Raw genomic sequence first — 70,308 nt, 5'->3', positions numbered from 1 at the left:
AAAATCAGAATGGTATGGTTGTACAACAAGGAGGTGAAGAAGAAGACAAAGTGAAATCAGATACCAGAGAAAAAAAGGGATAAGATGTGAGAGATAAGCGGTAGAGAGACGTGTTGTTCGGATTGCCGTAGGCCCGTTTTCGATTCGCTTCACGGTCGTCTTCTTTCCCAAACTTTGCCTTACATTTATCAAGCTGTGTGGTCTTAGCAATACCAAGAGAAAATACTACTACTCATATATATATCTTCATATATATAGTCCACTATATTTAAAAAAAATACTCAGCTCTGTAGTTGACGCGTTCTCGTTTTTCACGTTCGCTTAATTGGATTTTCAGTTTTTGACTGATTTTCCATGATTTTTTATTGCCTCTTCGGTTGTGATTTTGAACAAGCATGTGACGCATGTGAAAATTGATATGGACTCAATGAGGCCGTGTGATGGGCAACAAAAACTCTCACGTTTTAAGAATACCAATATAATTCTTTATCATTTTTACTATTGTAGTAATTAAGAGATCCTGTTCTCATTTAGTTAAAAAAAAAGAACCCTCCAATATCCTTTTATATATTTTAAATAAAATAAATGAGAGAATTATCATTCAAAATTCATGTATAGGAGTAACTTTTGAAGAATTGTGAATTCTGAAAAATATTATATTTTAAAATTTATGCTGACACTTCAATTAATCCGTAGACCAAACACAAGATCTAAACCGTTCAACAAATAATAATCACATATTTTGTACCTAAAGAGTCTTGAACTAATATGTTAAAATTTTTAAGCCTAAGAAAAGATAACTAACTCAGTGAAATTTTTTGATAATAACATTAGATTTCTTTGGGTTAATTTCATCCCTAATGTTTTTCAATTTTCTTCACTCAATCTCTGTTTAAATGAATCTAGATAGAGAATTTTGAAAAGAATGGATTTAAAATCATGAATTTAAAAAACAGTTGTTTAGATAACATTTATGAACATGATTCTTGATAAGTATGTTTAATTTAATTTGGAGAGCTCAACCAACTAAGGCAGCCTTAATTGGTTTATTTTTGTTTAATTAATTTGGAGAGCTCAACCAACTAAGGCAGCCTTAATTGGTTTATATCATCATTTATTGTTTTAATATTCTCCCTTCAAAACAATTTTAGAATTCATATATTTTTCACTTAAATAAAGAGTTTTAAAAATCAGAAACTCAAATCCCATTTAACAACTTCAAATTCCTAATTAATAGTAGTTTAGAAGAATTGCTTACAATTGCAAAACAAATGTGTTCTAAAGTCACATCCACCAATAAGAAAAGTATTTACCACTAACTTTTAAATAATAAATAAATAAAAAGTGCCACCAACAATAAACCAGTCAACACCAAATTTACATACATGTTGGGCTTGTATAAAGCAGAACTGTGTCTGGACCATTGAACAATTTCTAGGGTTCATCATTCAAAGGTGGACTAAAAATTGTTGATTGACCTCAAAATTGTAGTTGGAAACTCAATAAACAAATGCATTAGGATGGACCAAGTAAAAGAAGACGACTAGGAATACTACACCTAACAACTTTACACCACTCTTTAATTTCTCTAAACTTTTAGATTTTCAATTAAAACGAATACTGTTCAAAAGAATAGGAAAGTTTCCTCTGTTTTTGACTAGATCTCCTAGAATTGTCTCCAAATATAGTCTTACCAGAAATAATTCAGAATTATTGATTCATTCAAGTACCATTATGTTACAGATTCAAAATCATTTGTGTTACATCTTCTCCACATAACTGTCTTAAAATTTAGCAATCTTTTTTAAGAAAAAATATGTTATTGAGATTTGATTTTTATTTTTTTCACTTGTTAATTAAAACTTATAAAACGTGACGGTATTGTCAGAGTGACAAAAAGATCAGATTTTAAGTATTCATATCCTATGCTCATAGGTTTCAGTCCCCTTTCTCTCTCTCTTACTAACTAGTAACTATTAACTCTCTAACTATTGTAAGGTCAAAAAATAAATAAATAAAACTTATATATTGGTAGATGAATTGAAAAACTAATATTAATATATATATATATATATATATATATATATATATATATAAAATAACGTATTATGTTTGGTTTTGTGGTGACAGAACGTTTTTCCATCCAAACTTTGGTGCATGCGAGGCCAATGGTCCCTATGTCCAATGTAATTTATCCCCGGCCTGCCTAACTCACTTCCGGCAAGTACGAGTATAGGAATGGTCGGTGGTGACAGTGGCAATATGTTTTATGCCAAGAAGTGTGTTCAATTCATTCCTGTTCATGTTGCTGCTAACGAAGATTTTAGGATCCCAAGTTACGTTAAACCGCCTCTTTTAACCCCCTATCATTAGAATAACTACTCTATTACAGGGGACCCAAATTATAAGTGGAATTTAATTTAAATTTTTTTTCTGGCAAGAATGTTAAATTAAAAGTTAGTGAGTGTGAAGACTTAAAATCGGGCTCCCTAGGATAACGGAAAACAAACCAATAATTCTTTCAGACTTAAAATGATTAGCCAGAGAAAATAATTTATTATTCCATAATAAAAAACCAGTAGAATTCACCCTCCACTTACAATAATTCTTTCGAATTTGTCCGATAATTGGACTGCTCTTAGTCGATTGGCATAAGAAACGGAATTGAATTCCACGCTCCACTTACAATAATTCTTTTAGATTACTTTTTATTAGGGTTCTAAATCGATTGGCATAAGAAGGGGGGGAATTCAATTGACATTTAAAACACGTTATGATCTAATCTAAGTAGCTCCAGTTAAATAGACAGGAGTAGAAGAATATAAATAGCCTTGTGGACCACTTGGGATGTTCACTATTACGTTCTTTTGTTGACTACCAATATTCATTCATTGGTTCAGCCGTGATGATTAACACTTTTCAGAAAACAATGCAAGGGAACTCATTTTCTTGTGTGAACGCAGTGTATTGCTTTTGCAAAACCGACCACATGAAATTATAAACTATAGCTTCCATGTTTTCTTCATATATATATATTTTTTCCCCTTTGTGGTGGTACTGGCTTTGTAATGATCTTTAAAGTTGAGAAATGGAACAATAATTTGACTTTGGAGTCTAAGTTTTCTGTCACATTTTGAAAATCATTTAGAACCATAAACGTATGCACCTCTCAAACTCAAAGCTACCTAAATGACACTGGCATGGGATCCCACTATCTGACCAAAAATAAGTAGCAACAATTAGTCCAATACAAAGTTCAGGCCTAAGTTCACTTGGCCATCGTTTTCCTCCAAATCAGTTTTCACATAAGATATATGCTTTACATGATTGCCAAAGATTTCATCAATTCTTTTGATGTGATGCTTATTGGTCCATCCCACCGGCCAACCTTTCTTCAGTACTCCCGTGCGTGGAACATGTTTTTTGTGTATTGAAATAATGCCCATGTGTAGAACATGTTTTTTGTGTATTGAATAATGCCAACAACACTCAACTTAAGACCGTCAGCCGTTGAATGAGATGAGTATCATTACGGTTTTTAGAAACTAAAACTAAAACCAATAGCTTACTATGAATCAATACTTTATCAATCCAAAAAGTTATACATTTAAGCTGTATAGCGATGGTATCAGCTTCATAGTGAGACTTGTATTCCTCAAAACTAAGCAGGCCAAAACTTTTGAGATCGACAAAATGAGCATTGTACCAGTGGTTTGTTGACATTTAAAGGGTTTTATTTTTCTTTTTCTCTAATATTGGGTGATGTCAAAATAAAGGAAATTGTAAAGCAACGACAAATATAACTTGAGCTTTTGTGTGAATCTATGAAACTAAAGAATTTCATTAACTTTTCCTCAATGGAGAGCTTCTTCTATATGCAGTATATAATTTAGTGATACACCGTCCCCCAAAAAATTAATCAGCAAAAATGGGGGAGATGGTGTTGCCTGAACTGTTCATTCTATCACATGCACATATATATTACAACAAATTGATAGAAATGTGTGTCAGAAACTGGTGTGCCAGATGGCTCCATCACCCTCCCCACAGCGCTGATGAACCTCTTCCATTCTCTCCACAGATTTGCATACGCCACTGCAGCTCCAATCGAATGATGCAGCACAAGGATTCCCTGCTTGGGTCTTCCACTCGCAATCTATCAACAAAGATTAAGACAATTCAGGACCATGTTGCCTAAAAGCCTAGTCAAGAGCTTTTGCATGACAAACATAGCATTTTTGTTTGTGGGATCAAACATTCTAAGGTTAACCTTTATTTCTATGGGAAAAGGAAACAATCGTGCAGAAAGGGACTAAAACTCTTTCACTGCACAGCCTCTGGTCCCATTTCGTCTTTCATTGTTACATCTGGAAGAAAGTACAACATAGCAGCAACAATGGATTGACTGCGTGAAAGTTCCTAACAGAGCCACAATTTGTGCAGGTTACTTGGTTGGGGCAAATTCTAATCCCAACCTCATTAGTGGAATAGGCTCCTCCTGCTTATAGTTTTAGAAATTCAACCAGAGCTCAGGATGGGTCAGGCTTGGTAGTGTGGTGTTAATTTGTTTATGCAGATGTTTTTGGAACATCTGATGCAAGTTTTCATTATTAATGCTTCTGAAACAATATTAATTGATTACATATCCATGAGTCAATAAATTATTTTTCTTTTCTTTATTTGGAGGGGAAAGGTTCTAAAATAACATTGTGAAATGTATCATCAAGTACAAGTAGGCTTCCAAAGTCATCTATAATCAATGAAAATGTGATATAGTATGGGAGTAATTTCTCCTAAATTACCTTTTAAGTTTCTAACAAGTAATAATTAACATTTTTTCTTTTTCTTTTTTTCACCAATGCATTGTGTGATTTCTGTGCTTCAATTGTACATTTTAATAAAGGTTATGCCCTGTTGTTTTGCACATAAAGCTCATTTCCTCAACTAGTAAAATTTTACAAGAGAAAAATAAATAAATAAAGCCAACATTTTGTGCAAAAAATATGACTTTAATCATATCGCATTTTAAGTATCTTACCAGGGGGGGTCCCACAGCAGAGACTGCGATCATCAATGTGCTCAACATCAAGACCAATAAACCAAGAACCCAGTGAGACATCTTCATTTGCATACCTGTGAAGTATGTGTCTAGAGAAAGAAAGCATTAATAAAGGGAAGTTATGGCTTTAATTGCATCAGAATGGCAAAGAAGGAGAAAGGCAGCCAACCCCAACAGTTATGTTGAGCTGAGTTTTAACACCACATTCAAAAACCAAACATTAGAAAGCTTACCGATTAACTGAAATATAGGTGGCCAAATCTTTAGAGAGTGCATATATTTGTCCCGTTGCATGCCTAAAATATTTATTCCCCTCCTCGCCAAATTTCCAGTATTCCGGTTCATGATACTTGGCTTCTCTGCAGATAGGTATATAGTGACTTAAAATGCATAATCAATGATCAGAAGTATTTCAAAAGATTGCACTCCCTTACTTTTGTGCCAGAACAGGACCAGATTTCATACAGCCAATATAAACACGAGGTTTTGATCGATGGCGGGCCAAAGTAGAACCAACCATACCTGTCAGATGATTAAACCAGCTAAATTCTCCATTAATTGCATACAACCATCAAGACTTTGAGCTTGTTGAAGATTTACAGTGAAGATGTTAATTAGAATAGAAATTACAAACCAAGATTAACGTGCACATCATCATCAACTTTAATATAGAAGTCAGCATCCCACTTTGCAGCGGCTGTTGTGAAGTATATTTGGGTTTTTGATGACAATTCATGATATCCTTCAATATGATTCTGCAAGACAGCCAAAATTAATACTGCATAAGGTTTTCACATAATATTTGAAATGAAGGAGAATAAAGGAGTCCTGGCCACTAAGAAAAGCCTGCCAGATGTTTTTGGAAAATAGTTTGTTCTCCCAACTAATTGGACCATGTATAAAGCTTGAAACATTGACTAGCACACTTGATACTGAAAAACATTATGCAATCATTTAACCTCCATATGTAGTGGGGAAAACACATAACAATGAATTTATAAGAAAACCAGCTATCATAACCAATCAAGTTATGATTGTTTTGAGGGTTGATGTTTTCCAGAACAAGCAAAAAAAGTTCAACGTGCATCTTTTCCTTGATTTCAAGTGCAGAGTAAACAAGCTATAACAATGTCATAGGCCAAACTTGGAACTTTAGGGTATAAAAATATACATAATTACACGTATACACATATGAGAGTGATCTTTTTATGCCTGTTGTAAACTTTTTCTTTTTACACATCCAAGGAACCCTTTGTGAGAATTGAATTTCTCAAAATCCTCCGCTGGATTAAATGCTCATCCTATGATCATTATGCTCACCAAATCTTCATATAGTGCTCAAAATTATAACTGTATTTATTATTTTTTTTCTAAAAATGACTATATGGATAGAATGTCAGTTCCCAATTAATTTGAAATTTTGCAAGCATGATGGGCAAGGATTTAACAATTAATTCAATGATCGTTTTGGAAAATGCAATGCCAGAAAAAGTTAAAGAGTTGTAAGAATAAGATTATATTGTCTGATGAGTTTAATGGCCTTCAGTGGTAATAAAATGTATATTGCATCATGTCCTTATATGATTCTCCAACAAATAAACAAAGGACAAATGAAACTGGTAAACTATATGGTAGGCAGTTGAAAACACAACACACCAGTCGCAGAAAATCCTTGTGTTGTTCATCTTCAGCTTCAATTGAACGATCCAAAATACCACCAGGAGTTGCACTGTAAAGCACATAATCTGGTCTGTTATACTTCGACAAGACCAACACCCAGATGCAGATTAATTAGTTAAATGCATATTACTAGCGATAGTAGATTAACTGACCTGTGACCTATGACAAACCTTATTATAATTCCCTTCTCTTTCTCTAGCTTCATTAAATCCTCTCCTAAAATGAATGATAACAAAAAGTATAAGTAAAATAATAATATTAAGGACTACTGTTTGTTTGTATAACCGAGAGAACAGATAATGAAAATTAAACCTTGAGGCATCCAAGTTTCTCTAATTGAGTCCCTGCGCTTTCTGCTGCTGAATGCAGTAATGATTCCCATAACAAAGAAAACCTTCTGGCGCTCTATCGAATGCACATTTTCTGGTTTTGTAACCACTGGAGATCCTTCCTCCTCACCATTTTTGGCAGCTCTAGTCGCGGCAAGCTGCATCTCCAAAGTGGAGATTGTTTTGTCTAAGGTCCTGAAAGTTTGTGCCAAGAGAACAGCATGAGAACCATCCTATACAAAACTTCAAAACTGTAACATTATTGATCTGTTTACAGAAAGTTACATGATTATATCATGTGTTTGTGAAACATGAAAAAAGATATCCCCCGCCTCGACAGAAGACTCCTGCAATGAAATAGAAAAATTACTAGACATGTTGTACAGGTAATTGGCGGATGACAATATCATTATTGTGACTTGCCTTCTTCTCGCACTTAACAACAGGCTGAAGGTCTCTTGATTGGAGTTTCTCCGCAGATGAAGCCTCCTCATTGATTTTGTCTGGATCCGGAATAACCCAAAACCTGTGAACAAGGAACAAACAGCTCAATGAAGCACATCCATATACAACAAAAAGAAACTCAACCAGAATAGATGAGTATTGTGATATATCCAATGTGAGAACATAGACATCGTTATGGAAAGTTATTGCTTTATCAAAATGAAATATGATGCTTTTCTAACTAAATTGATTTGCCAATAGTATTCTAGGATAGCATGAGACACAATTTGTTTTCATATATGAGATGGTATTGTTCCATAAGAAAACATAGAGTCATTGAAGTTGATCAGCATACTAAAAACTAAGCCCATCGATTTTGAGCCTCACTTAGGTTTAAAACGAACATTCAGAATATAAATAAAATCAGTGCATTCCGTCTCATATTGAAAAGAACAATTTATTCTAATTATTGGATAATATGTCAACTAAAAACTCGGATTAGGATGGGATGGGTCTTGGGCTTACAAGGACTGGTGGGTAGCACCACTTAACATCTTAAGCTTTTGGGTTGGATGGCAAGCGTCAAACCCATTAAGTACAAGTGGTACCAGAGCAAGCCAAGCATCCACACAAAGCTGTCTACTGTGTCCCCTGGCTAGCGGGTCCCACACCCCGTATGGCGGACAGGTAGGCAGGATGGTCTCTAAGAATTCGAGCTTTTGGGTCAGATGGCACGCGCCTAACCTATTATAGTGAGCCTCAGTGCACAATGTTGGCAATGCTAGCTGGGCTTGTCCCTCTTGAGGAAAACCTATTATAAATTTTTTTGAAAGGTAACCCTATCATAGATTGCACTAAAAATCTCCAAAAAAAATTCCCGACTATTATCCATCAATTGGCCTCCCGCTGGCAAGAGACGAGAAACCTCCTTAACTTTGGCATCCCACTAGCAAGAGATAAGAATTCTCCTTAACTTTGTTCTAAGATATAAGATGAAGCCAATGCAGAACATAAATGGAACTAAGCTCAAGTAATACCCAAAGGAGAGCATCCTGCACTAATAATTTTTGAATAAAAATGCACAATATGGGCTTACTCCATCACCCACAATAAGCAATCCATGGATTTTTGAATCATTCAACCAGCTCCTAACATTAACGAGATATATTGCTTAGTTTTTCGGAATTATGTGGCAACTTTAATAACAAGAATGTGACCAACGGTCCCAGAATCATATAAAACCAAGCACTTATGAAATTGAATCGACACCCATTTGTATGAACCCCCAAAAAAAATTAAGAAAAGAAGGAAAAAAAAAAAAAGAAAAAGAAGAAGATGTAATACAAACATCTCAATAACTTAAAAAAAAAAAAACCAAAAGAAATTCAGTAAAGCGATTCATCCAACACATAATAGCATAAACCCGATCTTCAAACCATTAACATTCCAAATCAAAAACCTCGAATCAGAAATCAAAGGATGGTTCACTACACCTTAAATATAAATCATTTGAAAAATAAAGCAAATGAAAAGTCTTGTAAGAAGCTAGCAAGATGAACACTCAAGCAGAAGATAATGATGAGAGAGAGAGAGTAGTACCTGTTGACAACAAGAACACCCAAGCAGAAGCTAGCAATGCAGAACACTGAGACCCATCTTGTAGATATACCAGAACCAGCACCAGCCTTGTGTGATTGTCTGGTCCCAAGCATCAACCCCATTTTCAATCAACACAAGCTTCGTCTTTAAGCAAAGCTCTCTTACCCTTGAAGGTACTGTGTTGAGACAGTGTTACAGAAGAGAGGGACCAAATGACGAGTCCATTAGAGAGAACAGTTCTTAAACGAGGTACAGATTACAGAAAAGAGCGCAAGGAGGTCTGAAAACACCCAATTGATTTGTCCTAGAAAGGGAATCAAATTGGAAATGCCCCTCTCGACCCCATGTAGAGTGGCCCAGGTAGATGGGCGACTTGTAATTATATACCATTTCATTGCCTAATCTCAATAAATTCGTAAACTATGGAATGACAAAGGTCACGACAGCCTTTCCCTACCAAAAGTACCCCTTTTTCTTCACCAAATTACTGTACCAGTTTTTCCACTACCCTTTCTCTAAGGCTATGTTTGGTAGGATGGGTTTGAAGGGGGAGGATAACATTAGTTATAAGGGAAAGGGAAGGAAAGGGAAGGGAAGGGAAGGATAAGTTTAATCCTCAATCGTGTTTGGTTGATTAATGAAGGAAAAGAAAGGGAAGGATAACAATCATGTTTGGGAAAAGAAAGGAAAGGGAAGGATAATAAAAAATTTACTATTATGCCCTTTATATATTTTAAAAGATAAATTTTTAGATTTAAATACGCAACAATATTTTTGCCCCAAGATTCGGTTCTAAGGCTCAGTTTGGTAGCAAATGCCACATTCATCTTCTCTTTCCAAATCAATATTTCAAAACTCAACAGCACTTAACTAATTTATGCAGTGGTATTGAGGCTAAGCAGCCCAACTTTGCCATGAGAAAATCTGCTCGTGTGCAGCTGATTAAGAATGGGAAGAAGATAGCTGCATTTGTACCCAATGATGGTTGCTTAAACTATAGTCTCCTCAATATAGTTTAGTGTAGATCTTCTTTAATGTATCAAATCTTATAAAAGGAGCCGGCTCAAGTAAAAGTGGAGGAGGCTCCAATATGAATGGAGCAGGCTCTACTTTAAGTAGAGGAGGCTCCAATATGAGTAGAGCAGGCTCCCAATTACTAGATCTTCCTTCAAGCAAGTAACAACAGAGAAAAGTAAAAAAATGATCATTAATTTAATCTTTAAATTTGGCTTCTTACTTTTTTGGGTGAGAGGGGTTTGATCACAAATGTAATCAATGATGATCAACAACATAAAACAGTAAGTTAGGTTCTTTCTGACTTTATTTTAAAAAAAAAAAAAACTTAACAACCCAAGGCATGAAGTGGATCGAACATACAGATCCACCAATTTCTTGCAAATACCATATCTTCAACTGAAAAGAATCAAAGACACCAAAAGATATTATAATGAATTATGTTTGTGCTAATTTCGACTAAAAATTAAGAGCAGGAATATATATAAATTGAAGAGGGAATTTCATGGATTTAACATACCAGTGAAGGAACCCATCATATGGAAGAATTCGCCCAAAGCAAGATGAAGTCTCCTAAGTCAGTTTGCTCTCTGGAATGTTTCAATAATGACCCCAAATTAGGAAGTGCCGAGATATAATGGGAATAGGACACTTGAAGGGAGCCGGCTCAACCATGATCATGGAGCCGGCTTTTATGGGTTTTTGAGAGGTGCCGAGTGAAATAGGAAGGATGTAGATGAGTGGAGCCGGCTCTTCCTTTTTGTGGAGCCGGCTCCACATTTTTTTTGGAGCCGCCTCAAGTAGTTGCTGGAGCCGGCTCTCTTGGGCATTTGAGAAATCCCGAGAGTTGGTGTATGCAGGCAAATAAAGGAGCCGGCTCAACCTATTTCTAGAGGCGGCTCTTCTTGGAGATGCCGAGAGCATGGATTTAGGAAATTTAAGGAGCCGTTACAAACCTTTCCCTTCTATATCTATCATCAACTTCCTCCTCCGGCACAGAGACCATGCAGTGAACCCACTTCCCCTTCTCTCTCTCCCATACGTGAACCCACTTCCCCCTTTTCTCTCTCCTATTTCTTCTTATACCAGTGAATTTTGGCGCCTTTGTTCCCGCGCTGAATATACGCCTTCCTTTGTTCCCGCGCTGAATACAGGCCCTAATATGAAGAGCAAATTTGAGGGTAAAATTGGCCTAACAAATATTTTGTATGCCATTGCCTTCCCTTTCCTTCCTTATCCTCCCAATTTTGGAAGGTTAAAAAATTACTGTACGTTGCTTATAAATAACCCTCCAAACCCCTCCCTCTCCTTCCCTTTCCCTCCACTAACTTTACCCAAACACAATTTTTTTATTACCCTCCGTCCCCTTCCCTTCCCTTTCCCTTCAAACCCATCCTACCAAACTGACCCTAATTCTCTCCTCTCCCCCCTCTTCCCCCTCATCATAGCTCAGTAGCTTACTATAAGCTTTTCTTTATTTCTTTTCTTTATTTCTTTTCTTCTTCTTTTTTGCCCTTTTTTGCATTATCAAAATTGGAATCTAGTTATTTGAAAAAGAATTGCACAAAAATTATATAGTCAACATTTTGTAAAGTTTATTTATCACAATATTTACATAAATTAGTCAAAATTTTACATTCTCTTTTATATTAACGACTTGTGCCTTCATTACAGTAGAAAGGAAAGACTTATGCAATAATGTAATAATTTGTAAAAAAAAAATTAATTATAATTTTAATTAAAGTAGTATTGCAATGATTTTAAAAAAATGATTTATTTAGAAAAATCAATGTAATTTCCCTTTTTCTTTAAGCAGTACTGTTATCTTCTTTTTTTTCTTTTTTTTTCGGTGAATTTGGAATTTTTATTCTTGAATGGTATAGTATAACAATATAATTGTACTTGTCTGCACAGTGGAACATCTTTTCTAACCACAGTCAGCCTATCAAAAGACTATAAGCTTAGCCACTGATTGGATCATTTATATGTTAAAAATAAAAAATAAAAATTATATGCCCTAAAACCTAGTAGTAACATGTAAAAATCTCATATTTAACTTTTTTTTTTATAAAAAAAAAAACATTTTGGTAAAATAAAAATAAAAAATACTAATAAAAAACATGTCAAAAACTTATGTCCCTGTTTTTTTTTTTTTTTTTTTTTTTTGAATAAGAATGTTAAGGGTTAGTGGTTAGAGAAGAGGGAGAGAGTAGAACACAGATTCCTAGACACAGGGAGTAACCCAACCACTTAGACAACACAGTTCCCAGACATGTTCGATTACTCAGCTTTGTCTCTCTTTTCTTTACATTGTCTTGACTCTTTTCTTCGAGAAATTATTGCCGAGTTCTGGGACCATTGATCCCAGCTAATTATGTATTATCACATAAACAAAAAGTGTAACAAAACTGACATATTTACTTATATGTAGTTATCTTCACAAAAAATAAAATTTTCTCAAAACCTTTGAATTTGTTAATTATTTAAACTAACATATATTATAAATAATGATTAGGTGACACCATTTTATATATTGTTCCACTTATTTATGCATACAAGCAAGCAATTTGAAAATTAACAGTCCTAATCATAAAGGGCTATATATGTAGTGATATCTCTACTTTTAAAAATGAAATGCGTAAGCTCAAATCCCTTAAAAATAGAAATAAATAACACTAGGCACCGACCTAGCATGTTGGCAGTGGGACAATTGCTCCACACGGTGATTATTTTCTTTTTAAAATTATATTATATATCTATAAAATTTTAATATTATTACCCTTACTCAGTCCTTCCTGAATGACACTATATTCGTATGTCATCATAATTTGACTTGTGAACCGATTGATTTATTTGAATTTCAATATGACCTAAGAAAATAATAAGCAAAACCTTGCAACCTTTAGGTTAAATGCAATTTCATTTTAGAACAGTTTGCATCATCTAATATTCTCACAACATTTGGTTAGTTGCAGCAATCCCAATTTGATATAAAGAAGTAATTTTTTCATTGACCCATGCATACTTGTCCATTCTTGCACGATATAGCATTTTATATGATGCATATGGTAGATAGGAATTATTATTTAGTACAAGTGTAGTAGTAACGTTAGTTTAAAAATATAAATGTGAAAACACTACTATTTATATAAAATTACATTAAATACAAGGTTTAATTCTAATATTTCTTTTGCAATATCACGTAAGCGAAACAAACTGACATTCAAATTACAAAACACTCTTGCAGTGATAAAACTAACTTTGCTCTTTGATCGCACAACACAACACACTTGACATGATCTAAATCTTGATTTTTGATTCATAAATTAATGAATGTTTTGAGGAATAAAATAGAAAAGAAGAGAAACAAAAAAGTAAAAGTGCAAATAACAAATCAAAAACATCTTTAGTTTCATGAACAGTGATTCCGCCTTATTTGAGAAAAAATTATTTTTGTTTTTTTACGAAAAATAAAGATAAATTATACTAACATTTCTTAAAATTTGAGCAAATTACATATTAATAGACCGTTTAACTTTATTATTTTAACCTCTTCTAAACCTATTAACCAACAATAGGGAAAAGTGATTTCGAATATGAAAAGTCAGTAATGCTCATATATTATAATAACATATCATTTTTTTTTTCCCATGAATGAATATATCATATTGTATTTTATATAAAAAAAGAACCATTGGATTGTCATTTTATAAAATTTGATCAATTTAAAATGTGTCATCAAAGTTGTCAAAAAAAAATATGTTCTCGATTTAGAAGTTGTCAAAAAGAATATTTTCTTTGTCGAAAAGAATATGTTAGAAGTGTCCTCAAGTACACGTACCAAATTTCAAAGCAGTTTAAATTAATAAACGCTGAATAATTTACTCTCATTTAATTTGATCAAATTATAAGAGATGCAGGTGTAATTTATCAAATAAAAAAAAAAAATTTGAAAGTAAGAAAAGTAATTTCCACTTTATGGAGTATTTTTTGATTTATAAGTATTAGTATTTTATTAAAACCCGTGACTATGCGAGAAAAAGGCATGACCAACGCAGACAAAGGGTAGAGTGGTCCAAGGCAAAAAGTGAAGTTGGCTCTGCAGCAGAATTCAAATTTGGAAGCAAGGACGACCCAAAGGGTGGAGGACAGTTTCGTAATTTAGATACGATGTGTCATATCAAAAAGTCTCAGCAGAATAGAGATATATATATATATATATATATACACACACACACACATATATAGAGAGGGAGATATTGGGGGATGTTGTGACTTGTGGGGACAGGCGGACGTGATGGAATGGAGAACACCTCGATCTGTATCACCCAATGGCCGCCCCCTAGACCTCTCACGGTCACGGGTTCTGAATCCTGGATTTCGTTTGTTTAACTGGAGAGTATTTTGGTTTGCATCTTCTTTATTTAGAAAGTTAATGACGATGCTTTTTTCGCATCTTATTATATTGGCCATACACGAATCATTACGCATGAGTAAAAACGGTGGGGCCACAGTGGATCCTTGTTGAGGAAGGAAGGCATTATTAGCCTCTAGTCAACCTCATTTCCACTCCCATTCCATGGCTGAGAAGGCTAGAAGTGTAAAAGAACAGTTCATTTTTTTATGTAAAACATATCTTCTACCCTTCTACCCACCCAAATTCCAAATATTTAGATTATATCGTATATGTTTTGGTATATTCCTTATCGACTCAGTCATATATAAATAAGACCCTAATTATAAATGGGTGTCATTTTTGTATTTCATTCTTTTATTCTTACAAGTTACTTGAATTTTTAATTTTTTAAAATAAAATTATTTTTATTCTTCTTGTGTTTTATGTCACCCATTGAACGAAAGAGAGATAATTCTCACACTTATAAGGATGATATACCGTAATATCTAACGACTTACACTTTTACATTGCTTTGTATGTCATATATTTAATCAAATACAAGTGACATTAAAACACGTTCATTATTGTGGTCGGTTTAATTTATTTCTTTATACATGGATTGGTGTGATTTTGAATCCATTTTCTGATAGTTTCACGATAAGATTAGTTATGGATAACTAATTCAAATTGCATACACACTCACTTTCAAATTTTCAATTATAATTTATAAGTAGACAATCAATTATAATGTATAAGCATACAAAGTGAGGACCATCATGTGGTCCATGTCACAGAAGAATTTCTTGTAAGCATTCGGTTATTCGTCACCTTCTCACTGTAACAAATAGCAGAGGGAATAATATAAATTGAAAACAAGGAAGAAAAAAAAAAAGTTTAATTCTACTTTACACTTTTGTTTTTTTTATTGTTTCCTTATGCTTGAAGTCCTAATCACATTTGAGCATTAGAAAAAGACGCCAAAGAAATTATTTTTCATTTTTTTGCTTTACCATTTTTTTTAAACTTTATTAAATTTTACAAATCAAACTTACCATAAAAAAATACCGAAAAATATTCTCTAAAAGTGACCCGATAAAGGCAGGAACTAATAAACAATGTCCTATTATCTTTTCATTTATATATCAACACAGGCTTGGGCTGAACTAATTATTTTTCATTTCTTTGCTTTACCATTTTTTTTAAACTTTATTAAATTTTACAAATCAAACTTACCATAAAAAAATACCGAAAAATATTCTCTAAAAGTGACCCGATAAAGGCAGGAACTAATAAACAATGTCCTATTATCTTTTCATTTATATATCAACACAGGCTTGGGCTGAACAGAGCTCAACCCATCTTCATCTCTTTGGGGCTGACATTGGGCTTGGTCTGTCAGTGTCCAATGTGAATGAGTCCAAACCTTTATTTCTTCTTTTCGGTAGTGAACAATACCGATCCATATCCTCAAACCCAAGAAGTGGTCCACCAAGCGCCAAGCGGCGTTACTAGTGGACCTAGTGGCATACGATTCAAAATGAATCGAGTCAAATTAAGCATGAGATGTTTGAGTTTTGGTCATTTATTTGTGAAATCGATTTGAGTTTGGCATCTTGTTAATTTGTCATTGGAATTGGAAATGCAGACTTCTCACATAATCCTCCAATAGAATCAAAGATTTATCATATATATATATATATTTTTTGGAGTGTTCTTATTTCACATTGGATCCGACTGGAGATGGAAGACATACAGGGGCAAGTATGGAGCACCACCTAAAACCTGGTATCAGAGCAGGTCCAATCTTTAATCGGAAGTGACGCCAAATGCGCACCAGATTGATGTCCAAGTGCAGGTGAGAGGGAATATAAAAATGTTTGCTTAAACTTTTATGTTTTGATCGTCCCTACAAAGAGTTAGTTACGGTGAAATATTCTCTCATTAGATTTTTCATACCAAATATGTTAGTCAAACATGTTGAAATTGTAGAATTTTATATTTTGGTTTCAAATTTTGTAGGTTCATGCATTCCATTGGAACAAACTTTATGCTTTAGTGCTTTAACCATTGAAAAAAAAACTGCTTTGGAATTGTATTCACATTATAATGCTTTATGCAAGCCGTGTTATCATTGACCCTTTGATCTGAATGCCAATTTATGGGCTATGTCCATTTCTTTTTGTAACCAAGACAATACACATGCATTCATTATTTACCATATGGGAAGAAAAATGAGGTATTATTGGCGCCAAACCAACATGTTTATATTAAATTCTGCCTCACCAAATTATATACAGGATTCTGCCTGTTGATGCACATTATCTTAAAGCAAACTCATTCTCCTTGCACAATCTCTGGAAAGGGATACAATTTTTTTTGGGTTATGTTACTTTAACTAGTTTGTGAAGATTGTGAATTTGTGAAGTAATAGTCACATGTCCTGAGTCTTTGATTTTGTTCTTCCTTTTCCTTTCTCTTTGTTAGGTGATTGTTCATAATGGAAAATTTCATGATCACATTAGGCTATTGCATCTAGAGAGAGAGAGACTCAGACAGAGACAGATAGAGATTTGTCTTTGGCCCCAAACATGGAAGGTCATGTGTCATCATCCCCATCTCGGCAAAATTCAAATCAAATTAAAAACATTCTAATAGTAAAAGTCAACCAACATATTTAGTCAAGAATACTTTTCTTTTAATGTGAACAAAATATTAATGGAGTAGACTTCTACCATTTGTGCCCCCAATCATATGATCAAGAAAACAACTTATCTACTAATTAGCTAACCATCCATGCTGTCCTTTCTTTCTTATTAACTTTTCATCCTTATGTGTATTTTTCATCTGAAGAATATTAATAGCTTGTTGTAACTGAAGTGCTTAGAGTACAATAAATCTCCAAAAATGAAGCCCTTTTGAAGCTATATATTTTGCTTTCTACTGATTGGAGCGTCTAAGTTATTATGACTTGTGTGGTTGTACAACTTGCACAGATTAAAACTTTGAAGTGTCATCCAATTGTAATTCTCAAAAAAACAAACACAAACACACATATATATACACACACACACACACAGACAAACACGCACATCATATATGAAAAAGTAATATGTGCAAAAATTTGACTTTTAATTTCGTAGGTTCCCATGAACTTACCAAACTTCTAGCCGACGACTGTACTGGTCATAATACATCCAACAAACATAACTTGTGGTGTGTCTCAAAAAAATTTCCGTCTTCTAAGAGCCATTGAGTGATTTCTGAATCAGGCACTTGTTCAGTTTCTGATTTCATTATCTATCTCAAACACGCAAGGATACGATATGAGCAACCCAACTCCATTATATGTACTGTGTTCTCTCTTTGTTTTCTACGGGCAGGCCTTCATAGCCACACAAGTGGTTGCCAAGAGCAATGTATGTAAAGCTTAATTTGTTCATCTGTACAACACAACCCGGATTTTCGAGAATTTAGAAACCTTACAGAGACATATGCTTATATGTGTGTGTATATATAATTAAACATTCTTCTTTCAATCCACAGGTTCACATCGTTTATCTTGGAGAGAGACAGCATCATGATCCTAATCTCATCACAGATTCCCATCATGACATGCTTGCCACTATAGTTGGAAGGTACGTACCATATCTATGCTAGTTTGTGTAGATGTACCAAGAATTTCTATACTAGTTTGTGTAGATGTGTTTAAATTAATCTAATAATCATTGTACAGCAAGGAAGCGGCTTCAAAATTGATGGTTTATAGTTACAAACATGGCTTCTCTGGGTTTGCAGCTAGGCTTACAGAGTCTCAGGCACAAAGACTTTCCGGTACTTGTTCAAAACAAAAAACTATTATTTTCACCTTCCTTCAAATTAAATGAATGATCATGACTACACCATGTCTCAGGGGACTATGACGCAATTTCATTCTCTATAAATGAACTTGTCTCTGAATAATTACTTAAATATAAGTACTTAAATTATACCCTCTTTAATAGCTTAAGCTTTTTGTAGTAAACAGTGTTTGAGATTGACCTTATATACACAATTCATGTACTTCAGAGTTTCCGGGTGTTGTTCGTGTCATACCAAATTCCCTTTACAAGCTGCAGACAACCAGGAGCTGGGATTACCTGGGTCTCTCCTCTCAGACCCCTAACAATATTCTTCAAAAAAGTAATATGGGTGATGGAGTCATCATAGGTGTCCTTGATACAGGTCAACACACCTCTCTTCTTCTCTTGTATGTGAATGTGTGTTATGTTAATGAAGGACTAAATATGTAAATCAACCTGCAGGGTTTTGGCCCGAGTCAAAAGCTTTCAGTGATGAAGGGCTGGGGCCTATACCGTCCCAGTGGAAGGGTGTTTGTGAATCCGGAGAACAATTCAATCCAAAGACACACTGCAACAGAAAAGTCATTGGAGCTCGCTGGTACATTAATGGATTTCTTGCTGAGTATGGACAGCCATTAAACAGAACAGATGACAAGGAATACTTCTCACCAAGAGATGCAAATGGGCATGGCACGCACACATCCAGCACTGCAGGTGGTTCTTTTGTGGGCAATGTCAGTTACAAGGGCCTCGCTCTAGGGACAGTAAGAGGCGGTGCACCTAATGCCCGGTTGGCTGTGTACAAGGTGTGCTGGAATGTGCTTGGAGGACAATGTTCATCTGCTGATATCCTGAAAGCCTTTGATGAAGCCATACATGATGGGGTAGATGTGTTGTCGCTTTCAATTGGATCTTCTATTCCTCTATTCTCAGACGTTGATGATCGTGATGGGATTGCCACAGGCTCTTTCCATGCCGTGGCCAAGGGTATCACTGTTGTTTGTGCAGGTGCAAATGACGGACCTTTGGCACAGACAGTGCAGAACACTGCACCATGGATTTTAACCGTTGCAGCTAGCACCATGGATCGAGCATTTCCCACACCCATCACACTTGGAAACAACAAAACTATACTGGTATACTCATATGGACTACATTCTGATTCATCAAGTTAGCTCCAATAATTTTAGGCACAAGAGCATGGTAGTCATTGATTTATTTTTGTAATTGTTGCTGCAGGGTCACGCGATTTATACTGGAAAGGAAATTGGTTTCACAGGTTTGCTATACCCCGAGTCCAAAGGGCTTGCAACTACATCTGCAGGGTACTCCCAAGATATCATATTAATTAGTACATTTTTTTACGTCTTGAAGTTGTTACATTAAGCATTAACTAATGCAGTACTTGATTTATCATTGTTTGGCTCCCTTGCAGTGCCTGTGAAGCTTTGTCACTCAATCAATCTTCAGTAACTGGAAAGGTGGTGCTGTGTTTCACTTCTGTGTCTCGGAGAATTGCAGTTTCAAATGCTTCATCAGCAGTGAGAGCAGCTGGTGGCATTGGGGTTATCATCGCCAAGAACCCCAGTGATGCCTTGTATCCGTGCACCAGCAATGACTTCCCATGTATTGAAGTTGACTACACGGCTGGGACGCAGATTCTATATTACATTCGTTCTACAAGGTATTGTCTTCTATCATTCTTTCCATCTTGATGATCATCATCAATTCAATAGGTCCGTGCAATGATTGAATGGTGGTTTGTCAACTGGTGCACACAGTTCTCCGGCAGTAAAGTTGAGCCCTTCCAGAACTCTTGTGGGCAAGTCCGTGTCAGCTAATGTGGCTTACTTTTCATCAAGAGGGCCTAACTCTATAGCGCCTGCAATTCTCAAGGTACTCTATAGTTTTATTGTGAAGACCTCTATAGTTTTGGAATAATTTAGTCAATCTGGTTGGGTGGGATAGACAGAGCTTCATTGAGGTTGAGCCAACTCCTCAAACTCTAGCCTGGTACCAGCCCCAACCTAGAGCTCAATTCAGAGTCACAAGCACAAACATGTCTCCTAAATACGTGCTTCTAGTTGAACTGAGCTAAAAAACCTAGTGTATGATCCCATAAGAATGGCACTCTAAACCTCGGCTCATTCATTGACAAAATTGAAAGAGTAATCTATAATTCTAGACATGGCTAACTAAGAAGATTAAAACTGAATTGACGCCACTTATGGTATTCAAGTTGTCTCATACTACTACGCTTCTTCATTGTGCCACAGCCAGATATAGCTGCACCTGGTGTAAATATATTAGCTGCTTCTTCTCCCCTTGACCCATTTGAGGACCACGGATTTGCCCTGCATTCCGGAACATCAATGTCAGCTCCTCATGTCGCAGGCATTGTAGCCCTTCTCAAAGCACTTCACCATGATTGGTCCCCTGCAGCAATAAAATCAGCACTTGTCACTACAGGTATTACCATTCTGATCATTTTTGTCTGTCAAAATGTGTAGTAGTACTTATTTTTCTGATCTAATTTTAAATTGCTTGAGACTACCTATTCAATTATCTGATCTAAGTCTTAATGCAGCATGGAGGACTAGTCAGTATGGTTATCCAATCTTTGCTGAGGGCTCCCCTCGAAAGCTTGCTGATCCATTTGATTTTGGAGGCGGCATTGTGAACCCGAATGGTGCAGCAGACCCCGGTTTGGTATATGACATGGACAGAGCCTGTTACATACAATACCTATGTGCTATGGGATACAACAGTTCTTCCATATCTCAGCTTATAGGACAACCCGCATTGTGTTCCAGCAACCGACCCTCCATTCTCGATGTAAACGTACCATCCATAACCATACCAAGTCTCAGAAACTCCACCACCTTGACCAGAACTGTCACGAATGTAGGACCGGTTGATTCTGTATATAGAGCTGTGATTGAGGCTCCTGTGGGAACCATCCTATCAGTAAGACCTAGTGTCTTGGCCTTCAATTCTAGGACCAAGAAGATGTCCTTCAAAGTTACAGTCTCATCAATCCATCAGATGAACACAGGTTACTACTTTGGGAGCCTAACTTGGACCAATGAAATGCATGCTGTGAGAAGTCCGGTTTCTGTGAGAGCAGAGATCATACAATCTTATGTTAATGAAAATTGAAGAGTAAAGGTTATACAATCTCATTTTATTTTGAAAAATTGAAAATCATTGGATTGTCATTTATATGTGTCTATGATTAATGTTAATTTTCGGAATTCTTACAATATTGAACTGGTTGTAAGAACCTTTTTCAGATGAAGCAATTGTTACAATGTTACAATGTTACAATGTGTCTTCAATCAAGCATGGTGGGTTATAAGCTTGTCCAATTTGGATCGCCAGATTTTGTTGCAGCAAATATATGATTTTTTTTTTTGCACAATCCAATTTACCACTGCCATACAAAACTAGTGTCCAGTAATTCCATTTCACGAAGGAATGAACTGTTGAATAACCAAAATCATCCTATCAAATAGTTTTAATACAGCTGATAAACAAAGTATCAATTGCATCTTGGGTCGTGATTTTGCTTTGATACTAAACACAACATCGGATGCAAATACTCAATTACAAATTAAGGAAACATATAGGATATATAACCATTATTAAAGTAATTTTTTTTGATATATGTATAGACTCCTTTGTCCCATAAAAATAGAAATAGTCCATTGCAGGGAGTGTGTAACGACCTTAACTGATGCCAAAATTTTTAAAAAATTTCGGCACAACCTCCGTTAAAAATCGTCCTACAACAACCTGTTTAAAAGCATTTTTAACCTGTTCTAACACAATAAACATCTAATACATTTCATGGTGGTACAACCACACACTATATCATCCAAGTATCATAATCACAGTCCCAAAATACAAGATTAAGATCAAATGTCTATGCTTTACAAGCCCATAGGTATAATTATAATATTCAAAGTTCATAAGTCATCGTACAAAGTACATTATGCTTAGTCTTACAAAAATAGAGTGACCCAAGTACAAAAAACAACAAAATAAGCTCCTAATCCATACTAAGTCTGTGGTTGAATGTCATCCGCCACTTCTTTCCCGTTTCCTATAAAAAAATGTTAAATAAAAGGGGTGAGCAAAATTGCTCAGTAGGTGGTATCTAAGACATACCTCTTGTATTCCCGTGAATCCAAACAAGGAATAGGACAATAGGAATTTGGGGTCATGCAAAGCCAGGAAAACACAATATCAATTCTAAGTTCAAAGCAAATAAATCTCGTGTCATGAATGCAATGTTATGCATGTCACTCTCCATTTTCAGAAAAATATTATCACTTCACAAAATGTTAATATAACCCGCCCTTTGGTGACTCCGCAGCGACACGAGAGAAGGATTGGCTACTGTCCCTGACTTTTGGTACCTCCGCAGCGTCAGTTGGGGCCCAGATAGCTCAACCACGCTAGGGCAATCTCCCTAGTTCCCTCTAGGCTATATTAACACACCGACCCTTTGGTGACTCCGCGGCGACCTGATTTTTCTCAAAAAACCATTTTATCAAATTCTCCCCAAAATCCCTTTTCAATTTCATTTCAAAACACTTTCCCTTTTCTTTGATGCCCAATGCTTATGTGCATTTATGGAAATGGAGAGAATTTTTAACACCCAATTAACAAGCTTTCATATAAATTTCTAACAAATTAATTGGCATGGAAAACTAACACATTAAGCATGTTTTTTTTTTATTTTATTTCATTTATTATTATTATTATTTTTTTCATACAATTCAATTAAATACACATTATAATTCAATTAAATACACATTCTCACATATTTCATATATACAATCAAGTCACTTTAAGAACAATTATCACAATATAGCATGCTAGAATACTAATCAAGAAAAATTAATTCACAAAGGAACAATCATCACAATTTAGCATGCTAAGACACTAATCAAGAACAATTAATTCACAAAGGAACAAGATTGTAGGAATTAGAGACCCCTATCTCTATGTTATTCAAAAAACCCCAATTTGCACCACAAACCCTCAAAATGGGTTAAGATTTTCGGACTCCTAGGTTGCACAAAACTGAAATTGCTGGTACACACATGTAGAGCTCGCCGTACTCTCCGTTTTGCAATAAACGGCACTTAAAAATACTAAGAATTGAGGGAGAAATCAAGCCTTGACTTTGGAAAATAAAAAAAAACGAAAGAAAATGCTAAGAGGAAACAGAGAGACAGAGACGGGAAAAAGAGAGAGTGAGAAGGCAGAGACCAAATGTGGTCTCACAATCTACTTAAAAAGGGCGTGGGTCCCACATTTTTTTTTTTCTTTTCTTTTTCCTTTTTCTTTTGCTGTTAAAGTACACCACACACACACACACACACAAATATATAGGCATATGCACTTATACAAACATTACAAAGTGAGACTTTTAAGGGATGTGCAAATGTGCAATTAATGCATTATTCCATTGTAAAATGATTAAATTATCATTTCAAGTTTGAAAGAGTAAGTTATAAAGTTAGACATTTTTAATGCATTTATTTGCTTCTGAATTTAACTTTTCAAAGGTGAAAATCATGTAGTAGCATTTTAGACATTGAGTATCCCGAAAAAATAATACCTTAGCCAATCATTCATTGTTTTGTCTTATTATTAAGGAAAATGAACTATTCATTCACCTTGATTTCCTGCCATCAACATATGGCAGGAATTAACCCCCTTATAAATATTTTTAGTAATTAACCCCCTCAACTATCATGAGGGGGTTATTTTGACTAATCTCTGTTAGAGTGATTATGTGAGAAAAATTTTAGGACAAAATTACCCATAGAATCAAAACAATACATTACTATTAGTAAAGTACCCACCACTCACTTTTTTTTTTCTTTTAATTGCATAAAACACAAAAATAAGGCCTCTAATTTTGAAGCGAGGCCTTTGATTTTTTCTTTCGAAATGTTCTTGCATTTGGAATATATATAATAATATGGTAGTTTTTATCAAATGTCAACTTAAATTGATTTTGATGAAAAAAAAAAAAAACAAAAAAACAAACAAACAAACTTGTACCATGATTTTTTTTTATTTTTTTATAAAATAAGATAAATAAAGAGATATATATACGAGATCCAAAAATATCAGTACCATGATTTTTTATAAAATTTAAAAGTAGAAATTTATAAGATTTTAAAAAATTATGGATATAGCATACCCAAAAAAAATCCAGTAGAGGAACCCCCCTCCCCCCCAAAAAAAAAACATATTTTACCCTTGTTTTTTTATGTCATTTTTCTCAGATTTTTTCGGATAAATTTTTTCCGTTGAATTTTCTTTTCTGAGTTTGGTTTCTCATCACTTAGTGTCGTCTCGAGTGATCAGAAGTGGTTTCCAAGACTTTTTCCTTTGGATTGACAACTTCCTTGAGGGACCGCGTCATTTTCACTTTTTTCGTTTTTCGACAGTATGCACTTTTCGTCTTTTTCCCGTTTGTCAATTTGTTGGCATAACCTCACTTTTCGTATTCGGAGTTGAGTTTTGACTTCACGAGTTTTCATTCCAGTTGATTCCCTCGAAACGCGTAGCTTTACTTTTGGAGAAAAACTCGTCGGTTGTTCCTTTTTCCCGTAGAGGCGTGGATGAAAGGATTCTTCAGGAACATTGATATTTCTTGGGGTATTTTTCATAAATATCTTTTGAAAATATTTTGATCAGGGGTTTTTAAGAAATATCTTTTTTCATTCTGGGTCAGTTTTGCAGTTATCCCTTTTTGTATGGGTCATTGTATAATTAACGAAAGTTATTGCAAAATGCCTCGTTTTGAGCCTGAATTCTCGTACGAGATTCATTTTCACTTTTCGTCAAGTCGCGTACTCTTAGAATTGTCTTCTAGTCGTTTTTCCCAGTTTTAGGGTTTCTGACCCCGATTGCCGTCAAACTTGTTCGGGGCATATCTTTCTGCACAAGACTCGGTTCTCAACACCGTTTCTTCCCTTGTTCACTTTTTTTCATTTCGGTTCTTTTTCGTTCACTGTGTTTTACAACTTGATGATTTTAAAAAATCTTGTCTAAACATTGGAATATGTTATGGTTAGGGCATGGCTCTAGTATGGAGGATAAGAATTCCCTCTATAACATATAGTGCGCACTAGGTAATACCTTGCAGGCTAGTAACCCGGAATCACTTGCTTGGTCATTGAAACCTTATGTCCTTTGTCTTTCCGCCAATTGTTGATTTCGCATTCAATTCCTAATTGTAATTGTGGATTACTTTTAACTTGTGCTTTAGTGCATGATACTTCATTATTGCTTAGTATACTTGGATTTGCATACTTGTACGCCTTGTATATCAATAATGCTTAGTATACTTGAGTTTGTATATTTGTATGCCATGTATGTTATTATTGCTTATTATACTTGTGAATGTATACTTATAATGCGTTGTATTTCTTTTTTAATATTGCTTAGTGTACTGGGTATGTACAATTGTATATTGATGATTTACATTCGAGATAACCTAGTATACTTGTGTCTTGTATACTTGTCTTTAGTGCATTTCAATATTGATTGTATACTTGTATATGTATACTTGTGTATTGATTATCTTGTTGCGTTGTACCGCATGCTTTTATGTTGTTGAAATTGCATGAATGATAAGGTTTATGCTAAAAATGCTTTAAGGTAGCTTAGGATGCTCCTTAAGTCTCACCTTGGACATAAACGCTAGGTGGCATGGACCGTTTATATTGATTTATATCAATTTAATGAATAGTAAAACGTTAGGTCTATGCATGCTCATCTCCTATGAGTAGCTTTATGTTACTCACCCACGTAGTGGGAACATTTTTCAGGTATAGGAACCATGGTTTGGGATGCACATCATGCTTTGGATGTTATGTAGGCTTGAAGTATTTGGATTCATGCAAATGTTAGCATGAAATGCTATTTTTGATTTAAAATGTAAAACTTGTATATTTAGTTCTAAATATGTAATGTGCTCATAAGTACACATTTTTTGATATATTTGACATGTATGAAATGAAGTCATAGGCCATGGACATTTATTTTACATTCTGAGTACTTTTACTTTCAAGGCTATTTTGTTAAAAAATAGAAAAATGCAATGCTTTAACTCCATTACATTTGCATGGGTGGTGGGAAGTGGATTTTAACACTTCCATAGGGTCTTTTGAATCATGCATGAAGTTTGGTCAAGGGTCAAACGGTCATTTGAAATACTTTTACGATTTTAAGTTTCAAATTTTTATTTTAAAGTTCATTTTAGGCATTTTTGAATTTTGATAGGTCGTATTTTGCATCGACCATTTTTGGGAGCCGTGGACCATTCCCGTGCGCTTAAAATCACTAAATACGTTTGATTGCATAATCATTTTAGCCTAGAAATACATTTAGGGTCAAATGAGCACTCGGTGCAAAAAAAAAAATTATTCGTTTTTGGCCTAAACCGATCCAGGGGTATTTTAGACATTTCACAATGCGTTTTAAAATTTTCTTTCGACATGGTCGACTAGAAAATTCGATTTTAATGGGGGTTTCTTCTTCGTAATTTTACAAAAAAAATTCATCTAAGGGTCCGAAATGACCATTGAACAGCAAAAAACTGTCAAAAAGTGTGTTGTCAGCAAGACATGTCGAGGGGGCTGCCATGACACGCGCGACATACCCATTGCGCGCACATGGGGGCTATCATGGCGCCATCGTGGGGCCGCCGCGATGTCGATTCTTCTTTTGGGATTTTTTTCCTCGTTCGATCTCCAATTCAAATGATTTTTTTTTTTTAACTTTATTATTTTTTCGTCGTCTATCTAACGATGTGCTCGGTTACACTTGGATTTTTTTAAAAAATTACCAATTTGCCCATAGGGCTTTTATTGTTTGTTTTTTGTCATTAAGCCATAACTTCTTCGTCTGGATTCCAAATCTAGAGATTTTTTAATCAACTTGATTAATTTTTCGTTATTTATCCATTGGTGTGCTCGGTAACACTTGTATCTTTTCAGAGATGACTATTTTGTCCTTGGGGCTAAACTTATTCAGTTTTCCTTTTTAAATTGCTTTCGCTATGCTTTCTTTTAAGTTCCGTAACTTCATGGGAAGTCACGAATGTGTCTTGGGAATGATGTACATTTTCAGAAGATGTTATTTTCATGTAGAAAGACTATTTTACCCTTGGGGGTTTCTCCTGATCTTTTTCTGATCTTTTATTCCGAGTCGATTCTCGTGAAATTCCATGGCCTCATGGAAGGTCACTTTGGCGTCCTACGGATGTTGTATATCTCTAGAAACCTTATTTCTGTTTTTGCTTCCGCATTTCGGATCCGTTATCGGATCAAATTTCGGTTCATCACAGGACGCACTGGCTTGAAAAACCAGGGCCGTCACATTTTATTTTTTATTTTTTTATAGTCAAAAGACATTTCACTTAAATAACAAATATTTGTTTAGACTATCTTTAATTATTAATTTATTCTGTAGAAAAAGCATTTATTATGACATAAAATTTTATTTCTTTCAATATCATAAATCTTAATCCTAATATTTTTTTATTAAATTATGATATGCTACATAGTACACACATACACACACATATATATAAATGAAAAAAGCTACTTCCTCTTAATTATGAGATAATTTTGCCACATAGTTTGATAAATTTCTACTTTTAAATTTTATAAAGAATCAAGTACTGATATTTTTGGATCTCTCGTATATATATCTCTTTCTTTATCTTATTTTATAAAAAATCATGGTACAAGATTTTTTTTTTCACACCAAAACCAATTTAAGTTGACAATTGATAAATAACTATCATATTACTATATGTAGTCCAAATGCAAGAACATTTCGAAAGAAAAAAATCAAAGGTCTCGTTTCAAAATCAGATGCCTCATTTTAGTATTTTATGCATTTAAATAATAATAATAATGAGTGGTGGGTACTTTAGTTTTAAGGGTAATTTCATCCAAAAATTTTATCACGCAATTACTCAAACGGATGTTTCATGTTAAGGGTAATTTTGTCATAAAATTTTCCTCACACAATCACTCTAACAGAGTTTAGTTAAAATGACCTCCTCATGATAGTTGAGGGGGGTTAATTGTTAAATATATTCATAAGGGGTGTTTTTTTGCAAATGGGTGAAAGTCGAAAGGGGATTTTTATAATTCGCCCTATATTAAAAGTTATCAAAGGGTAGTAAAAAAAAAATTCCGGCAAGAATAAAGGTCGACAATTAAATTAGGACAGGAGGGAGGAAGATTAAGTAGGTATTTATTAGAAAAAAATTAAATTTCAATTACCAAGTCTCATGAAATAATAAAAAATAAATAGTCATCAAATTTATTAAAACTTAAATGACCGATTAAAATTTATTTTATAAATACCTTCTTATAAAGAATTAGTGTACTTTGACAAATTCACATATATATATATATATATATATATATATATATATTTTGGCCTCACCCAAAAAATAAAGTGCAGTTAGAATTTAAGAATTTACCTCCCAAATCCCGAATCTCTGCCAACACGAGACACAAATCTACATACTTTAAAAATTATAAAATAATTAAATAATATTGAAAACACCCATTAATCATTTGCACACAAACCAATATAGTAAAATCCATTTTCATGCTTAGACCATAAAAAAATATCATACATAACCACAATCAACAACAAATACCAAAAACCAAAAAAAAATATCATACGTAACCACAAATAAGAAAATACGGAGAACTGATAGAGAAGATTACTTACAGAATCTCTCATTGGACTGCAAGATCTCACTCTTATGCAGGTAGATTGCAGCTTGTTAGATCTGTCCTTGTATCCACACAGCTTTATTGGTCCAGCATCTTCATTCTTCCAAAGAGTGTTATCAATGAAGTCAATAGGATTTTCAGATCATTCTTATGGTATGGCCCAGAGATGAAATCCAATGGAGGAAAGATAAATTGGGAAGCAATGTGCAAACCTAAGGTTGAAGGGGGTTTGGGTCTGCCCAACCTAGAATTGTCCAACCATGCAGCTATCCTGAGATATATTTGGGAACTTCACACTGATAACACAGATAGAATCTGGTTAAATTGGTGTTGAATTCATCTAATCGAAGGCAGGAATTTCTGGTTATTGAAAGTCCCTCACTCATGCTCTTGGAGTTAGAGGAAAATTTTGCAACTCAAATATCATGCAAGGCATTTTATCAAGCATATTATTGGTGATAGGAATGATACCTCATTTTGGTTGGATAATTGGTCCTCTGGAGGGCCTCTATGCTTTCGATTTCCACCATCCATCCTCTCCTTTTTGGGTATACATGAAGACACAAAACTGGCTCACTTTATTGTCAACAATTCTTGGAGCTTTCCACCTCAATTATCCTCTGCAATCCCTGAACTCCTCTCTCTACAACAACCTGCTGCTTTCAGGGACGACAAATTGATTTGGTCTGTGTCCCCTTCTGGTTCATTCACCTTGAAGCACACAACTTTCCACCTATCAAATCATGGTCCTACAGTTCCTTGGCACAACTTTGTATGGCATACACCTTCCATCCCGAGAATGAAATTCAACATGTGGCTGGCTGTTCAGGGCAGGCTTCCAAACCTTGATTGCAGAGCCATGGCTCACCATGATAACGTTTGTGCCCTTTGCAATACTGAAACGGAGTCCCACGTTAATCTATTCTTCAACTGCACCTTTTCTTCCCCTCTTTGGAAATTCATCCAAGACAGATGCGGGTTCCATAAAGCTTTTCACAATTGGGAAGAAATAATTCTATGGATCATTTAGGGGAAAAAAAAAAAATTCTATGGATCAGTGTTCGATGGAAGTCAAGCTCACCAATCAACACTCTAAGGAAAGTCTGTCTTTCAGCATTGGTATATCACACCTAGGAAGAGAGGAACAATCGCATCTTCAGAGGGAATCAGATTCGCAGAGCACGGTTCTAGCTAAAGTCTGCAATTCAATCACCTCACTCCTACGTCTGGGTTGTCTTAGGGATTGCATGGCTTCTAGATCGATTCCGAGTAGCTGGAATCTTTCTCCATCTTGTTGCAGATCTCCTCCGAGGCCACAGGACTGAGATTCATGGAGACTACCTCTCCATCGCCGTAGGTTTAGTCACCGGATCAGTGTTTAAGATCTTCATGTAATGGTTTCAACTGCTACATGAAGTTCTTTTTGCTTTGGGTTTGGCTAGCTCTGGGCTGGTTCTGTTGCTTGGGTTTTAGTTTGCCTTCGGGTTGGGTTTGTCTTCGGGCTGTGTTTACTTCTAGTGGGCTGTTTTGGCCGAAGGCCTTTCTTGTAACTTTAAAAAAAAAAAAAAAACGGAGTAATAATAATAGTAATAAAGAAAAGAGAAGTAAGGGGATTATACAGATTGCTTGAGAAATCTAGGGTTTTGGTTTAGCTCTGAGAAAATCCATGGTCTCTTGCGATGTGGATCGACGGGAGGTAGTCATCTCCACCGTTCATCACATGGAAATCAGGTGGCCCATGAACGTTCAACACAACACATCACCCATGTCACATCCAATCGCTTCAATGTTTTCCTGGGTCTTCCTGTTGAATTCCAAGTTGAGATCCCCTGTCGAGTCCCCAGTGCCAGGTTTAATCTCTTCTCTTCCTCTGCCTTTTGGGTACTCTTAATTTCTGATCTGGGTTTTCCATTTGCTTATTTTTATTTATTTTATTTTTTTTATCACGTGTCTTAGAGAGATTTTCAGTAAGTCCAAAAGATTAGTAGATTAGTTTCCTATGTATGTACTATTGCTGTAAAATATACGATGATCTAAGCATGATAATTGAGTTTTATTGATTTTGTTATGTGCAAATGATTAATGAGTACCATTTTAGGCCCTTATCAATTTTTAGGGATTTTTATAATGTACAAGGGTAGATTTGTCTAATTCTAAAATAATTCATTATAAAAAATGACACTTTATGCAATAAATCTCAAATTGTCACTTATTCCCATTTAAGTTTTAAATTATTACAAAAAGTGGCTTCTAGGATTTTATTGAAAAATTTAGATCACTTCTTCAACCGTTGGATTGTCTATTATTGTTATTATATAATGCAGATTGCAAGCACTTAGCTAAAATGACTTGTAGTCAGCTTCTAATTTTTTTTTAAATTTATTATTTTATTAACCTATAGAAAGTTAGGAATCTTATGAGTTTTGATTGACCTATGTGTGATATCATAGAATTAGTGCTTTGGAATTGAAATCGGAGAAAAACTACTTTAAGTTTTGAACTATGTTTCTCCGTTTTCAATTGAGCTTCCAAATGCAATATAACACTATTTTAGTTACATCCATAGCAAAGATAATGCACTTCATTTGGTAGATTCTAAATGAAAAATGCTAGCCTCCATGACAGAATGGCACTGGTGAGAAGGAACCTCTTTCAAACCACTGATGTGGCACAATGACAGAATGACATGTGTCCATTTGAATTTTGAATATAAGAGAAAAAGTTAAGATTTCTTTTATTTCGTTTTACATATTTTAAATTTAAAAAAGGAAACGTGTCATCGTGCCACGTAAGTGATTTGTAGAAGGTTTCTTCTCGTCTATGTAGAGGCAAGTTTTATTCATTTTGAATTGTAAAGTAGCAGATCATGGGTATTGATAACTTTTGAATGCAATGACTCCAAATCCTTAAATTGCATAGAAGCCCATTCTTCGCCCATATCCTAGCTTTGTGAAACTGGTAAACTTTATCTTAGGCAGTCGCAAACATAACACTGCAGTCGCAGAAAATCCTTGTGTTGTTCATCTTCAGCTTCAATTGAACTATCTAAAAAAACACGAGTTGCACTGTAAAGCACATAATCTAGTCTCTTATATTTTGACAAGACCAACACCCTGATGCAAATTAATTTGTTAAATGCAGATTACTAGCGATATTAGACATAACTGACCTGTGACTATGACAAACCGTATTATAATTCCCTTCTCTTTCGCTAGCTTCATTAAATCCTCTCCTAAAATGAAAAAAATGCTTTGCAATTGTATTCGTATTATAATGCTTCATGCATGCCCTTTTATCACCAAACCTTTGCTCTGAATGCCAATTCAGTGGGCACTGGGCATGTACATTTGTTTTTGTAATTAAGACAACACACATGCATTCATTACTATCATAACAATATATTGAATCCTCGACTTACCATGTGGGAAGAGGATTAGGTATCATTGAAGCCAAACCAAGAAATGGCATGCCTAAGCGAAGGATTAGGTATCATTGAATCTTCAACTTATGATGTTCGGCTTGCAGCTGACTTAATCAAAGTGTTTATATTGAAGCCTTCCTAAGCAAATTATAAACCCGACGCTCATTTTTTTTTTCTTTCCATCTTATAAGAGCCATTGAGCGATTTCTCAATCAGGTTCTTATTCAATTTCTGATCTCGTCATCTGTCTAAAATACACTAGGAGACGATATGAGCAACCCAACTCCATTCCTTATACTGCATTTTCTCTTTGTCTTTTTTGGACAGGGCTGCGTTACAACACAAGTGGTCGCCAAGAGCAAAGTATGTAAGCTTTATTTGTTTGTTTCAAGGATTTAGAACCTTACAGAGACATATGCATATATGTATATACGTTTAAACATTCTCCTTTCAATCTACAGGTTCACATTGTTTATCTTGGAGAGAGACAGCATGATGATCCAAATCTCATCACAGATTCACATCATGACGTGCTTGGAACTATAGTTGGAAGGTACGTACAAATTGAAAAAAAACCAGAAAACAATATATCTATGCTACTATTAAATGTACGCAGAAATTCTATACTAGTTTGTGTGTATTTGTTTACATTAATTTATTAATCATTGTGCAGCAAGGAAGCAGCCTCAGAATTGATGGTTTATAGTTACAAACATGGCTTCTCTGGGTTTGCAGCTGTGCTTACAGAGTCTCAGGCACAAAAACTTGCCGGTACTTTTCAAAACAAAAACTATTATTTTCTTCTTCCTTCAAACGTTTATCCCTCGCTATACGAGCTATATTTAAAGATATGGTCAAGTCTAAACCATGTCTCAGATGATGAAGCAATTGCATCCTCTAAATATGAACTTACCTCTAAATAACAACTTGATGACAATTTGTTTATGTTTGAAAAAATAAATACTTAAATTATACCCTCTTTGACAACTTAAGCGTTTTTTTTTTTAGTAAACGATGTTTGACATTAACCATACATACACAATTCATATACTTCAGAGTTTTCGGGTGTGGTTCGTGTCATACCAAATTCCCTTTACAAGCTGCAGACAACCAGGAGTTGGGATTACCCGGGTCTCTCCTTTTGTACCCCTAACAATATCCTTCACAAAAGTGATATGGGTGATGGAGTCATCATAGGAATGATCCTAAAAATGGTTTGAAATAAATCCCATCATCTCTTTTCTTGTGAGTACAAGATTACGTATACTTTGCTATTAATGATCCTAAAATCCTAAGAAATATATAAGAGAAGCTTTCTTCTTGTTCTTGGGCTTGCTTCAATTTCCTTCCAGGAAAATGGAAGAGATTCCTATTCCAGCCATTAAGAGTGAAAAAAGGAATTGTTATCAAATTTTCAAATTGTACTCTAAATCTTAGCTCATGTTTTTTACAAGATTGAAAGAGTAATCTATACATCCTTAACTAATAAAATTGACACTTATTTAGCCTTGGCCAATTTAGGCTGCCTTGAATTGGCCCCACATATGACATTCAAGTTGTCTCATATTAGTTTGCTTCTCTATTGTGCCACAGCCAGATATAACTGCACCTGGTGTAAATATATTAGCTGCTTCTCCATGTAATCCATTTGAGGACCATGGATTTGCCTTGCATTCAGGAACATCAATGTCAGCTCCTCATGTTGCAGGCATTGTAGCCCTTCTCAAAGCTCTTCACCGTGATTGATCCCCGGCAGCAATAAAATCAGCACTTGTCACCACAGGTATTTCCATTTTGACCAATTTTGTCAAAATATTTATTACTACATAATTTTTAATCCAAGTTTAGATTGCTCGAGTCTTGAGACTAGCTATTCTACTATCTAACCTAAGTCTTTATGCAGCATGGAGAACTGGTCAAAAAGGTTTTCTAATCTTTGCTGAGGGCTCCCCTCGAAAGCTTGCTGATCCATTTGATTTTGGAGGCGGCATTGTGAATCCGAATGGTGCAGCAGACCCTGGTTTGATATATGACATGGATAGAGCCAGTTACATACATTACCTATGTGCTATGGGATACACCAGCTCTTCCATCTCTAGGCTTATGGACAACCCACGTTGTGCCCCATAAAACGACCTTCCATTCTTGATGTAAACTTACCTTCCATAACCATACCAAGTCTCAGGAACTCCACCACACTGACCAGAAGTGTCACGAATGTAGGACCCGTCGATTTTGTATATAGAGCTGTGATAGGCTCCAGTGGGTGCTATCCCATCAGTAAGACCTGATGTCTTGGCCTTCAATTCTGGGACCAAGAAGATGTCATTCAAAGTTACAGTCTCATTAACTCATCAGATGAACACAGGATACTACTTCGGGAGCCTAACTTGGACCAGTGGAATGCGTGTTGTGAGAAGTCCTGTTTCTGTGAGAGCAGAGATCATACAACGCTAATGAAATTATGGGTCTAGGATTAATTTTCTATCCTCGTGCTTCATAGTTCGAGCTTGGTGGTGACTGGCGAGTAATTGGTTGAGTTGCTGTTGCCTGATTTTGTATATCCTCTTGTAAGCATCACAAAAGATTCACTTCAGTTAAACGCTCATAATCATCTAAATAATTCCATTCCATGAAGGAATGAACTGTTGAACAACTAAAATCATCCTATCAAATAGAATCAATAAAGTTGATAAACAAATTAAGATTAATTGCATCTTGGATCATGATTTTGCTTTGATGCTAATGTAACATTGGATGCAAATGCTCAATTACATACAATATTAAGGAAACCTATAGCCATCAGTACAAGTTTGGTTTTTGAAACTTTGTCAAAATTTTGCATTATACATATATGTATTGAATTGTGTAGGCGTTGCTGGATGGGGATCATTCTGTGTGGTAGGAAATCTGTAATATATTATCAAGAAAAATAATTTTCACATAAACAAAAATGCTAACTGACCAAAATAAGGAAAATATAAATAGTAGAGTAATCAAATTAGAAACTTGGTATGTATGGATGGAATGAAATAGAATGTTTTTTTCAATTATTTTCTTTGTTTAGTATACAATTTAAAGTGAGAATAAATAAAAATTTATTTCACAACTAAACCTATAGAATGGTCATTACATTCCCAGATAACATTTTTAAAAAAAAATCAAGTTCCCAGAATACCATTATGTTTCAAGTCCAAAAACCACTACCACCATTGCTACCGCCACAAAAAACCAATAGCCTTATATGTTGTCACCACTGCCATAACCATTACCACCACCACTATCGTCGTTGTCGCCATCATCACCACCACATTTCACCACTTCCATTTTCCACCACCTACATCGCTACCGTCTTCCACCGTTGCCACCATCATCATTACGACTATCACCGCCTTCCACCATCATCACACCTCCACCGACATCAACCACCACCATTGCTACCGACTTCTACTACCGTCACTTTCACTGCCTTCCACAACTACTACCATCGTCACCTCCACTATCTTTTCATCACTGCCACCTTCCACCACCTCCACCTACACCACTATCGTCTTCGACCACCATCACACCACTACCTTCCACCATCATCACCTACACCGCTGACACCTTCCACCATTACTTAAAGAGGCTTCATATTTTTAACACTAAATACTAGGAATTTTTCTATATTACAATTATATACCAATTGAATTTTAGTGTTGCCCCCTGAAATTATAAAAACATTTCACTATTGTCCCCCTTACCCAATTTTTTGGATCCGTCCTTAATTATCACCACCTTCCACCAACACCACTACTATGGTTTTCCTCTACCGTTGACTCCTACACCACAATTGCTTTTCACCTCTACCACTATTGCCACTGCACCATAAAAAAAAGAGTTAATTCCACTTACACCCCCCAACGTTTGCTTATATTCCACTTATACCCCCTCTACGTTTCATAATTCCACCTACCTCCCTTGAGGTTTTGATTTATGTAGCAACTTACCCCCTGCCGTTAAGTAACTGACGGTGTTAGCATTAACAAATCAGTACAAGGTCAATTTTACCCCTCCAATACTTGAAATGACATTTTTAACGTTATTGACCAATGCAAATTTACAAAATTACCCTTAAGATAGTTCTGTCGGTGACAACCCAAACCAAGATAGTTCCTGCTTGTTGTAGCCGAGAATTTTCAAGTTTCAACAGATGGATAACTTTTGGCCATGAGGTACACAAGCTTGGAGATGGAGGTGGCGGCTGTTGTAGAGCCGATCCAGTGGCGGCGGATCTTACAAAAGCAGGGAGGAGTTGGCGGTTTGTGAGGATGTTGATGCCGCCGGCAAAAAGGGAGATGGCTGGGTCCGATCCGGCTGTTGAAGATGACGGGCTGTGAGGATGTTGATGGTGGCGCCGGCGAAGAGGAAGATGGCTTACTGTGAGGATGTTGATGGTGCTGGCGAAGAGGGAGATGGCTGGCTCCGATCCGGCTGTTGAAGATGACGGGCTGTGAGGATGTTGATGGCGGCGCCGGCGAAAATGTTGATGGCGGCGCCGGCGAAAATGTTGATGGCTTACTATGAGGATGTTGATGGTGCCGGCGAAAACTGAGTTCGAGGCTGTGATGTCCGGCAGCAGCGAGACTGAGTTCGACGAGATGGATTCGGCTGAGCCAAGGCAATTAAAGAAAAGAGAAAAGCTTTAAAGCCTTCAGACAGTGGACTATAATGGTACAGACTATTGGGGTACGGTGCTTCTTAATCATCCGGCAGCATTCGATACAATAACGATGAATACGGAGACGAAGAAGGAGCTGATTGAAGATATTGAGAAGTTCATAAATGGGAAGGAGTACTACAGAAGAGTTGGGTGGGCTTGGAAGCTTGGGTATTTGTTGTATGGACCACTCGGTACAGGGAAGTCGAGTTTGGTTGCAGCCATGGCTAATTACTTGAAGTTTGATGTGTATGACTTGGACTTGAGAGAGGTTCAATGCAATTCAGATCTGAGGAGGCTGTTGATCAACACGACAAACCGGTCCATACTGGTGATCGAAGACATTGACTGCAATGTTGGGTTGCAGAATCGAGAGTTTGGGGATAGAACTTAGGATGATAAGATTACATTGTCCGGGTTACTTAACTTCATTGATGGATTGTGGTCGAGCTGTTAAAGATGGCGATGGTTGGATATTGGGGATGATAAGAGCTTATAGATTTTGATTTTTACTAAATTTAATGAAATCTTAGCTTGGAATGAAAATTTCATGTGGAGACATTTTATCGGTCTTCAGATCGACGATGTGCAGCCATGGACGACACGGGTTCTTATCATAGCCGTTGTCTTCCGTTGCGAGCTTCGCCTAACTGAACTGAACTTCACCGGACTTGGGATTGCCATCCGACTTGGGTGAAGCAATCTTGAGAGGTGAAGAGATCTTCATCGTCCGACTTGGTCACGGGTGTTTACAGAATGTGTCTCTATGCAGAGAAAGAGATAGAGGGCATTTAAGTCTTTTTATTTAAGTTATAAATTTTAATATATAATTTATGGGCAAAAAAGTAAAATCACACATTTCTGTTAGAAAATTAAACGGTGGTTACTGACAGGGGGTGTAGATGGAATTATGAAACATTGAGGGGGTGTAAGTGAAATATAAACAAACGTGAGGAAGTGTAGGTGAAATTAACCCTAAAAAAAATTATGGAGCAATGTTATTTTTTAATTTAATTTATTTATTATTGAGAGAAATATTTTAAAGAATTCAATTTAAAATTATCAAATCATTTCCATTTATGTCCCATTTATTACATTCCTAGTTGTATTTCATCCCATCCCTTATAAGCCCAACATAAAATCCAACTGTCTTACATTAGATCATCTTGTCATTTATGTGCAAAACACTACTCCCTTCGTCCTTTATTAGTGATTTATTTTTTTTTTTTTACATGTCTCTTTTTTTTAAGTTAAATATTTTTTATTTATATTTTCATTGTCTTTTATTTTTTAAAAAAAAATTTCAAATTTTGTAACTATATATATTTAAATTAAAAATAATAATTTGATAATTTTAAAAATAATAATACATTAATTGCACACCCTCTTAAAAAATTATAAAATCAAAAATTGACACTGAGGGACGAAGGTAGAACATTTTACTCCCAAAACCAAAATAAAAATAATACTAAAGAAGAAGAAAATTAAGGGGATTATACAAATTATTTGAGAAATCTAGGGTTTGGCAGAGGTGTTGAATCCACGTTCGGACTCGAATCAAAGAGGCGAAAGAAGGAAACAATTCTTTTGGTTTGTGCAATTGATTGGGTTTTATTGATTTTTGTTTAGTTCTGAGAAAATCCATGGACTTTTGCGATGTGGATCGACGGGAGGAAGTCATCTCCGCCGTTCATCGCATGGAAATCAGGTGGCCCATGAACGTTCAACACAACATATCACCCATGTCACATTCGATCGCTTCAATGGGTTCTTGGGTCTTCCTGTTGAATTCCAAGTTGAGATCCCCTGCAGAGTCCCCCAACGCCAGGTTTAATCTCCTCCCTTCCTCTGCCTTTTGAGTACTCTTAATTTCTGATCTGGGCTTTTCCATCTGCTGATCAAGATAGTTTCCTATGTTATGGCAATTGGGTTTTTATTGATTTTGTTTTGTTCAAATGATTAATGAGTATATATAATACCATTTTAGACTTTCCACAATTTTTAGGGATTTTCATAATGTATAAGGTAGATTTGCCTAATTATAAAATAATTCAATATAAGAAGGGCACTTTATGGAATAAATCTCAAATGAGGCATTTAAGTTTTTAATTTGGTGAATATTCATCTTTTCTTTCTTTAATTTATAGTCACTTAGTTTTGTTTAGGCTTTGTCAGTAAACCCTTATCTTCCCAATTTATATTTATTATTAGAAAAAGTGGCTTCTAGGCAGCACGACTATTGGATTAAGATGTGATGAGTCATTATCAGAAAGCTATAGGAAAATTAGAAATTGAATTGGTGAGCTTATGAAAGCTATATACTTTGCATAATTAATTGCATACCAAATATGATTGGTGGAACATGATGAAATAGTACAACTTATCTTTTAAATTCAAATTTTGTAGGGTCATGCATTCCACTGAAACAAACTTTATGGTTATTGCTTTGACCATTGAAGGGGCATGTAAAAACTGCTTTGCAATTGTATTCCCATTATAATGCTTCATGCAAGCCCTTTTATCGCTGACCCTTTGCTCTAAATGCGAATTCAGTGGGCACTGAGCATGTACATTTCTTTTTGTAATTAAGACAGCAGACATGCGTTCATTATTATCGATACAATAATTCGACATACCATGTGGGAAGAGGATTAGGTTTCATTGGTGCCAAACCAAGAAATGGTATGCAGACATACAATGCTCAGATTGCGGTTGACTTAATCGAAGTGTTTATATTGAAGCTTGCCTAAACAAAATATAAACCTGATGCAGTCATGTTATACAGGATTCTGCCTGGTTGGTGCACATTATCTTAAAGCAAACTCATTCTCGTCGCACAAGTAGCTAAATGAGATGAAAACATGGCACAAGGTCTGGAAGGGGATAACAATTTTTTGGTTGTGTTATTTTAACTATCTTGTGAAGATTGGGAAAGTTTAGTCTTTGGTTTTGTTCTTCTTTTCTTTTCTCTTTGTTAGGTGATTCTTGATAATTAATAGCATCTAGAGAGAGTTAAGAGATTTGTCTGTGGCCCCAAACATGAAGGTCAATTATATATCATCACTATCAGTGCAAAATTCAATGGTTGGACCATTCAAATTAAATTAAAAACATTTCCTCTGGCTATCTGATAATTCATAGGAAGAAGTCAACAATCTGTCAGTCAATAATACTTATTTAATGTGGACATTATCGGAGTAGATTTTCTAGCATTTGTGCCACCAGTCAAATGATCAAGAAGATAACTTCTCTACTAGTCAATATTTCACGATCGTTACCTACAGTTAGCCATGCTGACCTTTTCTTATTAACTTTTGATCCTTGTATGTATTTATGTAATGCTTGAGGCCTCATGTTATACTTACATTTCATTTGAAGAATATTAATAGCTTGTAACTGAAGTGCTTGGGCACAATAAATCTCCAAAAATGAAGCCCATTTGAAGCCATTTTACTTTCTACTGATTGGACCATGTAAGCTATTATGACTTGTGTGGTTGTACATACAACTTGCCCACATTAAAACTTTGAAGTGCCATCTGAGTTTTGGTAATTTTCAAAAGCAAGCATATATTGGTATGTCTAAATTTTTTCCGTCTTCTAAGAGCCATTGAGTGATTTCTCAATCAGATTCTTAATCAATTTCTGATTTCATCATCTGTCTCAAACACACCAGACAATATGAGCAACCCAACTCCATTCCTTGTACTGTATTTTCTCTTTGTTCTCTATGGACAGTGCTTCATAACAACACAACTGGTCGCCAAGAGCAATGTATGTATGCTTAATTTGTTTATCTCAACAACACATCCCAGAGTTTCAAGGATTAGATTTAGAAACCTTACAGAGACATATATACATTTATGTATATATATTGAAACATTCTTTTTTCAATCAACAGGTTCACATTGTTTATCTTGGAGAGAGACAGCACAATGATCCTAATCTCATCACAGATTCACATCATGACATGCTCGCCACAATTATTGGAAGGTATGTACAAATTGAAAGAAACCAGAAAACATTATATCTATGCTACCATTAAACGTTCATAGAATTTCTCTACTAGTTTGTGTGTATTTGTTTACATTAATTTAATAATCATTGTGCAGCAAGGAAGGAGCCTCAGAATTGATGGTTTATAGTTACAAACATGGCTTCTCTGGGTTTGCAGCTATTCTTACAGAGTCTCAGGCACAAAGACTTGCCGGTACTTTTCAAAACAAAAACTGTTATTTTCATCTTCCTTCAAACATTCATCCCTCGCTTTAAGGACTTTGTTTTTAGATATAATCATGACTAAACCATGCCTCAGATGACTATGAAGCAATTGGATCCTCTAGAAATGAACTTATCACTAAATAATAACTTACCTGACAATTTGTAAAATATAAATACTTAAGTTATACTTTCTTTAACAGCTTAAGTTTTTTTCGAGTAAATGGTGTTTGACATTAATCATACATACACAATTCATATACTTCAGAGTTTCCGGGTGTGGTTCGTGTCATACCAAATTCCCTTTACAAGCTGCAGACAACCAGGAGCTGGGATTACCTGGGTCTCTCCTCTCATACCCCTAACAACATTCTTCACAAAAGTAATATGGGTGATGGAGTCATCATAGGTGTCCTTGATACAGGTCAACCCACATCTCTCTCTCTCTCTCTCTCTCTCTCTCTCGTGCGTGAATGTGTGTTATGTTTATGAAGGACTGAATATATATCTAAATCAACCTGGCAGGATTTTGGCCCGAGTCAAAAGCTTTCAATGATGAAGGGCTTGGGCCTATACCGTCCCACTGGAAGGGTGTTTGTGAATCTGGAGAGCAATTCAATGCAAAGGCACACTGCAATAGGAAAGTCATTGGAGCTCGTTGGTTCATCGATGGAATTCTTGCCGAGTATGGACAGCCATTAAACAGATCAGAAGACCAAGAATACTTGTCACCGAGAGATGCAAATGGGCATGGCACACACACCTCCAGCACCGCAGCTGGTTCTTTTGTGAGCAATGTTAGCTACAAGGGCCTTGTTCTAGGGACTGTACGAGGCGGTGCACCTAGTGCTCGGTTGGCGGTGTACAAGGTGTGCTGGAATGTGCTTGGAGGACAATGCTCATCTGCTGATATCCTGAAAGCCTTTGATGAAGCCATACATGATGGGGTTGATGTGTTGTCGCTGTCACTTGGATATTCTATTCCTCTGTTCTCAGATGTTGATGAACGTGATGGGATTGCCACAGGCTCTTTCCATGCTGTGGCCAAAGGTATTACTGTTGTTTGTGGAGCTGCAAACGATGGACCTTTGGCCCAGACAGTGCAGAACACTGCACCATGGATTTTAACCGTTGCAGCTAGCACCATGGATCGGGCATTTCCTACACCCATAACACTTGGAAACAACAAAACCATACTGGTATACTTAATGTTATGGACTAGATTCTTATTCATCAATTAATTCGGCTCCAATAATTTTAGGCACGCAAAAGATCATGACGAGTGTGTTGTCATTGATTTATTTTTGTAATCGTTGCAGGGTCACGCGATTTATACAGGGAAGGAAATTGGTTTCACTGGTTTGTTATACCCAGAGTCCAAAGGGCTTGATCTTACATCTGCAGGGTACCTCAAGATATTGGATTAATTTAGTACTTTTTTATCACTTGATGTTCTTACATTAAACATTAATTAAATAATGCCCTTGGTGATTTATCTTTGTTTTGCCCCATTGCAGTGCTTGTGAAGCTCTGTTACTCAATCACTCTTCAGTAACTGGAAAGGTGGTGCTGTGCTTCACTCTTGTGTCTCGGATTGCAGTTTCAAGTGTTTCATCAGCAGTGAGAGCAGCGGGTGGCGTTGGTGTTATCATTGCCAAGAACCCCAGAGATTCCTTGAATCCATGCAGCAATGACTTCCCTTGTGTTGAAGTTGACTACACTGCTGGGACGCAGATTCTATATTACATTCGTTCTACAAGGTATTATCTTCTGTCATTCTTCCCATTTTGATAGTCATCATCAATTTAATGGGTCCATTGCAATGCTTGAATGGTCGTTTGTCAACTGGGGTACGCAGGTCTCCTATGGTGAAGTTGAGCCCTTCCAGAACTCTTGTGGGCAAGCCGGTGTCAGCTAATGTGGCTTTCTTTTCATCTAGAGGGCCTAGGTCTATTGCGCCAGCAATTCTCAAGGTATTCTCTATCACTCAAGTAGAAAGTAAAATAATGTTTAATGTTTTTAATGGTATTAATACTTAGAATATGGAGGCTATCTCTACTTTGTATTGATTTAGTGAGGCTGGTTGGATGGGCTGGATGAAGTTTGGTTCAAGCCTAGTGGACTCCACAAACTCGAGCCCTCTACCAGCCCAAACCCAGAGCTCAATCCAGAATTGCAAGCAGAAACATGTCCCCTAAGCTTGTGCTTTTAGGTGATAAGCTCAAAATCCTGTTGTATGATCCTAAAATGGTGTTATATAAATCCCGTCATCTCTGTTCTAGTGAGTACAAGATTACGTATACTGTGCTATTAATAATCCTAAAATGCTAAGTAATGTATATGAGTGGCTTTTTTCTTGTTCTTGGGCTAAGGAAAATGGAAGAGATACTATTATTTAAGGTCGTCCTATTCAAGCCAGGAAGAGTGAAAAAATGATTTGTTATCAAATTGTACTCTAAATCTTACCTTACTCGTTGACAAAATTCAAAGAGTACTCTAGACATGCTTAATTAAGAAAATTGACACTTATTCGGCCTTTTCCACTTTAAGAGCTGCCTTGAATTGGCCCCATATATGATATTCAAGGTGTCTCATATTATTTTGCTTCTCTATTGTGCTACAGCCAGATATAACTGCACCTGGTGTGAATATATTAGCTGCCACTTCTCCTCTTGGCCGATTTGAAGACCATGGATTTGCCATGCTTTCAGGAACATCAATGTCAACTCCTCATATCTCAGGAATTGTCGCCCTTCTCAAAGCTCTACACCCTCATTGGTCCCCCGCAGCAATAAAATCAGCACTTGTCACCACAGGTATTTCTATTCTGATCATCTTTATCTAAATATGTAGTATTTATTTTTCTGATCGATGTTTAGATTGCTTGAGACTAGCTATTCTATTATAAGTCTTAATGCAGCATGGATGACTAGTCAGAATGGTTTTCCAATCTTTGCTGAGGGTTCCCCTCGAAAGCTTGCTGATCCATTTGATTTTGGAGGCGGCATTGTGAACCCGAATGGTGCAGCAGACCCTGGTTTGATATATGACATGGACAGAGCCAGTTACATACATTACCTATGTGCTATGGGATACAACAGTTCTGCCATCTCTCGGCTTATAGGACAACCCACATTGTGCCCCAGCAAACAACCCTCCATTCTCGATGTAAACTTACCTTCCATAACCATACCAAGTCTCAGAAACTCCACCACCCTCACCAGAACTGTCACAAATGTAGGACACGTTGATTCTGTATATAGAGCTGTGATTGAGGCTCCAGTGGGTACCATCCTATCAGTAAGACCTGATGTCTTGGCCTTCAATTCTGGGACCAAGAAGATCTCCTTCAAAGTTACAGTCTCATTAACTCATCAGATGAACACAGGATACTATTTTGGGAGCCTAACATGGACTAATGAAATGCATGCTGTGAGAAGTCCTGTTTCTGTGAGAGCAGAGATCATTCAATCTTGTGTTAATGAAATTTGAAGAGTGACGGTTATACAATCTTATTTCAAAATCACTGAGTAAACCATTTATATAGCTCTATGATTAATGTTACTTTTCAGACTTCCTACAAATTGAGTAGATTTTAGATGAAGCATTTGTTACTGTGTCTTCAATCATGTATGGTGGGTTATAAGCCTTTTCCAACTTGGATCACCAGATTTAGTTGCAGCAAACATATGAATATAATTTTTGCATAATCAAATTTACCACTTCCATACAGGAAAATTTTACCACTCCCATACAAAACTACTCTCCAGTTCTCAATTCGTTGCTCTGAGAAAAGTGAGAGGACTGATTTTTTTTTTTATTTTTTATTTTAAAAAACATAAGTTCATGTTTTTAGAACTCGTCAGTTTGAGCTTTTGTGGTTTAATAAATACTCGAGCCCGTATTCTCGTGCTTATTAATTTGAGCTGTATATATATATATATATATTTTCTTTTTTTCTTTTTTTCATGGAGCTTTAGTTGAACATTTAAAGTCATCTAATACCGATCTTCATAATGATGGGTTTAATTTCGTAGGGATTCAGAGGTACGAGGATAATCATCTTAGGTTTCAATTTATTGGGTCAATCAAACACGGAGAGGGAGAAAGTAATTGGATGAGTTGCAGTTATCTGAACAGCTTCACTAAAGTCATCCTATGAAATAGATTCAATACATCTGATAAACAAATTTTATTATCATTTATTAACTTGATAACCATTTGCAAAATTCTGTTAGACTAATTTTCATTCGGTCTCAAAGTATCATTGCGCACACTCTCGCCATCCTCTTTAAAAGAAAGGAGGATATTATTAGGATACAGCCTTGGTGTATTCATTTTGAATATATGAGAGAAAGTTAGGATTTCTTTTATTTCTTTTTACATATATAAAATTATTATTTTTTTTATTTTTGTAAAAGAAAAAGGATTTGAATTGTAAAGTACTGAATTATGGGTATTGACAATGTGTGAATGCAATGACTCAAAAGTCCAAAACCTTTGGATTGCACAGAAGCCCATTCTTCACCCATATCCTAGCTTGGTTCCACAGTTAATGCCCCTTTCATAAGTCAAAAGACCCAAAATGATTTGAGACGGAAGTTATATTCATAATACATCAGTTGCGACTCATGACAACTAGTGCTTGTATTTTCATTTTGTTGATTGTGTGTAAAACAAACCAAACTTCATCAGCTAGTAGAAGTAATGAACTTAACAAATATGATCAATCTTACTTGCATTATCAAGTTAATCTCACTAAATTAAAAAGTGTGTGTGTGTGTGTTTTTATTTTTATTTTTAAATATGCTTAAGATTGACTCGTTTGTCTCACGAATTTAATTATCTCAAATGAGTTTCTAAATAAATTAATTTATATAATTAATAACTTCATTTGTTTATGGCCTTGATTGTGTGTAAATGTTGTCCTGTTTTTTGTATTCCCAGTCAATTAATTTTTTTGTACCTACAGACAAGAGATTTAATAATTTAAAGAAACAATCTTACAAGATATCCTGTACAAGTTGTTTGTGAAGTTTGCTGGCATAATCCTATGAAATAAAGAATCAACTCAGAAAACATTGTACATGCTTCTTGGATTCAAAATCTTAATAATATGATCCATACATCTCTATACATTCAGATGTTGAAAAAAATAATAAACATAGAGGGACATGGAAATTCTTACAATCAAGAAGAGCAAAGAAACACTTATGTTGGTGTTGATCAAACTATTCTTGATTCTCACTGCCATGGCTGAGGCCAATAGTAGAGTAAGTACTTAAGAGAAGCTCTCTTCCTATCTAAGTCTCAATTAGTCTCACCTCATGAGTTGAGGTATGCTGACAATTCTTGTTAATAATATATATATATACATGATAGCTTCATATTGTATATATGGGGGAGAGGCAGCACAATGATCCTGAGCTCGTTAGAGCTTCGCACCATGACTTGCTTGCTTCTGTAGTTGGAAGGTATATATATAAATACTGATATGGTACACTTTTCTCACATTCGTTTTAGAGATGATGTACAGTTTATGTACATATGATTTTTCTTCATGATGTAGCAAAGAAGCCGCGTATGATGCAATGGTTTACAGTTACAAACATGGTTTCTCTGGCTTCGCAGCCAAGCTCACAGAGTCTCAAGCACAAAAGATTGCAGGTATCTCACATTAAGTTCTGCTTCTTTTCCTGGTTAATTAGGATTACTGATAGGAAAGACAGAGACATATGGCTAAGAATATGCATAAAAATTCTCTCTCTTTAATTGTCATAGCTTTACAGTTTGCTAATTTGTCCATCTCTTTTATTGTCATATATATATATAGCATTACGCGTCAATTACTATATATAATGTTTGCAATATGTCTAAAAACTAGTAGTTAATTGATTATCATCATTTCTAATTTGTAACCTGCATAGAATTACCTGGAGTTGTTCGTGTTATACCCAATGGCTTTCACACACTGCAAACAACCAGGAGTTGGGATTACCTTGGCCTCTCTTTATGTAATCCTACCAATCTTCTGTACGACTCCAATATGGGCGATGGAGTTATCATTGGTATCCTTGACACAGGTTGCTCTTCTCTCTTTCTTTCTCAATCTAATATATATATATAATCTATGTGGGTGGTTGAGGGCAAGCCTTAACGTAATGGTAAGGTTGCTCCATTGTGAGATGGAAGTCATGGGTTCGACACAGAAAACAGTCTCTCCACGTCCAGTAATGGCGAGAGCCTCGTGCACTAAGCTAGCCCTTTTTATTTACTTGCGTATTTCTGAACTGATTTACGATGGCAGGTGTGTGGCCAGAGTCAGAAATGTTCAGTGACAAGGACCTTGGGCCTATACCGTCACGCTGGAAGGGTCGGTGTGACTCCGGAGATCACTTTAATGCCACAACAGACTGTAACAGGAAATTGATAGGAGCCCGGTGGTTCATTGATGGTTTTCTTGCTCAAAAGCAGCCTTTCAACACTTCTGATAACCCAGAATATTTGTCCCCTAGAGATGCAGCAGGACATGGCACACACGTGTCCACCACTGCCGGTGGTTCCTTCGTGGTCAGTGCAAACTACAAAGGTCTTGGCCAAGGGATAGCAAGAGGTGGTGCACCCCGGGCTCGTTTGGCCATGTACAAGGTGTGCTGGAATGTACCAACAGGGATGTGTTCAGCTGCTGATATGCTAAAAGGATTTGATGAAGCAATACATGATGGGGTTGATGTCATATCTGTGTCTCTTGGTGGTAGTGGTAAATTTCCGGACGTTGATGAGCGCAATGTGATTGCCACTGCTTCATTCCATGCTGTGATGAAGGGTATTACAGTTGTTTGCGGAGCTGGAAATGATGGTCCTGCTGCTCAGACAGTTCTGAACACAGCGCCCTGGATCTTGACCGTTGCAGCTAGCACAATGGATAGGTCATTTCCGACACAAATTACACTAGGAAACAACAAAACCATATTGGTATGCTGCTAAAATTTTAGACTTGATAAATGTCTTATTATATCTTCTTTTGAGGATGTGAATAAATTGTCACAGCAATTTTTTGTTGATGTCCAAATCATGGCTATGGATCTGTGTACTAAATCATCCTCAATTTCACCTTTCTAGTCATTAGTCATTAAATATTTTGGCATAGATTTTACTTTACTTTTGTAATTCTTGTAGGGTCAAGACATGTCTACAGGGAAGGAAATTGGTTTCACAGGCTTAGTGTATCCAGAGTCCCCAGGACTCCATCCAACACCTCCTGGGTAAAGCAATTAATGATTTTCTTATTCTTTTTTCCTTCTACTGGTAAATGGGGATGTATTATAAAAAACGAGATTTTAATTGCAGTGCTTGTGAATCTCTTTCGCTTAGTAACACTTCAGTGGTAGGAAAAGTGGTTCTGTGCTTCACATCAGTGGCCAGCCGGATACCAGTGGCAAAAGCTTCATCAGTTGTTAGAGCAGCCGGTGGGCTTGGGGTCATCGTTGCCAAGAATCCCAGCAATATCTTGGCTCCGTGCAGCAATGACTTCCCGTGTATTGTTGTGGATTATGAACTTGGAACAAAGATACTATTCTACATTCGTTCCACAAGGTATCTTCATTTACCATCAGTAGCATATGTGCAGTCATTGTTGTCTGTTCTTTGTTAGTATGTGAACTCTTGTTTGGTTTGATGCACACAGTTCTCCCATGGTGAAATTAAGCCCTTCAAGGACACAAATTGGGAAACCTGTGTCGACCAAAATTGCATATTTTTCATCTAGAGGCCCTAGCTCCATTGAACCAGCCATTTTGAAGGTAACTACTAACTCTATGTCAAACATGGAGTTAAAAACAGTATGATGTAGCTAATTTTTGAATCCTATTCATTGGTGACTAACAAATTGGGCATTTTTATGTCAGCACAGCCAGATATAGCTGCACCTGGGGTGAATATATTAGCAGCTAGTTCTCCCTTAGATACTACGATGGATGGTGGATTCGCATTTTATTCAGGAACATCAATGGCAACTCCTCATGTCTCAGGCATTGTGGCGCTCCTCAAAGCATTGCACCCCAATTGGTCCCCTGCTGCTATTAAATCGGCAATAGTCACAACTGGTACCTCTTAAGCTGTTAAATTCACTATCTGATATATCATTAAAACTCCCACATTTTCTTTGGTCTGTAAATGACCAAAGTACATTCACATTGTGCACATATTGTGTTGCATATAACTGGAAACTATTTTTGACTTACATAAGTTGTTAATGGCAGCATGGAAAACAGATCCATCTGGAGAGCCTATCTTTGCTGAGGGGTCTCCCCGAAAGCCTTCTGATCCATTTGATTATGGAGGTGGCCTTGTGAACCCACACAGGGCTGCATATCCTGGTCTGGTATATGACATGGACATGGATGACTACATACATTATCTCTGTGCCGTGGGCTACAACGACTCGGCTATATCTCAGCTTGTAGGTCAATCCAAAATGTGTCCTAATACAAAGCCCTCCATCCTGGATGTGAATCTACCTTCCATCACCATTCCAAGTCTGAAAGACACTGTCACCATCACTAGGAGTGTCAAAAATGTAGGACCACTTACCTCCATTTATAAACCACTGATTCAGACTCCACTTGGAATAACTGTAGCTGTAGAACCTGATGTTCTGGTTTTCAACTGCACCACCAACACCATCTCCTACAAGGTTGAAGTCTCCTCCACCAACCGGGTGAACACGGGATACTATTTTGGAAGCCTGACTTGGACAGATGGGGTGCACATGGTGACAAGTCCCATATCTGCGAGGACACAGATCATTCCATCTTATACTGATGACAATTGAAAGTATCTGTGCATCTTCAGTTCTCATGATGTAGCTTACCAGAATAACAACAGACGAGGATAGACAGTTGCACAGTCATGATTGTCCAAAACATTCCTCTTACTAGTAAGCTGATGGGATCTTGTATCATTTTACTTCCTCGTCTGTTTTTTATTCTACATGTTAATCGATTTTATTCTCAACAAATGAATGAAGTCATACAATATGTAGAATTTGCTAATTAAAGTTTGCACAGATCGTTTACGTTAATCTGATACTTGTATTGAAGCTGAGATTACAAATTTAACTGCATCAAAATCAACCCAAACGAATGCCCTTATTTGTTTCACTATCTACTCAAATACAATACACAGACATTAGAAGGAAAAAAGAGCACTACAAGAGAGTGCTGTGCCTAGGCTTACTTTTCTTTTTGTGCTGGTGAGTGGGCCAAACTTCCCCATCTGTGAACAAAGCTGCAAAATTGGAACAATAAGTGTTAAGAATGGACCCCCTTGATGAGATTTTGGTTCCAGTGCAACTGTGCAAGAGGCCCTTTTGTGACTATATTGAGTAAGTGACACCATTATATGAGACCCTGTATAAGATTAACAAGAAAAAGCAACTTTAGAAACTTCGGTCCATTATGCACTATTTTTTCTGAACTCTGTTTCTTCCACTCATGTCTGGCAAAGTCTCTTAAATGTTTTATATTAGCACAATTCAATGTAGATGGGGAAATATTTCTGAATACTCCAGCCTAAATCATCCCCTTGCTTGAGGTCAGACTAAATTTAAGAAGAAATTTATTAAGTAGGCCTAGTGGTCCATTGTATATAGTGAAATTATTTGTACACGAACAATGGTAAGATGTGAACCCAAAATTTATGAAGTCCTCTCACTCATTGCACTACATGCAGTCGTCATCCCTCCTTTGTCCTTTATGTGTTCTAGGGTTTGTTATAGTAATACATTTTCCTTGAACGATCCTTCTTTTGCTTGAAAAAGAACACCCCCCACAGTTGACAATGGAGAGAAACAAGAAAAGCAAAAGCACAATACAAAAGTTATTGGTTTGGAATCTCACGGTTGAGCTTTTGGGCAAAGGCAGTACAATGAACATGGCTAAGGGGGCCTGCAATAATACCCAAGTCACCATTGCCATCATTTTAGGTATCAACCATTAAAATGGCAGACCATCAAAGTTGATGGGGATAGAAACAAAAGTCTAAATGATTTTAAATAAATTATAAGATTAATTTGCGAAAAATAGCACTGCTAAAACCACTTTTAACTGCATTAGACCGGGGGAAAAAAAAAAAACCAAGCATTTTTGGACTAAATGTAGGAGAAGATGAAGTTCAGAAAAGCACAAAGGTAGATGATCATAACCCATGCCTTAGTAGGAAAAAAAGTAATGATTCTGAATAACATGATGGTGAACCACACAGGATAAAGCTTTACCTTCACCATAGCTGAGAGCGATGCCAATGTTTACTGGATCCACCTCAAAAGTCAAAAGCATATTTGCCTACTGTTTTGAGTTGACGAGACCCAATCAAGTGATCATTACAAGCTTTCTGCAAATCTATCAATGCAAAATCATGTTTCAGTACATATGATTCTCCAAATATTATGCTCTTCAATTGGTTCTCTTGCCTAAGCATCTTCCCACTTCATGTAATGTGTACAATCGAATACATTCCACATTACTTTTCCATTTGTTGATCATAAAGAGCAAAAGCACACCAGGAACGAAAGGATGATCTGCTTTTCTCCTTTTCATAAAATTTAAACACAACCACTGATGCTGGAACAGCTGGGTTATAAGTTTTTCCAAATCGCTGACAGAAAATTTCAAAAACTCTTCCTGTGCCTACTTAAATCTCCTATCAATGGATGCCGATTCAAGTAAATGCAGATGGGCAAGAAAAATACACTGGCTCTTCATTATTACTCTCTTTGTAACTCAATACCATTTATACATCTCTGTAGTGTATGTTGCATCCACAACTGATGTAAGGATATATTTTTGTTACTTCAACTTCCAGCTCCACTTTTTTATTACAAATAAATAACAGGGAATGTTTCTAGGTGCATATTGTCTATATGGGAGAAAAGCAACATGAGGATCCAGCAATTATCAGGAAATCACACCACAAGACGTTATCAGCCTTGCTTGGAAGGTATGCCATTTGATCAATCCCATTCATTATAAAAATCACTTAATGCTGAGACAAATTTTTGATCATCATGTGTAAAAATATGAATGGAAATTTTCTTGATTCCTATTAATGAAGCAAAGAAGCTGCCAGGAGTTCAATTCTTTACAGCTATAAGCATGGGTTTTCCGGGTTTGCAGCAAGGCTGACAAAGTCTCAATCAGAAGAGATTGCAGGTAGTTTCATTGCCAAAGACAATACTTTGCAAGAAATTGTGCACATAACAGAAGATGCTAAATATTTTCAGGCACTATAATTATTGTCCACCCATGAATTTCAGACTTCCCTGGCGTTGTCCAAGTGTTCCCAAATCGCATTCACAAGCTCCATACAACCCGAAGCTGGGATTTTCTTGGACTTGGTCATCATTCTCCAAAAAAAAAATTAACAAAGAGCAATGAGGGTGAAGGAACGATCATTGGTGTGATAGATTCAGGTGATCTATGAGCTTATAAAATTCTGTTCTTCATTCAAAAATATATTTATTTAACTTGAATATCCAAAACTGTGCAGGAGTCTGGCCTGAGTCTGAAAGTTTCAAAGACGAAGACATGGGTCCAATTCCGTCATATTGGAAAGGTATTTGCCAGAATGGAGAGCGCTTCAACTACACCAACTGCAATAACAAACTGATTGGAGCTCGCTGGTTCATAAAAGGTCTTATCAATCAACTCAAAATGCCCATCAACAAAATTGGTAGCATTGAGTTCCTCTCACCAAGGGATGGAATGGGTCATGGTACTCATACAGCTTCAACGGCAGCAGGCAGATTTGTAGATAAAGCAAGTTATAGAGGACTAGCTGCAGGTACAGCCAGAGGAGGTGCACCGCTTGCTCACTTGGCAATCTACAAGGCTTGCTGGGACATTGAGTATGTAGGATGCACAGACGCTGACATACTAAAGGCATTTGATGAAGCTATACATGATGGAGTGGACATCCTATCTATGTCACTTGGCCATGCCATTCCCTTATTTTCCTATGTTGATCAACGTGACTCAATGGCAATCGGTTCCTTCCATGCAATTACAAAGGGGATTACTGTGGTTTGTTCCGGAGGAAATAATGGCCCTATCTCAGGGACAATTGAGAATGCTGCACCCTGGCTCATCACGGTGGTGGCCACCACCATTGACAGGGCCTTCCCAACAGCCATGACACTTGGAAACAACCGCACTCTTAATGTAAAATATGTGGTTCCAAAAATCAAATCAAGAAAAAATTGGCAATTATCTAAGTTCAATAGTCTTGTTTTTTGCAGGGCCAATCTCTTGATACAGGAAAACACACTAATGGATTTATCAGCCTAGTATACTCAGAACGCATAGCTGTGGACTCTACAGATTATTCAGCGTGAGATTCATTTTCTCTCTCTTTTTCTTCCTTTTTTCTTTTTCTTTTTCCGAGTGTTCCTTTTTATACTGTCTCCACCTACCTCAGATGTGTTGTATTTTTCATATACTGTCTAGCAAGGATTGCCAGTTTGGAAGTCTCAATAAAACATTAGCAGCTGGAAAAGTTGTCCTCTGTTTCTCAATTCCAGATAGACCGGATATTTTTTCTGCGTCAACTGCTGTGGCTAAAGCAGGAGGTGTTGCACTCATATATGCACAGTTGCACGATAACCAGATTGACACATGTGATGTAATCCCTTGCATTAAAGTAGATTATGAAGTAGGAACACAACTACTATCCTACATCAGAAAAGCAAGGTAAGGAGATTCTAACATTTTAATTACATGAAGAGGAGAATGCTTAAGAAAATTAACTGTCAACACTTTTTGCGAAGGTCTCCAACAGTGAAGCTGAGTTTTCCCAAGACTGCCATTGGGGGAATGGCATCTCCACAAGTTGCGTACTTCTCATCAAGAGGACCTAGTTCCATGTCTCCATCTGTATTAAAGGTATGAAAAATAATTCAAAGCCCTATGTTATGATTCAAAAGCTCCTTTTCAATGACGATAGCTCTGTCTATTGATTGAATAGAAAAAAGTTGGCGACCATGTTGGACATTTGAATGATATGTTCAAATTAGAGAACAATTAAAAAGACGCTAATATGATAGATGGCTGATGCATAAACACATCTTCTGATAATTGGTATTTGCAAGATAAGGCAGTGTTAAAAAGTATTTAGTTTAGCATCGCGCTCTACAGATAAAGTTAAGTCAAACAATTGAAAGTATTCACAACAAAATAAATGATTGAATCATAGATTAAAAAAAATACTCTATATATATGATCAAACAATCATGTCAGAAGCTGCATCATTTAGAACACAAATGTTTCATCTACATTTTTAAGAACAAATTTATATCATACACATAAAAGAAAAAAGTGAAGCTCAATTTGGACACAAAGTTGATCCCACACGCTAGAGGAAGGAAAAGGAAAATGCAAGGATGAGATGAAATGAACAGAACTATTTAAAAGAAATACTAACAAAACAAACTCAAGGTATTAAAAAATTTAAGTATCTGTAATATAGTGCTTTATACTGCATATTCCAAAAAAAAAAAAAAAAAAAAAAAATCACATTTCCTACATGTAGTGTTATGTTTCTGACTTCTAAGAGAACCAAATTGAAAGAATTGGGAAATTTACCTCTTTGAATGGATGCCTTCCTTCTGTCCTCCCGCAGCGATGTAGAGTCTATTGCTTCTCTGCAGTTCTTTATTTGTTTAAAATGACATTGTTACCTTATTTGATCACTGGGTTTTGGTTCAATTGAAGCAGCCAGACATAGCAGCACCGGGAGTGAACATCTTAGCTGCATATCCACCAGAGAATACAGAAAACAGTAACGGATATGCAATCCTATCAGGAACTTCAATGGCATGTCCTCACGTGACTGGAATCGCAGCTCTCATAAAATCTGTACACCGAGATTGGTCTCCTGCAGCCATAAGATCAGCCCTTGTCACTACTGGTGAGTCACACATTTAGTAAATATTACACTTCTGCAGACCTTGGCCATCCGAAATAAGTGTGAATCCATTCAACCTGCAGCATCACAAACAGGAACAGATGGAACGGACATAACTGAGCAGGGCTCTACTCGCAAGGCAGCTGATCCATTTGACATTGGCGGTGGGCATGTCAATCCCAACAGAGCAGTAAATCCAGGGCTAATATACAATATCAGCACACAAGACTACATTCAGTTCCTTTGCTCCATGGGCTACAGCAACATATCTATTACCAGATTAACAAAGACCACAACCAATTGCATGAAAAACAACTACTTTAGGTTGAACCTTAACCTGCCTTCTATCACCATTCCGAACCTTAAAAAGATAGTGACAGTCTTGAGAAGTGTGACAAATGTGGGACACACTAATTCAGTGTACAAAGCCATAACACAGGCTCCATATGGTGTTAAAATGGTGGTTGAACCTCAAATTCTGCGTTTCAATTCAACCATCCCAGTTCTTCCTTTTAAAGTTTCCTTCTTCTCAACTCAGAAGATGCAAGGGGGTTACAAATTTGGAAGCCTAATCTGGACAGATGGCGAACATTTCGTAAGGAGTCCCATATCCATACGGGTGATCAAATTTGATTCGTATACAGATGTTTGAAGTGCAGAGCTTCCGGATTCAAAATAATTATATAAAAACATGGATTGGGAAAATCAGCATTAATAATTGGAATTTTAAAGAATGTTCTGATGGAGAAAGCTAGTTCAATGTCACTATAAAATGCTTACATTATTATTTCGCATTCATATTCAATTAGCTTTCTTTGCAGAAAATTTTGGAATCAGACACAAGCTTGTTTATTGAGTGAAAAAAAGGGTAATTTCAATTTTATTCTGTATTTCTATCAGTTTGTATCCTTGGGTACTTCAATCGCCATGTTTCATCACCTCCTACACAATCATAAAAACAGCACATTGAGCATAACTCAGATTAAAATTTTAACAAAAATGTCAGTTGTCAGTTGTTAAAATTGTATCACCACCAATATTAAACAAAAATGTGCTCTTAATTAAAGAAAAAAAAGAAAGGAGAAGCACGGCTAACTATCCAAACTATAATGAATGAGCCATTTAAGTTGTCTACTTTTGATTTGAATTACAGGCACGCATGTAACAGAATGCTTATAGACCGTAGGACTAAGAACTACTGAAAAAAAAAAATGAAAAAAAATAAAAAAATAAAACAGTGGTTACTCAAAATAACAAAGTACCAACAATGAAAATTGACATTGAAATGATGAGAAAAGCTAGAGCAAATTATAGGTTATCATTAAACAAGAAAATATATATATATATTATAGAATTTTAACTATCCATAATGCAATCAAACCTCCTAGCAGCAAATACTTCACAGTCGAGAGATATTCAGAAAAGCTACTATCGACTAATGTCGGTTTTGTGCTAGGCCTTAGATGAGTAAACAACCTTTTGAAATGTCATTTGACTCCATGTAAATGTAAAATGGAACCAATAAGTCCATGTACTTGTAATTTTCCCACATATATAATTATTGGAGGAGATTATGGCCCAAAGGCCAGAAGAAAGACAGACATGTCCATTGGAGAGTCCAGCAAGTATTGGGCTGATCCAATTGCTTGGCATATTGGGTGACGTGGCAAACAACTAGCCGGTGTAGATTTGAAAGCTTTTGCGCTCTTAAGATAGCCGTTCATTTATATTCAATCGATGGCCAAAACAACAGATATCCAATTCACGCGGATCCACCCTGTGAACCGTCGATAACATTTCATCCAACGGCCAATGTTATTCTCACTGAAGGGAGCGCCAAAGCAAAATTTCAAGCTCACGCCTATATAATCGGAACCCCCAAAACCAATTCCAGTCATCAGTGAATCAAATCCACAAATTGAAGAGAAAGGAAAGTAGTTCATAAATTAGGGTTTCTTTTTTTCATTTTAGAGAGAGAAAATGTCAGGAAGAGGAAAAGGAGGGAAGGGTCTGGGAAAGGGAGGGGCGAAGAGGCACAGAAAGGTTCTGAGAGACAACATTCAGGGCATTACAAAGCCCGCCATTCGCCGACTGGCTCGCAGAGGTGGTGTGAAGCGAATCAGTGGCCTCATCTACGAGGAGACCAGAGGGGTTCTCAAGATCTTCCTCGAAAATGTCATTCGCGATGCGGTGACCTACACTGAGCATGCTCGCAGGAAGACTGTGACCGCCATGGACGTTGTTTATGCCCTCAAGAGACAGGGTCGTACTCTCTATGGGTTCGGTGGTTGATTTGTGGAAGCACTCAGTAGGTTTACCTTTTTGTTGGGTTAGGGCTTTGTTTTGTGATTCGTTTTTAGCCCGTTTCTTATTTTTGTTTTAGATTGTTTTTGGTTAGGTTTTGAATCATTGAATATGGTTCTTGCTTGGTGGTTGGATGATATGTAAGCTATGGATTGTCAAATATGAATTGACTGGTAATTGTTAAATTATTACTTTGGTGATGTTGATTAGTGTGCCTAATTATGTTCAATTTGAGTTTTTGGTTCATCATTTGTCGGCCAGTTAATGTCATGCAAGTGTTAATCCCTAAAATCTTTTTGTTATATTTTGTTTGGGTGAACCCAATAGTAATTGCAAAAGATGATTAATGTATTTGGTTGTGAGTACTAAGAGATCTCTAGACACTGTTTAATTACTGGAGTTCAGTGGGATCTAGTTACCTGAGGGCCTGATTAAATTGAAATCCGTTTATTTTTCAGCTCTTCTATGAAAACATTTTAGTTAAATTTGCCATTTATGAGCCAATCTGTGCCAGCTCCTATCATAAAATATGATGTCAGGAGAGGATAAGCTAAACGTTTCTAGGCTAGTCCAATAAAGTTGCTTGTGATTAATGTACATGCATTATATCTGCACTATGTGAATTTGGGAAGTTATTCTTTGAAAATTTGATGTTTACGCACATTGAACAGGAAAATAACTGATGAAATTATTAATTTACTTTCAGATTGAATACAAAGAGGAATCTCAGAAATTACTCTCTCAGGTCTATTTCTTAGAGCCAAACCAGCTAAGTGATGAGCAACACCGTTATATCATCCACCACAGTAGCTAGCAGCTCAGTGGAAGGAATTTGTTTCTTTGACAGATTTAAACGACTGCTTCAGCATCACTCTCCAAAATTACCTAACTCAAGGTAATCACTTTTGCTATCAATAATTGAAAAAAAAAAAAAGAAAAAAAAAAAGGGTAAGCAGTTTTTCTATCATTGGATCAACAATTGAGGTATGCAGGGTCATTACTGAATCTGTTTTGTGGTAATTGCATTTTGTCATTTTTATGTTTTTTGTTGAGAGATTGAAGTCTAACTTAATTCCATTGGATATTATCACCAAACAAGTAAACACCTATCCCTCATCCATGAATCTTCACACCTTTCATCTCTCCCTTTGCTGCTAAAAGAAGCGATATACATAAAAGGGCAAGTCACTTGACTCTCATCCACCCAACTATCTAGACACTCTCTGTGGAATACATGACAACAGTTTGACAGCTCTCTAATCTCGTTGCTCAACTCAAATCCAGCCAAACATACAACACAATTTGTACCTTCTCCTACTGGCATATTGAGCCTTTTGAGATACTTATGATAACTTACTACCGGATGCCTTTTCTTGATTGTTGCTATGTTAATATGTATTAGTACTGGGATTAATGAGGGAGATGGTCAATTCATTGCAATAACATATCTGTTGGGGTGTAAAGTAGAATAGTCTTGCTCCAATGGATTGAAAACCTATATGAGAGAGTGCCACAATCGACATGAATTGGATATGGTTTAACAAATTTAGTAGTGTTTGATGGCTGTGGATTTTGGCATTCTAATGCAAACACAAGAGTATCCCATGAGTTAGTATGTAGAACTAAAGAGGTGAAGAATATGAGTCGGGTCAAGGAGCATTAGAAGTGGACATGTTTATAGCAGTTTTTTCCCTCTATGTTATAGCAGTTTAGAATATTGTTTAGGGTATTTTTTAATTGAGAAAAATTACAAAAACAGAAATCATTAATATATTATCACTTAATTGTCTACTTAGTGAGAAATTATTAGATGGTCCTGGTTTATTTGACATTTGGTGGACTAATTTAATGAAAACCCTCCGATTATGACACTTTGTAATATATTAATACACTCTTGTGGGGCCATTTTCTCAATCCGAGAGTCTGTATTTAACTACTCCACCAATTGTCAATGGTCCAGGACCATCTAAACCAGATTTTCAAATATGGATTGAATCTGAAGATGTACTTACTGGTAATTGTTAAATGATTACTTGGGTGATATTGATTATTTTGCCTAATTTTTTGACAGTTTTTTTGATGTTCAATTTATGAGGTTTTGAGTTCATCACTCGTCAGCCAGTTAATGCCATCTAATATTTAACCCTTTCACTCTTTTGTGTTATATTTTGTTTCGGTGAACCCAATGGCAATGCAAGTGATGATTAATGTGTTTAGTTGCCTATGTGAGCCAATACTAAGAAATCTCATTTCATAGAACTTATTTAGTGGCCATCTCAAGCCACTGTTTAATTTCCTGAAGTCGAGTGAGATCTAGTTACTGGAGGACCTTATTGAATTGAAATGATTTTATTTCTCAGCTCTTTTATGAAAACACATTTGTTACTGTTGCCATTGACGAGAAAGCATAAGCTAAACATCTCTAGGTTAGTCCAATAAAGTTTCTTGTTTGATCAGTAGACATGCATTGCATGTCTTTACTATGGGAACTTGGAAGTTATTTGGGGGAAATTGATGTTTACACAAGCAAAATAATTGAAGAAAACAATTAATTTAGTTTCAGATTGAATACAAAGAGGAATATCAGAAATAACGACTCACTCAAGTCTATTTCTTAGATCCAAACCAGCTAAGTGATGAGCTACATCATTAGCTTTATGAGTGAAACAAATTGAGAAGCCGCTATTGGAATCAAGCCATCCAAGTATCCAACTATATCATCCACCACAGTAGCTAGCAGCACAGGGGAAGGAATCTGCTTATTGACAGATTCAACTACTGCTTCAGCATCACTCTCTAAAATTACCGCCCTCAAGGTAAGCACTTCTGCCATAGCTGGATCAACAATTGGGGCATGCTGCATGCACGGTCATTACTGAATATGTTTTCTGGTAGTTGCATTCTATCATTTTCATGCTTGTTGATGAGATATTGAAGTCTAATTTAATTCTATTGCAAATCCTCACCAAACAAGTAAACGCTCCTATTTCTCACCCATGGATCTTCACACCTTTCCATATCTTCCTTTGCGGGTAAAAGAAGAGACCTACATAAAGGGCAAGTCACTTGACTCTCATCCACCCTACTATCTAGACACTCTTTGTGGAATACATGAGAACTGTTTGACAGCTCTCTAATCTCATGGCTCAACTCAAATCCATCCAAACAGACAGCACAAGTTGTACCTTCATCTACCTGTATCTTGCACCTTCAGAGATAGTCATGCTAACTTACTAATGGAAGCCTTTTCTTGATTGTTGCTGTGTTAGTGTATTGGTACTGGGATTAACGAGGGACATGGTCGATCCATTGCAAGAACATATCTGGCGGGGTGTGAAGTAGCCAGTGGATTGAATAAACCTAGATGAGAGAGTGCCACAATAGACATGAATTGGATATGGTGTAACAAATTTAATAGTGCTGTGATGGCTGTGGACTTTGGTATTCTAATGCAAACACAAGCGTATCCCATGAGTGAGTATGTAGAACTAAAGAGAGGAAGAAATTGAGTTGGGTTTAGGAGCATTAGAAGTGGGCATGTTTATAGCAGTTTAAAATACTGTCTAGGGTTTTATTTCAGATAGAAAGAAAAATTAGAAAAGACAAATCATTATTATCATTTTATTGTCTACTTAGTATCTAAGTATCTTAACCTTCGAAAAAATACTCAGTAAGCATCTTTATATCCTTGACCAATTTTGTTGCCATTTCCTCCAAAAGTTTTTTAATATGTAGGAATTAAATGTCCCCGTCTTTTATGAATTCTGTTGCTATCTTAGAAAGAACTATTTTGATATTTACAATTAAAAAATTGTGTTCTTTATGGTTGTATCGTATTCTTCAAAATACCATCTCAATATTTTTTCCAGTAAGGTAATCATCACAATATTTTGCAATGAAACTAGTATCAACATATAAAATATATTAAAATTTATTTTGTTTAGCATTGATGTTAATTTCAAGGAAACATGGTTAGGGCTGCTAATTTGAATGTGGTTCCTGCTAAGTAGTTTGATAATTTGCAAGTGTTGGGTTTTCAAATATGGATTGAATGTGAAGATGTACTGACTGGTAATTGTTAGATGATTACTTGGGTGATATTGATTATTTTGCCTAATTTTTTGACAGTTTTTTAATGTTCAATTTATGGGTTTTGGGTTCATCACTCATGAGCCAGCTAATGCCATCTAAGAGTTTATCCCTTCACTCTTTGGTGTTATAATATGTTTTGGTGAACCCAATGACAATGCAAGAGATGATTAATCTATTTGGTTGCCTATGCGAACCAATACTAAGAATCTCATTTCATAGAACTTATTTAGTGGCCATCTCAAGCTACTGTTTATTTTCCTGAAGTGGAGTGAGATCTTACTTGAGGACCTGATTAAATCGAAATGAGTTTATTTATCATCATTTTTATGAAAACATATTTGTTACTTTTGCCATTGATGAGTCAAACAGTGCCAGTACCGACCATAAAATTATAATGTCAGGAGAGCATAAGCTAAACACTCTAGGTTAGTGTAATAAAGTTGATTGTGTGATTCTTTACTCTGGGAACTTGGAAGTTATTTGGTGGAAATTGATGTTTACACAGCAAAATGATTGAAGAAAACTATTAGTTTACTTTGAGATTGAATACAAAGAGGAATCTCAGAAATAAAGACTCACTCAGGTCTATTTTTAGAGCCAAACCATCTAAGTGATGAGCTACACCATGAGCTTTATGAGGGGTGAAACAAACTGGGAAGCCGTTCTTGGAATCCAGTCATCCAACTAGGTCATCCACCACAGTAGCTAGCAGCACAGGGGAAGCAATCTGCTTATTGACATATTTAACAACTGCTTCAGCATCACTTTCCAAAATTACCATCCTCAAGGTAAGCACTTCCGCTATTACTGGATCAACAACTGAGGTATGGATGGTCATTTCTGAATACGTTTTGTGGTAATTGCATTTTATCGTTGATGAGATATTGAAGTCTAACTTAATTCCATTGTGAATCCTCACCATACAAGTAAACGCTCCTCTCCCTTGTCCATGAATCTTCACACCTTTTCATATCTCCCTTTACTGGTAAAAGAAGAGACCTACATAAAGGGCAAGTCACTTGACTCTCATCCACCCAACTATCTAGGCACTCTCTGTGGAATACATGAACACAGTTTGACAGCTCTCTAATCTCATGGCTTAACTCAAATCCATCCAAACAGACAGCACAAGTTGTACCTTCATCTACCTGGATCTTGCAGCTTTTGACATAGTCATGATAACTTACTACCGGAAGCTGTTTCTTGATTGTTGCTGTGTTACTATGTATTGGTACTGGGATTATTGAGGGAGATGGCTGATCCATTGCAAGAACAAATCTGGCGGGGTGTAAAGTAGAATAATCTTGCTCAAATGGATTGAATAAACCTAGATGAGAGAGTGCCACAATAGATATGAATTTTATATGATGTAACAAATTTAATAGTGCTGTGATGGCTATGGATTTTGGCATTCTAACGCAAACACAAGAGAATCCCATGAGTTAGTATGTAGAACTAAAGAGAGGAAGAAAAATTAGAAAATGAGTAGGACGAAGGAGCATTAGAAGTGGACATGTTTATAGAAGTTTTTTTTCCCTCTATGTTTGTAGCAGTTAAGAATATTGTTTAGGATATTTTTTAAGTGAGAAAAACTAGAAAAGACAGAAATCATTAATATATTATCACTTAATTGTCTACTTAGTAAGTATCTTTACATCCTATAGGAATCGTGTTGCTTTCTCCTCCAAAAGTTTTTTAATATTTAGAATTGAATGTCCATGTGCTTTATGAATTCTGTTGCTATCTTAGAAAGAACAGTTTTGATATTTGCAATTAAATATTTGTGTTCTTTATGATTGTATCGTTTTCTTCTAAGAACCATATCAATATTTTTTCCCAGCACGGTAGTCATCACAATATTTTGCAATGAAATTAGCATCAGCATATATAATATATTAAAATTTAACTTGTTTAGCTGGCAGTGACGTTAAATTTGAGGAATCATGATTAGGGCTGCTAATTTGAATAAATTGGCATAGTTGTTTATGTGATAAACAAACAATCGATGTCTCCAAGTGCCTAAAATCATCAGTTGTTAACATAGCTTGGGCGGCTAAAGATCCTGCCTAATTTCATATTAATTGTATCATTTTAGCTACAACATGAAATTGATAACTTGGTGCAGACTCACCTTGTTACTGGCTCAATATATATAGGATTACTATTGCTAATAGCCTGTTCTAGGTAAAAATAAAATAAAAATTGTATAGATTAATAGAACAGTTGCCCTGCACGGCTGAGACCATTAAAATGACATGAGTTGTATGATAATGATGCTGATTCATACTTGTGCCCCGCAACTGGTTTATGTGTTACCGTGGGTTTTTAAGGGGAGTTTAGCTGCTTGTTAATATGGAATTTATACATTAACGTCAAGAATGACTTCCTTTTTCAGCTAGTTTGGACTTAAGTCACACAATCATTCGCAACGGGTGTCGCTCTCACGCTCCGAGCGTACTCTCACTTTCACTCTCTGCACGCGCTCTAGCTCAAGTTCTCACTATTTGTGATTTAATTTTGCCGTTTACGCGTTTCTGCTATCGCTACCACTTTATGTGACTTAGGTTTAGAATGCCAGATTGCCATTATGTGTTAATTTCACATGTTAGGTTTGGACCATCAGATAAATGAGGAGATTATTTATGACTCTGATTGAGATGAATTAGTTGCTTCATATGTTTTAGTTTGGTTCAGAAATAGGTGATCACTGCATATCATCAACAAGAAGTGACAATGATCAGTCTGAAGCTGTTGGGTTTCATGAGGGTAATACCAAAAATGAGGTAGGTAAGGTAGTGAGAAGACATCTTGCTCTAGACCAAGCAGAAATGGCTTCCAATGTACAGGGGTTTTCTGCAATTTGGATGATTTGTGTTTGAATCCAGATTATCTTATGTTGTTAAGTGCTGTTAAATCTTGATATGATGCTATATTTCCTGATTCAATCCCCTCATTTTCTGAGGATTCTACTTTTTTTTCTTCTTCTTATTATTATTATTATTTTTTGTCCTTCCTACTTGAATGAGTTTGATGTTTGGTACTAAGTGGTACAATCTTCTCAATGGGTGTTGCTCTAACGCTCCTTACGCGCTCTTGCTCTTACACTCTGTGCACGTTCTCAATGGCGAATTCAGGAATTGTTAATTTTGGGGGGGGGGGGGCTTAGAGGAAATAGGGTTAGACTTTAGAGGGAGAGAAGGAGTAAGCTCTCTGATTTGTGCAAGATTAGGAATTTACGAGTTCTATGTGCTTCACCTTAGTGATTGTTTAAGGCTTGTTTGGCTTGTGCCTATTTGATTGGGCCAATTGTTTTAAAATTGTGGCTTAGATATTAGGTTTGTTTGTATGAGTTAAAATTGGGAGGCTAATACTACTACAATCGGGCTAAATATACCTATATTAAAAAAAAAATTTTATTTTTTTTAGGGGGGCTCAAGCCCACCCTTGGATCCGCCACTGCACGCTCTTACTCCCATTTTCAATTTGTGTGTCTTAAATTTTGTTGCGCTTTGGCTCTCGAATTCTCTCTGTCCCGTTCCGTTTTATGTGACATACCATAAAGGCTCTTGTTTAATGACTACATCTCCTCACCTTCTGATCATGTTAGCATTGATTCATTTCACATGTCATTTAGTTATGCATTCATGATATTCTGTGGGCAGATAATGCAATAACAATTGTTTGTACCACATTTGAAGGCATGTTGCCAAACTGTTAATCAATACAGTGTGTACTTTGTAGGTCCATCTCAGTTTCATAGGGCTGCTTGAGTATATAGCAGGACATACTGTAGTTATTATGGGCTCGTGTAGGAGGAGTCTTTAGACCATCTGAATCTGGAGACTTTGACAACATTTTCAAGGCCTTGCAGAACCAATTATCACAAAACATGCTTCTTCTTTTTTTCTTTTTCTTTTTTTTCATGTCCTGTTAAAATGCCCTTTCTAAACAGTGGTTTTTGTGTTATACATAATACATCTAAATAATAATAAGAGAGAACATAAAAAACATTTAGGAATTGAGAGAAGAGACATTAGTTGAAGTAATAGAAATAAGAGGAAATGGCAAATGGTGTTAAATTAGAAGTCATTCCAATGCCCTAAGGTGGACATTTGCTTCTTAAATATTCCAAGTCCAAGGGATCTATGCACACCCAAAAAATAAAAAAAAAACAAAAAAAAAACAGAGAAACGGAAATAATTACACTCAGTGGAGAGCTAATCTAGTGCCCAGTCACCACAAAACAGTGTTGGATAATGGATAGGAACAACATACAAGTCAAGTTGTTCACCTGACCTGGTCTTCAGCTAACATTCCTTTCCACCATCCACGGATCACCGCCGTTGCCGCCACCATCACCGCCACCACATCTGAGGAGGTTTAGATTTCCCTCGGGTGGAAGCAACATAGATCTACAGAGAGGGCATGTCACCTGACCCTCATCCACCCAATGGTCCAAGCACTCTCTGTGAAACAGATGACAGCAATTGCACAAAACCCTAATCTCATGGCTGCTCTCAATGCAATCCAAGCACACTGCACACACCTTATTCTCCTCCTCACCTTCTTCTTTGTGTAGACCTAATATTTTCTCCATGAAATGGGCGTATGGCACCACCTGAAGTCTCTTCTTTATGGATGCTGTTACGATGTGGACTGGGATTGGGACTAGAGATGGAGATGAGCCATCTAATATGAGAACATAATTGGTTGGATTTTCCCATGTATAATCTTCATGTTCCGGTGGGTTGTACAGACCCAGATGAGTGAGTGCCATCATAACCATCAATTTTATCTGGCTTAGCATGTTTACCAAGAATGTGATGCTTATGGCCTTTGGCATTTTAATGGCAACACTGAAGAAACTCATCAACTTTTAAGATGTGTGTGTGTGTGTGTGTGAGAGAGAGAGAGAGAGAGAGAGAGAGAGAGGAGAAGGGAGAGAGGCGAAAAGGGGTGCTGAATTTGAATGAGTGGATGGAAATGGAGGAAGAAAAGTATTTGGGGGCATCTGTCTGAGGAATCATGTCAGGGAAGGAAATGGGAAAAAGATAAAGGGCATACATACATATAAAGCAAGGCAATTTGTTTTTTAATTCATGTCTTTATCGGCTGCCATATGTCGCTGCCTTTTATTAATAATAAATTAAGAGTTTTTGGTCCATCATTAATATTAGTTTATTGATGGGGACAATAAGGTCTAGAAATTATTAAAATAGTTGTAATATATAACTAATTTAATTAAAAAACAAAGTTACTGATTATTATCCCATGGACCTGAATTCTCTTTAAGAAGTCTGCACACGGAAACAAAACCCACATATTAGAGGGAACATGGATTACAATTTATTTATTTATTATTATAATGTTTTTTGATAGGCAAGACAATCAAGAGATGTATCTCGTTTATGAATTCTTGTAATTAACCATTGGATTATAAATTGTTTCGAGATCTATGATTCCAGTAAAAAATAAAATAAAAATAAAAGAAACATAATTCTTGTTATAGGAACCTCTTGATATTTTAAGGGACAGGTTATCAAAGAAATAGGTATCACAAGGGTATTTCTGCAAGAGTTCATACTCACCGAGTATTCATGTGATAGGCTCTTAATCCAATAATTGAAGCAAAATTTAAATTAAATGATGGTTTTGGTTTATTAGAGGCATCGAGATTGTTTTTAGTTCGTTGAAACAAAATCCTTTCTTTTTTCAAAATTCTTTGGAATAGAAAGAGAAAACAGGGTATTTAGAAAGATTGTTATAATCCCCTTTCTTCTAGAAGCATCATCTAGAAAGAAAATGTTTTATTTATTTATGAATGCATTCAAACAAAAACGTAATCGCATCACATTAAAGAAAATGATAAAACAAATCCAGCTGATGAACACCACCGATATTGGGAGAACCGGCTTGGATTTAACTCGAGACAACAAGAGAGAGAGAGAGAGAGCTTGTGAAGGGCGGTTGTCTCAATAGCCTTTTCTGGCCAAATGCATCTACTATCAATTTTCTTCTCTTTTTCCCTCGGGGAAATTTCACTTTCATATTTTTGTTGGATGTGGTGGTGCCAGCTGCTAAGTTATATAAAATACAATACTCTTTTAGTTTTTTTTTATTATCTGCTTCATATTAAATATAATACTTTTTTTGTCTCGTTTCGTAAACTGTGACAAAATATAGAGGGAAGGAGTATTGTATATCTACACACTTATTATATACTTCATATATATACACACACACGTATTAGACTATTAATTACTATCCAAAAGAGGATCGGACTGATTTGTTTGGGACGGTCATAACTGTATCAGACATGCCACGGAAAGGCCACTTGCCAATTGTCAGAAGGAATGAAAATTAAACAAATGATACAACATACCATACATATTGATAAATCATGCCGTACTTATAGAATATTTATCAAATAATAATAATAATAATAATAATATTGTACTTATAGAATTATTCTTTCTATTAATTAGGAGATACTATACATCTATTTTATTTTATTTTATTTAAATTGGTTTTTCACATCTTTATACATAATTTTCAATAAAATGTGCAATCATCACTTGGTGATACATTTGTCCATTTGCATTGATCATAATCGAAGATTGTTTTGTTTATGTGATAAGAGCTGTCGAATTATGATGAAAAAAAAAAAAAAATCCATTTTATCATGATATATTGTTTTTCTTTTTATTTATTGTGTATATTTAATTTCACACTATTGTATACCTCATATTTCATATATAAAAAAAGTAGTTCAAAAGTTTTGAATTTAGGATCTCACCAAGTCAACATTTAAAAATGATGTGGTTTGTTGGTAAAGTTCGCTTGAAGATGGTCGGACGTTGTTTATTAGGTGATAAATGTGAGAAAATATTGAGAAGTGTTTTATTAGGTTATAGTAATTGGCATAAGGACAAGCTATATTGTGAAAATGATTGATCCGTTGGTGAAGTGGTTTGGCTGCGACTCGAAGACTATAACGATCTGCACCAAATTGTTGAACTAATTTTCATTTTTGCAATATTATGGCTTTTATGGTATCATAAAAATTAAAAGTTGCACAATTTATGTTTTCTAGTAAAGAGTAATGCTACATATACTGTCGAGTATTTTGTGTAATTTTAATAAATAGTGTTCAATAATGACTGGTAATATTGTGCAGGGTTAGAAAAGGAGTTCTTCGCCCAAATTTTTTATTGCTGATTACATTGTTTTCTTTTCAAAAATATCATTAAATGTCCATTTTAAATAATAATAAAAAAATAGTGTTAAAATCTTGTAATTAAGTTCCCATTTTGTCATAATGACACTAAATTATATTTTCAATGACAATTTTATATTATTATTATTTGATAGGGCAAATTATTCGCACATCCAACTCACACACTTGCATGGAGTGAGACTCAACTCACGCAACCTTCTAGAAGCTTAGAGCAACATTAATGGATTACTATTTTAAAAAAATAGCATGCGGGTTTAAAATGGACTCTCTAATAGCATGCCAAATGGGCTGTCAAAATATAATTTTGTTAAATGTTGTGCTAAATATAACACAACATATAACCATTGTTAAATCTGCTATTATTCTCTTCCTTCTCTCTTCTGTCTCGCCTGGGCTGTCAATTTGGTGTTGGAATGCTAATTTGGTGTTGTGCTTGTGTATATATATATATGTCAGTGTTGTTTGTATACATATGTATATGTCTGTTATGTGTGTATATATATATTTGTTTTGCTTATACATATATATATGTCAATATTTTTATTTATTTATTTTTAATAAGGCAAATAAGTTAAATAAAATACAAACATTCACAAAAAAAAAAACAAAAAAAAATGGTTATTGAAAATTATAGTTGGGAATGATAGTTGAAAAATAATGGTTGTTGTGTCAAAAAATAACATTTTGAATGAAATGTACCATTGGAACAGAATTGTTAAAATATAACATTTTGACATTGTAATTCTTCTCAAAATATAAATTTGACATACAAAAATGACATTTTACATTAAAAATGGACTTAGTAACCTTTCAGCAACATTTATAAAAAAATCTGTAAGTTGCCGTTAAATCATAAAAAATTTGGGTTCTCAAACTTTCACTTTGAGTAAGGGACTAAAGTTAAAAAAAGAAAAAGAAAAAAAAGAAAAAGAAAAAGAAAAAGAAAAAGAAAAAGAAGCGCTATTAATTGAAGTAAACAGACCGTTTTACCCCAGCCAAAATCAACATCAATTTCTCAATATGCCAATCCTCACTCCCTCTTTCTGCAAATTATACAGAGTCTTTATCCATCCCAGCCCATCAAATGCTTGAAGATCATATATATGCATATAAATATACACATACACATACACATACACACACACATATATAAATGTGATTGCTTAAGCTATCAGTTGGCTCCCTCACCTCTTTATTTTTGGTCTCATCTATATTGAGTGTAATAA

The 70,308-nt window shown here is 35.9% G+C and overlaps 9 protein-coding genes and 1 long non-coding RNA gene across 15 annotated transcripts in view; 6 read left to right on the top strand and 4 right to left on the bottom strand.

Annotated features, from left to right (window-relative positions):
- LOC132308137 (uncharacterized) overlaps positions 1 to 215 on the bottom strand; it is a 4,191-nt gene extending 3,976 nt beyond the window's left edge. The window contains exon 1 of the mRNA XM_059806137.1: positions 1 to 215. This exon is cut by the window's left edge and continues 764 nt beyond it. The gene's annotated coding sequence lies outside the window, so the exon portion shown is untranslated.
- Positions 216 to 3,821: 3,606 nt separating this feature from the next.
- On the bottom strand, positions 3,822 to 9,444 carry LOC132308136 (beta-1,6-galactosyltransferase GALT31A). The gene is made up of 11 exons (XM_059806136.1): positions 9,112 to 9,444; positions 7,492 to 7,594; positions 7,354 to 7,415; positions 7,052 to 7,263; positions 6,892 to 6,955; positions 6,716 to 6,788; positions 5,694 to 5,814; positions 5,494 to 5,581; positions 5,293 to 5,418; positions 5,039 to 5,148; positions 3,822 to 4,156 (listed from the first exon to the last, which is right to left on the bottom strand). The coding sequence occupies exons 1-11, from the start codon at positions 9,231 to 9,233 to the stop codon at positions 4,008 to 4,010; spliced, it is 1,230 nt and encodes a 409-aa protein (XP_059662119.1). The 5' UTR covers positions 9,234 to 9,444; the 3' UTR covers positions 3,822 to 4,007.
- Positions 9,445 to 17,538: 8,094 nt separating this feature from the next.
- Positions 17,539 to 21,679, top strand: LOC132308135 (subtilisin-like protease SBT3.5). Its single transcript, XM_059806135.1, has 10 exons — positions 17,539 to 17,937; positions 18,065 to 18,156; positions 18,255 to 18,352; positions 18,587 to 18,742; positions 18,823 to 19,496; positions 19,600 to 19,685; positions 19,796 to 20,044; positions 20,142 to 20,256; positions 20,637 to 20,829; positions 20,948 to 21,679. The coding sequence occupies exons 1-10, from the start codon at positions 17,845 to 17,847 to the stop codon at positions 21,517 to 21,519; spliced, it is 2,328 nt and encodes a 775-aa protein (XP_059662118.1). The 5' UTR covers positions 17,539 to 17,844; the 3' UTR covers positions 21,520 to 21,679.
- A 7,326-nt stretch (positions 21,680 to 29,005) lies between these two features.
- Positions 29,006 to 30,711, bottom strand: LOC132308134 (uncharacterized). The gene is made up of 2 exons (XR_009482388.1): positions 29,625 to 30,711; positions 29,006 to 29,449 (listed from the first exon to the last, which is right to left on the bottom strand). It is a non-coding gene; the product is annotated as an uncharacterized LOC132308134 (long non-coding RNA).
- A 306-nt stretch (positions 30,712 to 31,017) lies between these two features.
- LOC132308133 (subtilisin-like protease SBT3.5) lies at positions 31,018 to 45,205 on the top strand. 3 transcript variants are annotated; one of them, XM_059806133.1, is made up of 10 exons: positions 31,018 to 32,937; positions 33,036 to 33,127; positions 33,248 to 33,345; positions 41,759 to 41,914; positions 42,016 to 42,689; positions 42,810 to 42,895; positions 43,008 to 43,250; positions 43,349 to 43,463; positions 44,114 to 44,306; positions 44,411 to 45,205. In XM_059806133.1, the coding sequence occupies exons 1-10, from the start codon at positions 32,845 to 32,847 to the stop codon at positions 44,980 to 44,982; spliced, it is 2,322 nt and encodes a 773-aa protein (XP_059662116.1). In that variant the 5' UTR covers positions 31,018 to 32,844; the 3' UTR covers positions 44,983 to 45,205. The 3 variants fall into 3 exon arrangements, with proteins under 3 accessions (XP_059662116.1, XP_059662115.1, XP_059662114.1); XM_059806132.1 differs by lacking the exons at positions 31,018 to 32,937; positions 33,036 to 33,127; positions 33,248 to 33,345 and adding exons at positions 39,139 to 41,046; positions 41,174 to 41,265; positions 41,385 to 41,482 and having other exon boundaries at positions 44,400 to 44,554; XM_059806131.1 differs by lacking the exons at positions 31,018 to 32,937; positions 33,036 to 33,127; positions 33,248 to 33,345 and adding exons at positions 39,145 to 41,046; positions 41,174 to 41,265; positions 41,385 to 41,482.
- Positions 33,750 to 35,391, top strand: LOC132306040 (subtilisin-like protease SBT3.2). Its single transcript, XM_059803237.1, is given in 5 exon segments — positions 33,750 to 33,788; positions 34,168 to 34,357; positions 34,478 to 34,678; positions 34,681 to 34,828; positions 34,830 to 35,391. Coding segments are annotated over 5 exon segments (780 nt in total). The 3' UTR covers positions 35,032 to 35,391.
- Positions 45,206 to 47,066: 1,861 nt separating the features above from the next.
- LOC132310436 (subtilisin-like protease SBT3.8) lies at positions 47,067 to 50,587 on the top strand. The gene is made up of 8 exons (XM_059808607.1): positions 47,067 to 47,157; positions 47,418 to 47,573; positions 47,798 to 48,465; positions 48,670 to 48,755; positions 48,841 to 49,086; positions 49,178 to 49,292; positions 49,403 to 49,595; positions 49,752 to 50,587. The coding sequence occupies exons 1-8, from the start codon at positions 47,082 to 47,084 to the stop codon at positions 50,321 to 50,323; spliced, it is 2,112 nt and encodes a 703-aa protein (XP_059664590.1). The 5' UTR covers positions 47,067 to 47,081; the 3' UTR covers positions 50,324 to 50,587.
- A 1,217-nt stretch (positions 50,588 to 51,804) lies between these two features.
- On the top strand, positions 51,805 to 56,332 carry LOC132308131 (subtilisin-like protease SBT3.5). 4 transcript variants are annotated; one of them, XM_059806127.1, is made up of 10 exons: positions 51,805 to 52,320; positions 52,397 to 52,488; positions 52,603 to 52,700; positions 52,805 to 52,960; positions 53,038 to 53,708; positions 53,771 to 53,877; positions 53,994 to 54,236; positions 54,314 to 54,428; positions 55,257 to 55,452; positions 55,533 to 56,332. In XM_059806127.1, exons 1-10 carry the CDS (start codon positions 52,198 to 52,200, stop codon positions 56,099 to 56,101), a joined length of 2,370 nt encoding a protein of 789 aa, XP_059662110.1. In that variant the 5' UTR covers positions 51,805 to 52,197; the 3' UTR covers positions 56,102 to 56,332. The 4 variants fall into 4 exon arrangements, with proteins under 4 accessions (XP_059662110.1, XP_059662112.1, XP_059662111.1 ...); XM_059806129.1 differs by having other exon boundaries at positions 51,809 to 52,320; positions 53,786 to 53,877; XM_059806128.1 differs by having other exon boundaries at positions 51,809 to 52,320; positions 55,260 to 55,452.
- Positions 56,333 to 57,332: 1,000 nt separating this feature from the next.
- LOC132308130 (histone H4) lies at positions 57,333 to 57,953 on the top strand. The gene has a single exon (XM_059806126.1). It carries the CDS (start codon positions 57,430 to 57,432, stop codon positions 57,739 to 57,741), a length of 312 nt encoding a protein of 103 aa, XP_059662109.1. The 5' UTR covers positions 57,333 to 57,429; the 3' UTR covers positions 57,742 to 57,953.
- Positions 57,954 to 66,148: 8,195 nt separating this feature from the next.
- Positions 66,149 to 66,622, bottom strand: LOC132309885 (brassinosteroid-responsive RING protein 1-like). Its single transcript, XM_059808146.1, has one exon. It carries the CDS (start codon positions 66,620 to 66,622, stop codon positions 66,149 to 66,151), a length of 474 nt encoding a protein of 157 aa, XP_059664129.1.
- Positions 66,623 to 70,308: the final 3,686 nt, after the last annotated feature.

Source organism: Cornus florida, unplaced genomic scaffold (assembly GCF_030987335.1).
Source record: "Cornus florida cultivar Cherokee Brave unplaced genomic scaffold, ASM3098733v1 CherokeeBrave_3.0.0_Hap2_Chr05, whole genome shotgun sequence".
Lineage (NCBI taxonomy): Eukaryota > Viridiplantae > Streptophyta > Magnoliopsida > Cornales > Cornaceae > Cornus > Cornus florida.
This window is presented reverse-complemented; position numbering and strand designations above follow the sequence as displayed.

Excerpts from the sequence above, each read along its gene's own strand:
- LOC132308136 (XM_059806136.1), bottom strand. The coding sequence starts at position 9,233 with ATGGGGTTGATGCTTGGGACCAGACAATCACACAAGGCTGGTGCTGGT. Across the intron at positions 5,815-6,715 it reads ACAAGGATTTTCTGCGACTG|AATCATATTGAAGGATATCA; the intron begins GTGTGTTGTGTT and ends GCTGTCTTGCAG. Across the intron at positions 4,157-5,038 it reads CTGCTGTGGGACCCCCCCTG|ATTGCGAGTGGAAGACCCAA; the intron begins GTAAGATACTTA and ends CTTTGTTGATAG.
- LOC132308135 (XM_059806135.1), top strand. The coding sequence starts at position 17,845 with ATGAGCAACCCAACTCCATTATATGTACTGTGTTCTCTCTTTGTTTTC. Across the intron at positions 20,045-20,141 it reads TATTACATTCGTTCTACAAG|TTCTCCGGCAGTAAAGTTGA; the intron begins GTATTGTCTTCT and ends TGGTGCACACAG. Across the intron at positions 20,257-20,636 it reads TAGCGCCTGCAATTCTCAAG|CCAGATATAGCTGCACCTGG; the intron begins GTACTCTATAGT and ends ATTGTGCCACAG.
- LOC132308133 (XM_059806133.1), top strand. The coding sequence starts at position 32,845 with ATGAGCAACCCAACTCCATTCCTTATACTGCATTTTCTCTTTGTCTTT. Across the intron at positions 32,938-33,035 it reads AAGTGGTCGCCAAGAGCAAA|GTTCACATTGTTTATCTTGG; the intron begins GTATGTAAGCTT and ends TTCAATCTACAG. Across the intron at positions 43,464-44,113 it reads TTGCGCCAGCAATTCTCAAG|CCAGATATAACTGCACCTGG; the intron begins GTATTCTCTATC and ends ATTGTGCTACAG.
- LOC132310436 (XM_059808607.1), top strand. The coding sequence starts at position 47,082 with ATGGTTTACAGTTACAAACATGGTTTCTCTGGCTTCGCAGCCAAGCTC. Across the intron at positions 48,756-48,840 it reads CTCCATCCAACACCTCCTGG|TGCTTGTGAATCTCTTTCGC; the intron begins GTAAAGCAATTA and ends TTTTAATTGCAG. Across the intron at positions 49,087-49,177 it reads TTCTACATTCGTTCCACAAG|TTCTCCCATGGTGAAATTAA; the intron begins GTATCTTCATTT and ends TGATGCACACAG.
- LOC132308131 (XM_059806127.1), top strand. The coding sequence starts at position 52,198 with ATGGATGCCGATTCAAGTAAATGCAGATGGGCAAGAAAAATACACTGG. Across the intron at positions 52,321-52,396 it reads ATGTTGCATCCACAACTGAT|GTGCATATTGTCTATATGGG; the intron begins GTAAGGATATAT and ends GAATGTTTCTAG. Across the intron at positions 52,961-53,037 it reads CATTGGTGTGATAGATTCAG|GAGTCTGGCCTGAGTCTGAA; the intron begins GTGATCTATGAG and ends AAAACTGTGCAG.
- LOC132308130 (XM_059806126.1), top strand. The coding sequence starts at position 57,430 with ATGTCAGGAAGAGGAAAAGGAGGGAAGGGTCTGGGAAAGGGAGGGGCG.
- LOC132309885 (XM_059808146.1), bottom strand. The coding sequence starts at position 66,622 with ATGGCACTCACTCATCTGGGTCTGTACAACCCACCGGAACATGAAGAT.